Here is a 72,089-nt window from a genome sequence, read left to right as displayed (position 1 = left end):
AGCATCTAGTAAATGTCCAGATCTGTGCTAGGTTCCTTGCCAAAGGGCATGTGGAAATGAAGAAAGCATGGTGCTGTCCCTTTAAGAGCTCACAAATTAGCAGCGTTGAAGCACATATACAACAGAGCACAATGTAAATCAGTTATTGATAAATGCTAATAGGTGTAATTTAAATGCTCTGTAAAATATGTTTTGAATAACTCAAAATTACCATCCTTTAAGCCATTTAGAGATATGTACATAAAGTTTGGCTGCTATTTATGTCTGAAAATATATACATGTTTTGAAAATAAGGTCAATTCACAGTTCCCCCTCAAGATACAAAAAGCCATAATTTATCATTTCCTTTCACTGTAGTTTCACAGGCAAAATAAATTTTAGCAGAATATTTCTTAAAACAGAAACCAAAGGCAGACTCAAATTCTGTTTTCTTGTAATACACTAATGGCATAGTCAACAAAGAATATATAATGTAGAGCCAGAAAGTCAGTGTTCCTTATAAAAGACTTGGAAGGAGAAGGTGGAATCTAAGTGTCATTTGAACCAACCTAAGTAAAAGAGTAGCATCCTTTTATGACAATGGCCATCCCAAACGTTTTTGTTTCCTTTTTGCTAAAGAAAATATCATGCAATGGGTGGGTTTAAACGATGAGAATTTATTGGCTCACAGTTTTGAGGTTAAGAAAAGTTGAAATTGAGGCATCATAAAGGCAGTGTTTTCCTCCCAAACACTGGCGTTCTGGAGCTGGCTGCCAGTCACCCTTGATCCTGAGTTCCTCTGTCACATGGCAGACTCTCTCGACCTCTCCCTTCTCTCCCTGGTTCTGTTGACTTTCAGCTTCTGATTGTTATTTCTGTGGCATTTTTTCTCTCTGCACTAGCTTCCCTGTAAGCTCTTCAATAATAGGATTGAGACTCATCCTGGGTCACATCTTCCCTGAAGGAATCTCATCGAAAGGTCCTATTGATAAGAGTTCATATCCACAGTAATGGATTAGGTTTAAGAGCACGCTTTTCTGCTCCACACTGCTACACCAGCCATGTGTACTGAACTCCTAGGCAGGCCCGCACCTCTCCCTACTACTGAGGAAACTCAGCTAAGCTGGCTCTACTTGCTGAGGAACTTTCAGAAATAATCTTCTGTTAATCTATGTCCAAGGATAAACACCCTAGAAGACAAGAACTTCTGGTGTTTTGGCCTCACGATCTGATGGCCAGTGTTCTGAGCTATCCTCTATGGTGAGGCCAGCCAGCCTCTCCATCCCCCTTTAGCTGAATCCTTTTGCAATGGCTGTAACCCTTTTTTGAGGAGTCTATAGACCAGGCAGCCAACAGGAGAACCCTCAACTTGCTGGGACCCTGCAGTCTCTTTTCTAAAGCTATATCCTCCATCTTGTTTTAAACTAGAATTCCCATGATACAAGAACCACACCTGACATTAATCTGACCACTGACAAAATTTCTGAAACCCTCTACCTTCAGAAAGGACCCTATGATTATGAACACATACCAGGAACTCCCAGCGGGTGCTGTGCACACATCGGGAGTCTTGTCTATTGTGGATTTCTACCCTATTCAGGCTTATCCAATCCATATCTGCTGTCAACATGCCACTTGGCCAGCACCACCCAGTGTATCCTACACTGATCCTTGGAGCCAACTGTAACCTTTGTGCTTAAACAATTTTGTCACCATTGTGTAGATGGTAAACTTCTTGAAGATAGACACCATGGTTTAAGTTCTATTATGTTTCCCCCAGAATTTATCCCAGGGCTGAACACATACTGTAGACCTTCAGAAAGTACCACAGAGGTGCTTTGTGTTACCAAGGAGGTCTTCTCAACCATATGCAGTAGGAGAAGCTTACCAGTAGAGAGGTTGGGTTTGTCTTCCCCAGCAGCCTTGCTCAGCACAGCCCCTATATCCTATAACCTGGCTTGGCCAAGCACCTGAGGATTTCCTGACAAGGACAGAAAACATATTACTGACACATCCCAGCAGCCTTTGAAGTTTGCAGTTGGAATTAATGGGGCTACCATGTAGACATTGTCTAGTGACCTCCTACCCACCAAGTCACTACCTTCCCCCTTGTCTAATCAGGTTGACCCAGCTCCCATGACCGTCCGTCTACCTTACTAGCCCTACAGGGCTCTTTTGTCTAGCTCCCTGACACCCAGGCTAACCTCCCCTGATAAAGACCCCTGGCTGGGTTCGCTCTGTGTAAAGATGAATCCCCTGAATCCCGACATCACTGCCTACCTGATTTGCAGGTCTACTTGCCTGTCTCAGCTCCACTGGCTCTGGATTGATACTGACACCTTCCAGAACCTAACTTGAGCTTGATACTGTTCTTGGTGCACTGCAAGGATCAACCCTATAAGACAAAACTTGAGCCCAAGCTATCCATGTCATTGTATGATCACTACCACTTACTTTCATAATCATGAAAACTGCCAGAACACAGAATCACTTTCCCTGATACCACAGTTCTTTTTTTAAAAAAAAGATTTGTTTATCCCCACCCTCCCCCCATTGTCTGCTTTCTGTGTCCATTTGCTGTGTGTTCTTCTGTGTCTGCTTGTCTTTTCTTTAGGTGGCACTGGGAACCGATCCTGGGACCTTCCAGAGTGTGAGAGAGGTGCTTGATCTCTTGCACCACCTCAGCTACCTGCTGTGTCTCTTATTGTCTCTCCTCTGTCTCTTTATGTTGTGTCATTTTGCTGTGCCAGCTTTCCATGCAGGCCAGCACCTCTGCATGGGCCAGCACTCAGTGCAGGCCAGCACTCTGTGTGGGCCAGCTTGCCTTTCACCAGGAGACCCCGGGAAATGAAACTTGGACCTCCTGTATGGTAAAATGGAGCCCAATTGCTTGAGCCACATCTGCTTCTAGATACCACAGTTCTCAAGTCACTGATTTCAAATTAAAATTGTCTTAGTTGTCTGATGATTAGGGAGTGTGTGTGTATGTGCATGTGTGTGTGTACATAATCTGGAGATAATTTCCAGAAGACATTTATTCCTCTTTTTCTCAACCTCCTCTTATGGTAATAAATGCATTTGTCCTGATTTCTGAGAACTTCCATTTCTGGACTAACTTCAGAAACTTTGTTAAGAGAATTTATCCTTTGCCAAAGAACACCTGCCCCAAAATAGTTTGAAATTGCTCTAGTATTCTTGGCAATGGTAATAGCATACCTGTTACAATCCTCTTTCAAGATAAGAAAGAAGGAGGTAGGTTCTAATGAGGGCGACTAGATTGGCTGACTGTCCCAGGACTGAGGAGTTTCCCAGGTTATGGGACCTAAAGCTAGGGAAAACCGGGACATTTGGTCACCTAAATCAACGCAAGCAGAGAATGTGAGTGGCAGCAGTGTGGAGATGTTTAAGAAACACTTTTAACCAAATGGTGATGGAGTGGGTAGCTTAAACAGCAAAATAACTCGGGTCTGCCCTGGAAGGTTTGACTGAAATATCAGAAGCATCTTGCAACATCAGAGTAGGGTAAGATGTACTTGACTCTGCTGAGGATCAATTTACTATGCATTTTGCCCCTTTTGCTGGATCCCAGAGTTATGAAATGCAGAAGTCTGGAACTTACTTTTTATTCCCTTTTCTTCTTCCCCTTCTCCTCCTCCTATGTCTTCTCTTTCATAGTCAAGATATAACTTGCATACATTAAAGTGCACAAATCATAAATATACAGCTGAACCAATGTTTACTTGTGTATATGTCTATGTAACCTCCACAGATTAGGACATAGAATATTCCCAGCACCCCAGAAGTAGCTCTTGTGCCCTTGCCAGTCAGCAACCTCCAAGGGTAACTACAATTTTGACTTCTAGAATCTAGATTCAGTATTTCATGTTTATGTAAATGGTATCAAGCAGTATATATTCTTAGGCTTTGAATTCTTTCAACATTATGTTAGAGAGAGTTATCAATTTTGTTGCATTGATCAGTTGTTATTTTTTATTGCTTTGTAACATTTCGTTGTGTGAATGTATCACAGTTTTGAACCCATTATACTATTAAATGGAAATTCGGTTGTTTTCAGCTTGGGACCATTAATAAAAATGCCATTATCATTCTTGTACATATCTTTGATAGATACAGCATTTATTTCTTTGGATGTGTACCAGGAGTGTCATTGCTGGGTCATAATTATGCTTTGATTTAGTAAAGTATTGGTAAAGACTTTTTTCCAAAATAGTTGTCCCTGGCTCTAATGAGTATCAAGTATCATCCTGCTCTTATGCTGGATCTCAGAGTTACTGAATGCATAGGTCTGGAGATTAATTCTTTTAGAAATTCTAAATCTTATAAATAGAATACAGGAAGACTAATAGCTTAAAAATTAATGGATGTTAAGTGTAGGATTTTTTTACCTACACCCTTTTCAGAAGTAAACATAGACTATAGTCTTCACTGAATCAAAATGAGAAATCCCAGGATGAACAGAGCTCAGAGAAACCCTTGCCATCCTCCTACTTCTCATATTTAAGCAGAGGAACCTTATGCTGCCATTTCCCCAAAGTGTGTTCTGAGAGCTGATTGAAACTAGGGTTTTGTGAGCCATTAAAGGGCGTTTCATGCAAAAAGGATTTGAGTCTAATTAATTTACATGTTGGCTTATGAAGCCTGAACTCAAGAAACTATTTAACTTTATGTAAGGAAGCATTTTATTGATGGAGCTGGGCCTCTGATGCTGAAAACAAACCGTTGTCTCCCCCAATATCTGTCCCCATTGATGTCAATAGGGCTTTTGTTTTGTAGTTGGATGGAGTGAGGGGTCTGATTGCAGTCACTGGCCAACAAGAGTGAGAAGGGCTGAGAATAATGGAAGCAAGGCAGACATTTGCCTATCTGACCCCATCAGTGAGGACCAGAAATAAGGACTTATTTTCAGTCGCCTTTGTGAGTCTCTAAACAAAAACACAATTCTTCAAGGCCTTGGCAACCTCACATGAGACAGAACCTAAGAGATCTTTCATTTCCCCTTCCCTCAGAACCCAACACTGGCCCAGGGCCTTTGGAATGGGGTCTTAGGGAGCTTTGGTCTTTTTTATTCTCATAGTGAATTCCACCGGCAGTGCTGCTCTTCCAAGCATCTTCCAGGTCATAGACATGCACATCTATGAGCTGGAGCAAGAGGAACTCCATGGTGACTTCTTTGTGGATACAGTAGGGTTGCAGGATTTGAATCTAGCCTCTCCAAAATTAAGCTGATAAGGGAACATTTTTAAACAAAAAGTATAGTAAGACCACAGAACACAATCTGGAAAGAGCTGAATTTGACCTTCTCCAGTAAGTGTCTGTCTGAGCCAAAAGATGAGAGCTTGAATCTCAGGATCCATAAGGAGACAGGGGTTCATAGAGTTTGGCCATAGGCCTTTTAAGAGCCCTGGGCCTCCTGTTCTTTGCAGGAAATGTGAAGGCTTTTGGAAGAAACTTGCAGTTTTGTAATCATGGTTGCTTCATAATCCCACCTCTGGGCTGGGTGCCACAGGGAGCTGAGTTATTTCATGGCACGTTTCTTTTTTTAGAAAACTTTTAAGTTGCTCCCTCCTAGGGAGAGTCAGAGAGCATTGCCAGTGACCTGTGATGTGACTTACTTCTATCAGGACTTGATCTGGAAGCCAAGTCTTATGCCATTGTCAGCAGGACATGACACGTTCTCCAAGTGATTACAAAATGGCACAGAACATAGAATTATAAATGCATTTTCCATAGATTCTTATTCGGCCTGCCATTTGGTTTTTCTCCTTCTCTCATAAATTGTTTTTGTGCTTGTAGAAGTACACCAAGTCTTAAACAAAGACAAATAGTCCTAAATACTCTTCTATTTATCATACTCCTTGAGGAATGCTTTCTCCATACCACTCCCCTTCTTACCATTAAAAAAACAAAACAAAACATTATAAAGTCATCCAGTCTCCACAAATGGAGCCTCTAATCCTATTCCTTATCCTCAAACATACCGTCCTCTTTGACTCGCCCCGCCCCCAATTAGGCCTAATGTCAGCTTAATTCCTGACAGCCATACCCACCTACTTTCTACATTAATAGGACTTCACTACCCTTTGTTTTCATTTGCATGATTCTTCCCCCCACCCCACCCCCAGGAATATCCTGCTAGACAAATCAATTGCTCATTACGAGAACTTCCAAAAAGACTCATCAATTTTCAGTCTAGAAAAAACAACCAGTGGTTTACAACTCAATACCCCTCCACTCAAAATCTTCACCTTGCTGTTTCTACCAATTCTAGATGTTGGATTGTGATCTTTACCTAATTTTAATCAACCGTCTTCTTTGAAAAACCCACCTTGAATCAAACTTCCGATTCTCAGTAAATTCTTCCCCAGCAACCCTCGACGCCCACCTAGATACAGACAATGTTTTGCCCGGGGAGTGTTCTTCCTTATTAAATTAAGCAATAAACTCAACTTTAACTTACCAACAGATTGTGTCGATGGTCTTTGGGGAATCAGCTTCTGACATCCCAAAGAGGTTATCTTAAATCCAGATCAACTTTACTGCACCCATTCTTGAGATTACTCTGATTCCCCTTTGTTCTAGAATTTACTGCCAGCCTAGTAGATTTCCCTATATAAATAACCTTTATTTATGGGAAAAGGAACATGTTTTGTTACTATTATATTGCAGGGGAGTGCAACTACCTAAGGTATTGGCTAATCAGATCAGTTCAAGAAACATTCATACAGCATTTACTAGGTTCTGAGGACTATACACTTAACTATAAAAAATATGCTAAAAAAGGAGAAGATTAGAGTTTTCCCTCTGCCTTCCATACTACAGTATAAATTTTCCAAACCTCTCTGCCTTAGCATTACAGAACTGAGAAACATTCTGTGTCACATGCTTTATTATATGACAAGAAAGAATTAGGGTTGCAGGTGAAATTACAGTTCCTCATCAGCTGACTTTAAAATAAGATTATCAGCCATTGATTATACACTTTAGTTAGATCATATGGTGTGTGAATACATCTCAATAAAACTGCTTAATAAACAAATAAATAATTGTGCTGCAATAGCCAGAAATAACAGATATGTACAGCAGGGGAAACAGAGATCTTCAGAGGTGAGGAATTTTCTTGTCTGTTTGTCTATTTTTTTGCTTATTATTATTATTGAATTAATGAAAATATTTTAGTAATGAATAAAGTGATCAATGCACAACTATGTGATTATACCATATACCATTGATTGTGCACTTGGAAGAACTGTATGCTTTATTAATATGTATCATTAACATTGATTTATTTTTAAAGATGACATTATCTTGGACTATCTGGACCCACCCATTCTTAAATGGCGAAGAAGGAGTCAGAAGCGTTAGAACCAGAGTGACGGCACTCTCAGGGAGATGTGACTAACATTTGCTGGTTTTGGCTATGGAAAGGGGCTATGAGCTATGAAGTAGCGTTGACCTATAAAAAGCTTGAAGGGGGAAAAAAGCTTTCCCTCCTCTTCTATGTTCTAGAAGAGTTTGAGAAGAATTTTTGCTAGTTCTTCTGAAATGTTTAGTGGAATACAATGATTAAGTCATCTGGACCTGGGTAGTGTTTTGTTTTTTGTGAGAAGCTTTTTGATGTCTAAGCCAATCTCTTCCCTTCTTATAGGTCTATTCAGATTGCCCATTTCTTCTCAAATCAGTTTTCGTAGTTTGCGTTTTTCTGGAAATTTGTCCATGTTATCCAAGATACTGAATTTGTTGGCATACAATTGTTTATAGAATTTCTTTATAATTCTTTACATTTCTATTGGGTTAAGTGGTAAAGTCTCCTCTTTCGTTTTTGATTCTAATAATTTGTGTCTTCTCTGTTCTTATGGTCAATCTAGCTAAAGATTTGTCAACTTTTTATCTTTTCAGAGAATCAGTTTTCTGTTCCATTGGTTTTCTCTATGGTTTTTCTATTTCTCTAATTTCTTCTTTAATCTTTATTATTTCCTTTCTTCTGCTTGCTATTAGTCTGATCTTTTTCCAGTGCTCTTCTTTCTTAATCCAAACATTTTTGGTATGAATTTTCCTCTAAGTTGCTTTAGCTGCATCTTGTAGGTTTTGGTATGTTGTCTCTTCATTTTTATTCATTTCAAAGTATTTTCTGATTTCACTTTTTATTTCTTCATTGGCCTACTGTTTATATAAGAGTGTGTCATTTAATAGCCACATATTTGTGTGTTTTGAAACTTTTTTTGCTATTGATTTCTAATGTTATTTCATTGTAGTTGGATAACATATTATTTATTTCCTCTTAAATTTATTAAGGTTTGTTTTATGACCTAGCATGTGAGCTGTCTGGAGAATGTTTCATGTACACTTGAGAAGAATGCATATTCTGTTGCTGGGTGGAGGACTCTGCAAATGTCTGTTTTGTCTAGTTAGTTTACAGTGTTGTTCAACGTTTTCTTTTCCTTGTTGATTTTCTGTATAGCTGTTCTAACCAATATTGAAATTGGAGTATTGAGATCTCCAACTATTAGAATGAACTGTGCATTGCTTCTTTCATTTCTGTCAGGTTTTTTTCATGTATTTTAGTACCCTGTTATTATTTGCATATATATGTTTATAAATGTTCTTTCCTCCTGATGGATTTTCCCTTTTATCATTATAAAATGTCCCTTTTTAACTCTAGTAACATTTTAAAGTCTATTATATGTGATATTATGATAGTCACTCCAGCTTTCTCATGGTTGATGTATGTGTGATATGACTTTTTACTTTCTATCCTTTTACTTTCAATTTATTTGTATCTTTAATTAGCCATTTTCAAATGAAAATTAAAATGTAGTTTTAAGTCCCTCTTTAAGTGGTTTGCTTCTTTTATTAATATTGAGTTGAGCAATCTTTATCTATTTTGAATACAAGTCTTCAATCATACTTGTTTTGCAAATATATTTTCCCAGTCTGTGGATTATGTTTTCATTTTATTAGCAGTGTCTTTGGAACAGCAAAATTTTAAATTTTGATTAAATCTCTTTTATCAGTATTTCCTTTTATGGTTTGTGTGTTTCATCTAAGAAAGCTTTGCTTAACCCAAGGTCACATATAGACCCATTTCTTTTTTCTTTTTTTAAAATTTTTTAAAAAAATATTTCATTCGAAAAATATGAGGTCCCATTCAACCCCACCGCCCCCAACCCCCTAGACCCATTTCTAGTAAATTTTTTGTATATAGTGTAAGCTACAGATAGAGGTATTTTCTTGTTGTTTGTTTTGCAGATGCGTGTCCAATGTTTAAGCATCATTTGTTGAAAACATTATCCTTTCTCCATTGAATCACAGTGGCAACTTTGTTAATCTAATTTGTGGATTCCATGGGAATATCTACATTGATGATCATGCTGTTTTCAAATACAGATAACTTTACATCTTCCTTTCCATTTAGCTGCCTCTTATTTCTTTCCCTTGCGTTATTACACTGACTTGAGTCTCTGGTATAATTTTGAATAGAAGTGGCAAGATGACTATCTCAGAGGGATAAAATTCAATATAATTCAGTATTTCACTATTAAGTATGATTTTTTTTGTATATTCCCTTCATCATGTTGGCTATCTACCCTTCTATTCCTAATTTGCTAAAAGTTTTTTTTATCATAAATATTAAATTTTGCAAGTGCCTTCAATTTTCAATTATTTTACAGTTGCAAAATAATCTTAATTAATGGACATATGTATTGTTCACAGTCTTTTGCTATTACTAACAACAACTGTAATGGATGACTGTTTATCAACATCTTTTTGCAGATTTATATCTTCAGACTAAATTCCCAAGAGCAGGAATATTGGGAAGAGATATGCATTTATAATTTTAATGGGTATTACCAATTACCATTCATACAGATTTTACAAATATACATTCCTACCAACAATGTAAAAGAGCCATTGTTTCCTCTCATGTTTACCACTACAGCACGTTTTTAAACCTTGGGACTTTCCCAGTTTAAATCAGCAAAAAGTGTCATTTCAGTGTATTTTAACATTTCATATCTGATTATAAGTGACAATGACTATCTTTTTATACGTTTAAGGGCTATTTATATTTCTTTTTCTGTTTATATATTTTGTCTTTTTATCTTGCATGTGTGTATGTGCATAATTTTCTTACTAAATTTTAGAATCTTGTTTTTTACATATCAGGGAAATTAGTCCATTGTGATATGAGTAATATTTCATATTTGCTCTTTTGGTTTGTGTGTGGGTGAAAGCCAGATTTTAGCCTATCTTGAATGAGTCACATTTCCATTCGCTTTTCTGCTGGGTTTTAGAAATGTAACTTATAAGGAAATGTGGGAAACAGTCTAGGTTTATCAATTCCTTTGAGATATCACATTTTATTTTATTTTATTTACTTTATTATTTTATGCAATCACCTGGGAAACGGATATGAGTCAAGCAGTCAAGCACCTGCTTCCCACATGGGAGGTCCTGGATTTAGTTCCCGGTGCCTCCTAAAAACAAAAAAACAAGCAAACAAAAACAACAAGTAAAACAAACAAAAAAGCCAACTCAGGGTTGACAATGTGCCTCAGTGGTTGAACTGAGCACTGGCCCTGGTACATAAAAAATAAAAATGGAAAAACAAATCACCTTTCGAACCGAAATTTAAACAAATCACCTTCCAAACTGAAATTTTACTTGGGAATGGTGAGCCTTATAAATATCTGTGGGCTGATCCCTGCTAAATTCTTTCACAGAAAGTACAAAATACATCTTGACTATTTCTTCTTTCACAGGTATAGATGAAAGGTACTATCCTCATTCCCACTCTTCAGAATTAGGTAGGGGTCAAGGGGCAGAGCGATGCTATCTGATGCATAGAGAGATAAAATGCACCCTTGCACTCAGAGTCATCTTGATATAGTTAGTGACCGGGCCTCAGATAGAATGGTCCATACTCATCTTTGGCATCTAGGACAGAATCACACATGGGAGCAGAAGTATCCTAGGGCCTTACCTCACAACCTGGGCTCACCTTGGAGGCTTCTGAGAGCCTAATTTTCTAATCCTTACTGTGATATCAAACTGCTGAGGCCACGGTGATGTCATCTAAACATTTGAGCCATCTCTTTATTTAGCTAATGCCATCACTTCCCTCAATGCATGACACTATCTCACATGATTCTGGCACACAGAGTGGAAAACAATGTTGTTTGTCTCCGAAAATCAATTTCAAGTTTTTAAAAAATCAACGGCATCCTGATATGAATAGCTTCCTTCCTCCTTTTCAGCTTCTGTTTTCTTTTGCTTATATTTTTAAATTTTAACCCTAACTCAACTTACCCCACTCCTACCTCAGCTTTCTTTGGTCGGCATTTCAGTTCCTTTTTATTTTCTTCTTCTTAAGACATATAGGAAAATCTCTTCCTAGAGCTAATTATGTTCACAATTGTTGCATTCTTGAGCAATTCATTTTAATGAATCAAATAATATATTTTTACAACATCCTACGTGTTCTGTTCTCAGGAAGAATGAGTACATTGGTCAAGTGCAGTTACACCCACTGCTTGTAGAAACCTACAGAGGTAGAGTCATAGAAACTGAAATGAAGAGTGGCATTCGTTTATGATATTGTTCAGAATTTTAAAAGTACTTATTCACGATAGTCCCCATTCACTTGTTCATGTACTTATTTAACAAATAGTTGTTAAAATAAACACAGCAACCTTATTTTTATACTCTGAACTTTTAAAAGATGTGGATGAATGATCTAATCATTATCATTAAAGGAACTTGGAGTCCACATGAGAAGCAAAGCAAACATAGTGAAATAAATCATATTCCTGGGAAACCAGAATCGTGGCGGCCAAAAAGGGCAAAAATAATTGTAGAGCAGTATTATCCAGGATCCCAAGGCCTCATCTTCACATCTAGGAACCTCCCACATCTTTACATCCTTCTCAACTAGCTTTGGTGAAAGCGACGGTAGTAAGAAGTAAAGTCAGTGTTAGCATGTTCAGTGTCTTTGTGTGAATTACCAAAAAATGCCAGCTCCGAGCAGAAGAATTGTCAATATAGCTTTCTCTCCTGAACACATGAAGCATATGAAGAACCACGCCATGCTTAGCTTTCCTATCTACTCCCATACCCCTAATCAGTTTTGTCACAGGGACCATGACCCTAGAACCTTCCAAAATGCCTGCATGATGTATACATCACTATTGCAGGGTGATGGGAATATGGAGAAACATGGGAAAACTTCAACTGATGTGACTTATAGACTGTGGTTAACAGCAGTACTATAATACTCTTACATCAATGCCAAGCTGTACTGTGTTGACAATGGAGGTGTATGGAAAAAGTGTGCCAAATGTATACGAAGGACCATGATTGGTCGTAATAGTCTGATGATATTATCTCATAATCTGTAACAAATTTTCCACCAGGGCCTGGAATTGTATGGGAAATCTATACATCTATGTGATTGTTTTGCAAGTTCACAGTATCTTTAACAAAAATACATTTTAAAAAATTGTATGGGTTGGGGGGAAAATACACCAAATGTAAGATAAGGAATATAGTTGGTATTAATAGTTTGACAATGCTCTTGCATAGTTTGTAACAAATGTTTCACACCAATGCAAAGAGTTGGTGGAGGGGTGATGTATGAGACCCCTGTGTGATGTTATGTATGTTTATTTTGTAAGTTCAGTCTTTACTATACACTTATTGTTTACGTGTGTTCATGAAGGAATGATATACTTCAATTAAAAAAAAAATGCCTGCACCTAGTAAACACTGGCTGAGTTGACTCGACCCAGCACTTTCCTTCCTCTGTCCCCCCAGCTTTTAGTAATATCACTCGTCACTCCCACCACCACTGGTAGGCTGCTGAAGTGCCAGAGGTTTCAAAGTTCCCTGGCTGGCTCAGACCTCACTGAAGCTGTGACAGCTCACAAAACCCCCAGAGATCCCAATGCTGGGAAAATGTCAGGGCAAAGCAACCCCTGCGCCCGACAACGTGGCTGACAAATCTAGCAGTGCACAGATTATCATAGCCCCTTCTCCCTAAGCCTTAGGCAGGCCTCCACCGGGGCTAGACGGCAGACTAATAGGAAAAATAGACACTTGGCAGAACAAGATGTTTTCTTTCTTCTCTACCCTAGCACCTTGTCCATGAGTCACTCTTGTGTCCTCTGGTTCTCTTTTTCCTTAAGAGAAGATCTTACTGCTAGTGACTTTCTGGTAGGGCTAACTCCAAGTGCCCCAGATATGTTCAAAAAGGCTTAAAACCTGGAGGGGAAAAAACACACCACCAGCTCTGGCGCCAGGCATGAGTCTGAATGTCAACTTACTACCATGAGTCTTTATTTTCAAGTTACTTAATTTCTCTGTACCTCAATTTATTTATCAGTAAAGGGAAACTAATAATACATACTTTTGAGTACCGTTGTGAGAATAAATAAATGTAAAGAAAGTGCCTAGCACAGTGTCTGGCACATAGTTGATGCAGAAAAAAGGCAGCTACTCTATTTTGTTGTTAATTAATTTTTTGGTAGCATAGATAAACAGTAAAACTTGTTATTTTGGCCACTTTTAAGTGTACAATTCAGTGGCACTAATTATATTTACAAAGCTGTGCCATTATCACCACCATCCATTGCCAAAACATTTTCATCACCCAAAACAGAAACTCTGTACCCATGAAGCAATAGAGCCCACTTCCCAAGCCCCAGCCCCCGGGTGATCTTTACTCTACTTTCTGTCTCCATGGATTTGGTTATTCTAGATATTTCACATATGTGGAGTTATACAATATTTGTCCTTTTGTATCTGGCTTATTTCACTCAGCATGACGTCTTCAAGGTTCATCCATGCTGTGGCATGTAGCAGCACTTCATTCTTTCTTATGGCTGATTAATATTCCACTGAATGTATGTACCACATTTTATTTACCCATTCATTTGTCAATCAAGACAACAGCCTTTTTTGCTATTGTGAATAATGCTACTATGAACATAGGTGTTATTTTATCTCTTTAAGTCTCTGCTTTTAATTCTTTTAGATATATACCTAGGAGAAAACTTGCTAGGTCATGTGATAATTCTTTTCTTGATGTTTTGAGGAAGTGGATAGCTACTATTTTTTATCAAAGCAACCCCTGAGCAAGTACATGGTACCCTTGTGCTGACTAGATCCTAGAGGTAATTCAGCAAATGAGAAAAAGACATTGAGGGAAGGAGTTCAGGGCAATGCATGTGGCTGTTAAAGAGACCGAGAAGACTGGGAAGTATGTTAGGCAGGGAGGGCCACATGAGCAAAAATGTAGAGGCCAGAGTGAGAAACTTTGTTTGGTGAAAGAGAAAGAGGTCAGGTTATTTGGGGTAGAGACTCTATGTTGGGTTCACAATGATTGTGTTGAATTGGAGAGGTATAGAGAGGACAATGAATTATTATTTCTCTGCCTATTGACTTCTCTCGACTTACAACTTGGACAATTTGACCACCAGATCAACAAAATGAACAAACCCCAGTGTTGACCCAGCTTGGCCTGATGCAGCAGATGCAGCTGATGGCTTCCCGTTCAGCGTTGTGAGCCTGACTTTAGCTCATAACCCTTCTAAGCTTTGTTTCCCTCACCTATAATGGGGCAATCATACCAAATTACAGGATTATTGCAAGGATTAGAAAGGAAGGCATTATGTGAGGGCCTGGACTTACAGGCCACTGGATTTCTGGCACATATCATGTGCCAACTCTGAAGGTCTCATCTATAGCTTGATTTCTGCCATGACATAGGCCCAATCTGGGAATAAAAGACTGTAAGGCAAATTTCACCAACCTCTGGCTTTTGCGGCCACATTTTGTATATCATATTTTTTATCTTATTCTCTTTAGAAATTTCCCATTTGTCCTAAGAGTGAGTTGCACTCAGTTGTGAAATCTTCTGTGCTCACCTTTGACTAAGGAGGAATTGCCTAATCTTAGCAATCAAGAGATTTCTAAGCCTGTAACAGACCCAAGAGACATTGGGGCCTGTCCTAGGAATTGGAGAAGCCAGAGGTGTGCATTAGGTCCAGGTAACTGTCTTTGAATCTTACCCCTCAGGTATATTTTCACTCTGTGTTGGAAAGCCCGGATAAAGGATCTGAGTCAAGATAAAGCAAAGGAATCCCCACACTGCCAGTTTAGTGCAGGATTTCTGAGTTATGTCTGTTCAGAGCCCAAATCTGCTGAAAAATTAATGATGACATGATATGTAACTGATCTGTGAGGACTGGAGGCCAGCTGTGAACAACACATGTACATACTTGTGCACACATTCACATATGCAAAACATAATTCACAGCTTTTTGTTGTTAACCAGAATGGCAGATTCAGAGAATTTAAGTTTTGAGTAGAGGGGTGAGATATTATGATGTATTCTAGGAAGTTCACCTGTTATATTATTGATAGCTTAACAGGTAGCATGGGCAATAGCAGCAAAGCCAGGGGAGACTATCGCAATTATCCAGGTATAAGTTGATGGTGATTACATTGCAGAGGGTAAAAATGGTGGGATTCTGGGTATATTTGGAAGCAGAGCCGATAGGATTTCTTGACAGATTGAACATGTATCATGGAAAAAATATAAGATTCAAGGATGGCTTGCAAGGTTTTCTTTCTGAGCAACAGTGAGAATAAAATTGCCATTAACTAGGAGAACACTGGGGGAAGAGTACGTTTTGAGATTGATAGTTATGTTTTGGATATGAGAGGTTCTAACTACCTATTTGAAAGCCAAGTGGAGGTATTTAACAGGCAATTGAACATATGAAAGTCTGGAATTTAGAAGTGAGTTGTGGGCTAAAGACGTAAATTTTGGATTCATCAGCAGATAGATGGTATTTAAAGTGAGGGAACTAAGTGTGATCATCCTTGAATAAATCCATGTGAAGAAAGGAAAGCCGAAGACTGATCCCTGGAGCACTCAAAAATTTAATAGTTGAGAAGATGAGCAGGAACCAGAAAGGAGACTCAGAAAGGAGGAGAGCAAAGACTGGAGTCCTAGAGGCAGGAGGAACCTGTTTCAAGGAACAGGTAACCAGCTGGATCTAATTATCCTGAGAAGTCAAGTAAGATCAGAACTAAGAGTTTACCACTGAATTTATTGTCATGTAGGCATGAGTAAGCTTCCCTTAACAAGGTTAAGAATGGCAGAAGAAAATGAAAGCTCGATTGGACTTTTCAATCTAATAGGGGAAGCAGAAACCATGAATAGAGACAAATCAAGCAATTTGGCAGGTAAAACGGAAGCTGGAGGTGAATGTGGGACCAATGGGACTTTGTTTTGTTTTTACATGGAAAACATTGTGGCATATTTTTATGCTAATAGGAATGACTCAGTAGGTAAAAACTGAGGTGCAAGAAAGAACAAGGACAACTCTAGAAGCAATGTTTTTAAGTCAGAGAAGGGGTGCAAGCCAACCTATATGTGCAGGCATTGGCCTTAGAAACAGTGAAAACTCATCTCTGATATCAGGGAGGAAAGCTGAGTTTGCACATAGTAGCAGGGAGATTGTCAATTTAGTTCTCTTCATGACTGGTTCTATAATCTCAGTATAATAAGAAGTTGAGAGTGAGGAGAAGTGAGAAGTTATTGAAGGTGTGATGAATTAATCATTTGAGAGAGTAAAAGAATGTTTGGACTAGGGAAAGGTAATAATGTTACTGGACAGCTATAAGTGCCCATTTGGCAGAGGTGGTGACAAATTTAAAGTGAGAGTCTGTATAGCTGAATGTTTGTGCATGCTCATTCATGTGTGTGTGTGTTTCCAGTCACATTCTGCTGTTCACATGCCATCATGGAGAAAGTGGCAATTTAGATTTATTAAGATTTTGAGATTTACCTTATGAAGTTCATTTTAGGAAGAGAGGGGCAAGACCCTTGAGAGTTTTGGCAATGGACTAATAATAACCTTGGGTCTTGAACTCTAAGTTAAGTAAGGATCAAAGTGAGGATACGAAAGGAAGGGAGAGATGGAAATATCAATGAATTGGATGTTCCAGGAGAGTTAAAATATTCCTGAAGTGGTAAAGTATGAAGAAGTTGAAGTAGTAAGATAAGAAGAGGTGGTTAAAGAAAGGAGAACTTGGACTTGAGTTTATGAGTTATTAGTAATGACATGACTTAGGTCATGACTCAAGGAGTCTATTATAAAAGTAGTAAGAAGAAATAAAAATTCCACCAGCTTACTTTGTAGAAAAGGAAAAGACAAATACCAAATTTATTGGAAGCCAAACATCTTGAAAATGAACAAAGTTAGAAGACTCGTGTTTCCTGATTTTAAAGAATATTACAAGGTTACAGTAGTCAAAACAGCATGGTACCAGCATAAGGACAGACATAGTGACCAATAGAATCGAATTGAGAGTTCAGAATTAGGTTTTCACATCTATGGTGAAAAGGGGATTTTTTTATAAACCTGCCACATTCACTCAACTGGGAAAAACTAGCCTCTTCAACTAAGGGTGCTGGGGAAACTGAATATTTATATGCAAAAGAATGAAGGAAGAGCCCTATCTCACACCATCTACAAAAATTAACTCAAAAATTATCAAAGACCTAAGTATAAGAACAAGGACTATAAACTTCTAGAAGACAATGTAGGGAAACATCTATCTTGTGACAGGTAATGGTTTCTTAGACTTTATACTCAAAGTATAAGCAAAGAAGGAATAAAGAGATAAATAGGGCATCCTCAAAATTGAAAACGTTTGTGTGTCAAAGGACTTGGTCAAGAAAGTGAAAATACAACCCACTCTGTGGGAGAAAAATATTTGAAAACTACAAATCTGATAATGGTTTAAGATCCATTTCTTTTTTTTTTAAAGATTTATTTATTTATTTGTTTCTCTCCCTTCCCCCGGTTGTCTGTTCTCTGTGTCTATTTGCTGTGTCTTCTTCTTTGTCTGCTTCTGTTGTTGTCAGTGGCATGGGAATCTGTGTCTCTTTTTGTTGCATCATCTTGCTGTGTCAGCTCTCTGTGTGTGCGGCACCATTCTTGGGCAGGCTGCACTTTCTTTCGCGCTGGGCGGCTCTCCTTACAGGGCGCACTCCTTGCACGTGGGGTTCCCCTACCTGGGGGACACCCCTGCGAGACACAGCACTCCTTGCACACATCATCACTATGCATGGGCCAGCTCCACACGGGTCAAGGAGGCCCGGGGTTTGAACCGCAGACCTCCCATGTGGTAGACAGACGCCCTAACCATTGGGCCAAGTGTGCCGCCAAGATCCATTTCTTAAAAAGGAGGAAATGCAACTGGCTAAATAACCACATGAAAAGATGCTCAACCTATCTATTAAAGAAATGCAAATCAAAACCACAATGAGATATCATTTCACACCTGCTGGAATGACTATGATTTAAAAAACAACAACAGAAAACTAGAAGTCCTGGAGAAGATGCGGAATGCTCATTCAGTACTGGCGGGAATGTGAAATGGTACAGGCACTGTGGAAAACAGTTTGGCTGTCCCTCAGGAAGCTCACTGTGGGATTACCATAGGCTCCAGCAATCCTTAACTATATACCTGCAAGAACTGAAAATAGGAGCTCGAATGGATATTTGCACACCAATGTTCACAGTGGCATTACTAACAATTGCCAAAAAATGAAAGCAATCCAATTCTCAACAAATGATGAATAGATAAGCAAAATGTGGCAAATACATACAATGGAATATTATTCAGATGTAAAAAGAAATGAAGTCCTGTTCCATGTGACAACATGGATGAACCTTGAGGACATTATGCTTAGTGAAATAAACCAAATACAAAAGGTCAAATACTGTATGATCTCACTGACATGAAGTAATTATAATAAACTCAAAGAGTTAGAATATAAAATACAGATTATCAAGAGATAGATTGAAGTTAGAGAATGACAAGTTAGTGCTTAACTTGTACAGAATTACTGCTTAGGCTGATGGTAAAGGTTTAGAAATGGATGGTGGTGACAGCAGCACATTACTGTGAGTATAATCAACAGTACTGAACTATATAGATGAATGTGGTTAAAATGGGACACTTTAAGATGTACATATTACTAGAATAAAAATTAAAAGACGAAACATAGGACTGTACAACACAATGAACCGCATTGTAGATAACGGACAGTACAAGAATATTCTTTTATGAATTATAACAAATGTGCAATACTAGTCCAAGGTGTTAATAATAAGATGCTACATGGGATATACACCTAATGTAAATAATGGATGATAAAACTCTTTTATTATCTTTCATCAATTGTAATTAAGGTAACTAGTGTTAAAAATAGTACAATTATTAAAAACTCCTGTTATCAATTACAACGAATGTTCCACACCCATACCAGGTGTTGGCTGTGGAGTGGTGTATGAGAATCCTGTATTTTATGCATGCTTGTTTTGTAGGCTCACAGCTTCTCTAATTAAAAAAATCTATCCATTTATGTGCCAATGGACATTTGGGTTGTTTCCGTGTTTTAGCTATTACAAATAGAGCTTCTATGAACATCTAAGTACAAATCTGTATGGAAATATTATCTTGTTTGCCTTGTGTAAATACCAGAGAAGATAGGCTGTATCATATGATATGTGTATATTAAATTTTTTAAGAAACTCATAAACAGTTTTCCAAAGTGACTGTAGCATTTTTCATTCTTGCCAACATTGTATGAGAGTTCCATTTAATCCATGTTTTTTTAACAAGTGATATGGTCTGTCTGTTAAATTTTAGATGTTCTAATAGATGAATATTGGTATCTCATTGTTTAAATTTGCAATTACCTAATGACTACTGATTTTTAACATCTTTTTGTGTGTATATTGACCACCTTTGTGTATTCTTTGGGCTTGTATCTATTCAAATCATTCATTTATTAATTTATATTATTATTGAGTTATGAAAATATATATTCTTGGATATTGATATTTATGTTTATAATAAGGGTTGTGAAATGTTTGGTCATTATTTCCTCAAATATTCTTTCTGCCCTTTTCCGTTCTCTTCTCCTTCTGGGACACTGGTAACATATATTTTGTGCATTTTGCATTATCATTCAATTCTTTGAGACCCTGTCCATTTTTTCCATTCTCTTCTCTTTCTGTTCTCCTGTCTTTTCAAGTTTGGGTTTTCTGTCCTCAATATCACTAATTCTGTTTTCATTCATTCAGCTCTAATATGTTGTAATATGCCTCTAAATATATATTTTTAAATCATCCATTGTGTCTTTCATACCATAAACTCTGTTACTTTTCTTTGCAGGCTTTCAAGTTGTTCTTAATGCTCACCCAGTGTCTTCTTAATGTTCGTTATCTCTTTAGTCATTCTTTCTTTCAACTCTTTGAATTGATTTAGGAAATTTGTGTGATTATCATGGATTAGTTGTCTTAAATCCTCTATCTCTTTGGTATAGTTGGCTTCTTCCTTTGGCTGGGCTATGTCTTTTTGTTTCTTAGTATACCTTGTAGTTTTTTGCTGATGTCTGAGCATCTGAGTTAGTGAATTTACGCTGACAGTCTATTTCTCTCTCTTGCCTTCTGGTTTTGTTTCATGGCTCTTCATTTATTTTTTATTCAACTTATTCAGTTTTTAAAATGGCCTAGCTCCCCAGCTGTGGTAGCTGAGGCTGTCTGGGGATGAGCAGGCCAGCACACTGGTCTCTTTCTGCCCCACCTCTCACCTTCCTCACCCATGGCCCCTGCTCCCCTTGCCTTGTAAACAGAACCACACCTCTCCCTTAAGTTCTGAGAGTCTTGCTGGCTGTACCTCTGTCCTCCAGGCACACCCTCCTTCAGATCCTCTGGGGTCTGGGGAGCCCCCTCTGGGAGTGGCTGCCTTGTCCTGAAATTTAAAAAATAAATGGAACCACAGACTCACTAATGGGGTACAAATATTCTCTCAGGGATTCAGGAAGAGAGAGACCTAAAAGCAGTTTTTCTCCTTGCAGTTTCGAGGTCAGCCAGCAAACGGCATTTGTCAGTGAACCTTTCCACAGAGGTGTGTCTTTCAACCTCCACTTGGCCATGCTTCTGGTCTGGCCAGAACCAAGATTCAAATTAGGCTAAACTTGAGCTCTACTGGCCAAATTCACTGAAGATAAACCACTCTTCACCATCTGCCATACCTCCCTCTTCTCAGGGAGGAAGACATCTGTGCCTCTCTCAGTTGGCCACAGTGAGCCACAGGTTTTATTCAGGCTTAACATCTTGAGGGAGGGAAATGGATCCTTTCTTGGCCACTGCAGGTGTTTATACCTCACAGTTGTCTCTCTGTCCCTCACCCTCTTGGGGGTTGTGCAGCTTTGTCCTCGTCTGCTGCACTCCAAAGCAGTTTCCTCAGACAGGTTTTCACCCTTTCTCCACTGTTTTGGTGAGAGAGTTGAGCTCTGCCTGCCTACTCCAATGCCATCTTCCCAGAAGTCCTAATATACTTTCATGATGTTTCTTAAAGTAAAGTAGTTTTATCCCTTCAACTTTGTTCTCCTTTTTCAAATGTCTTTAGGGTATTTAAGGCCTTCCATATTTCCATATAAATTTTCAAATCTACTCTTCAAATTCTACAAAACCACTGCTGAGATTTTGTTTGCAATTGTGTTAAATCTACAGATGATTTGAGAAATGACACCTGACAATAGTAAGTCTTTCAATAGATTAACATGTTATATCTCCTCCATTATTTTGAACATCAATGTTGTGCAGTTTTCAGTGTACAGATCTAGGAACATTTTAGTTGGACTAATCCCTAAGTATTTCATCTTATTAAAAATCTTATTTTGGTAAAATATATTGCACAAAATTCATCATTTTAACCATTTTTAGATTTACAATTGAGTGGCATTAATTACACTTACTATATTGTATGACCATCACCACCATCCATTACCAAAACTCATTCATCACCACAAACAGAAATTCTGTACCCTTATATTTTTTGATAATTTTAAATGGTATTACTGTTCTTGAAAATTCAATTTCTGATTGCTTGTTGCTAATATATAGAATACAATTGATTTTTGTATGTTAGTGTTTATTCTAAAATCTTACTAAGCTCACTTATTATTTCCAGTAGTATTTTTCCTGAGGTTTTCAGATTTTCTACATAGAAATGTACAATTCATGTTACCTACAAATAAAAATATTTGGATTTCTTTCTCTTGAATATTCAAGGCTTTCTTTCTTTTTCTTGCCTATTTCACCAGATAGAAACTTCAATAAAATGTCAAGTAAAAATGGTGAGAACTTTTTACTTCTGATCCTTGGGATAAAACATTAAGTCTTTCACTATTAATAGGATGTTAACTGTAGGTTTATTATAGATTACATTTATCAGGAGTGAGTTTTAGGTTCTATCAAATGGTTTATCTGCATCTATTGAGTTTCTTCATATTTTTTTTTCTTTTTTGTTAATATCGTGAATTGCATTTACTGACTTTTGAATGTTAAATAAACCTTCCTTGCTGCAATAAGCTTAGTCATGAAGTATTATCCTTTTACTATATTGTTGAATTTGGTTTACTAAAAAAATTTTTTTAAGAAATTTTCCATCTCTTTTAATGAAGGATTTAATTAGTTTTCTTTTCTTGTAATGTCTTTATCTGGTTTGGGTGTTAGGGTAATTCTGATCTCAAAGAATGAGTTGTGAAGTATCCCCTTGTCTTGATTTTCTAGAAAGGTTTATGTAGAACTTGTATTATTACTTCCTTAAATGTTAGGTACAATTCATCAATGAAGTCCGCTGGGCCTGGAGTTTGTGTGCGGGAGAAGGATTTTAATTACAAATTCAATTTATTTGATAGATGCAGGGCTATTCTGGTTATTTATTTTGTGAGTTTGGTAGCTTTTATCATTAATGGAATTGGCCCATTTTATCTACATTAATCAGATTTACTGCCATCAAGTTGTTCATAATGTTTCCTAATCAGCATTTTAATATCTGTATAATCTTAGTCATGCCCCCTCTCTCATCATTATTTTGGTAATTAAAGTCTTTCCCTGAAATATTCTTTTTAATTGTAATTTTTCCCCACTACTGAGGCAAAACTTTTCTGTGAGTTCTAACTGATGCCCCATTAATGATGAGGCTTTTTCATCTGCAAGCTGAGGACAGACACTAATTCAGGTCTGTGTGAGCTATGGGTTTGTGCCCTCTATTCCTTTTATGTGGTTTTTTCCCCAACATTGGGTAGCTTTCAAAGGCCCAGGCACAAACATGTGCACACACAATGCTGATCAGTACTTACCTGAAGACTTCAGGAGGACCCTCTGCAGAACTCCAGAGTGTGCCTTCTGCATGTCTCTTTCCTCTCTGGTACCCTGCCTGGCAAACTCTGGCCTCCGAGCCTCCCCTGATCCTTAGTCGTGTCTCCTCAATTAAAGGAGATTTCTGGGTTCTACCTGGGTTCCTAATACTACACAGAAGCCTGGAAACCATCCAGACAGCTGGAGATAATTGTGGGGATTGCATCATGTGTTTTCCTTCTCTTATGAACCATTGTCATTTTTTGCCTAATGTCTTGAAAACTATTGTTTAATGTGTTTTGTCTAGTTTTTTAGTTTTTTCAGTTGAGTGGGTAAGTCATGTCTCTGTTACTCCATCTTGGTTGAAAGCAGAAGTTCCAAGAGCTTCTTTTTACAGCAAAGTCCATGCTACAAAATTTGTTAATGGCTCTCAGGGAATCAAATTTCAGATCGCAAAAATCTTTCAGGCTTACCTTCTCTGAATCCTTATTTTACAGAGAAGAAATTGAAAAAGAGAGATTGCCTAAGATTATAAAAGTAGTAAGCGGCAAGACTTAATTCAAATCCAGTTTTGTCTTTTGTCAAAGGTCACTTTTTTTTTTTCATTACTCCATATTTCTTATATATGAAAGTGTATTATTCAGGCCAAAGTTGGTATCTAAGGCAAATAAATGATTTTACTCCTTGTATATTTAACTTCAATATTGTGAATTTCAAAGGCCTAAGGGCAAGGAGATTACCTCAATTGGGCATAGAATTGAAGCAACATTTTCCTTCCTTTTTCCTTTCGTCCTCTGATTCTTCCTTTCTTTTTTTTCTTCCATGTGTTTTGATTGGATTCACTAGATTTATCATCGGACAGTTGACTGAGATCAAAACCCTATTATTAGTCAGAAAAGTGGTGAAGTGGTACTTCTAGCCAAGGCCAGGTAAAAAAGAAATGGAACTGAGCTTTGACACACCAGCTCAAAAATCACTCTTGGTAAAAGGAACTCAGGATATTTTCTTGATAAATTAAGTTTGCCTATTATACGGCATTTTTAAGCAACTTAATGAAGCTTAAGAATTGACCAACTGTGCTTGTCACCTTCAATCATTAGAGTTATACCTCATTCAACTTGAAAAAAGGCCTAAAGAATGCTAAGAAGGAATAAACAAACTTCATGTTATTAAGGGTTTGAGCATGTAGTTAATCAGATATATGGAACTCTAAATGATTGTCTCTGACTGAAATGAAAAAGGAGAAAGAAAGGGAAATAAACAAAATTTCATCTATTTTATTTCTTCCATATGTATTCATGAAGAAGAGGCACCATAGTGTAGGAAAAAGTGCTTGGAATATATCTGTCTTGTTTTGGTCTTTTTATCCTTCTATTTTATCTTCACACCTTAACTTCTGCTTTTTCTTAACTTTTTAGATTTTCCTAACTTCTGGAAAGGTGACTTCTATGTACTTAGTGTGCCACTTCCAGTGACCCTACCTGGCTCCACACACAACATCCCAATGCCCGATCTCCACCCTTTGAGTGCATGCACACACTTGCACACATCACCTGAAGTCACCACCAGCTTTTATACTTCTCCAAGCACAATGAGGGAGTTCAGATTTGGAAACTAAAGAACCAGATTTGAAATACAAGACTAGCCTTTTACTGACATGCATAGAAACTCATTAACTTACCTCAGGAAACAGAACTGGGAAGTCGTTATGTCTTCTTGTATCTACAGTCTTTCCAAAGATGTTTTTTTTCCAAAGATAGCTTTTATCCCTAAGAATATCTGTGAAGAGTGCTTTCCATTCAAAGAAGAAAATAAGATAGAAGACCATTTTTCTATTAAAAAAACCTGGTTTGGGAATGTATTGCAAGACTTGACCGAATTTCAACATCCCAGTTTAGAATTTATTGGGGTTCCAAAGCAGCTATAAATGGTGTAAGGAGTGGCAATGAGAACAGTCAGGCACAGATATTTTATTTCTTAAACTAAGAAGGCAGAGTTTGAATGCTGATAAGGCAGGTTAGAGGCTTGGGGTATCCCAGAAATGGTGACAAGAGTAACTTATTAGATAGTTTCATTCAGTTATCATCATTCTGTTTTCCAATAGTCTTTCCATAATGAACAAAAGGGTGGTTGTATCTGTAACATTAGTAATTCGCTGTCTCTAAATATTTTGAGAAGTCATTACGGATTTTATAAAACTGTATTTATTTTAGTTTAAAGTATCTAGGAAAAAATATATGATCCATTCCACTCTAAGAGAAGAACATGGGCTGGGAAATCGAGTCCAAGAAGGGGAATCACTGGTCTAGAAATTGGTGTCAGTACCTTCTCCCATCCTTGACCAAGGGGCACGCGGGATGATTTACTTAGTGGCACTGAGGCCAGAACTATAGAAAAAGCCATGTACAAGCATGTACATGGGCATGGGGAAAGCCCACCCCATCAAAGCACCAAGTTTTAAGTTCATTTCTTCTCATTCCTTCTCTTCACATCCCTTATCCTTCAGATCTCTTGACAGTTGAGGGATTGAAGCCTAGCTCAGCACTTGCCTAGGTTGTCCTTATCTTCGGGATAACTGAACTCTAAATGAGACAGAAGATGTACCAACTGAGCATCCTGCCTGGAACACAGGAAGATATTCAATAAGCCATGGTCAGGACTTGGGAAGAAAATGCAAATTCCTTTTCTATCCCTTTACCTCGATCTCCTGAGAAGGACCTAGCATGCCTCTTCAGAAGCTTCAACTCCAGAATTGGAGAAGGTCACAACACAATGGACTCCAGGCTTGGAACAAAAGAATGGGGGAACATCTAGTGACTTGCAATCACGCTACTAAAAGCTGGTAAGGCCGAAGGAAGAAAGCCAACCTAAACACAAAGAATCGCTAAGCCACAGGAATTTCATGAGATTTTGTATGCTAAATGAGTTTTTTGGATGGCAGTACTGTGGGAAGGAAGGAAGGAATTTAGTTTGTAAGTTAGTTGGTTTATTCTTTGCTCCAATCTCATTGGCTATGACTCTTTGTAAATAAGCCTACTCAGTCAGAAAAAAAAATGCATTATTTGCAAAAACAAAAACACAGCCAAAAAAAGGTCTAGGAGCTGATTATTATCTTTCCCCATACCAAGGGCAGGCTGGGGAAATGAGGGGATTCCTTCAAATTATAGTCTTTCCTAGTTCTTTTTTTCTCTCTATTTTTTAAAAATGTTACATTCAAAAAATATAAGAGGTCCCCATATACCCTCACCCCTCTCACCCCACTCCTCCCACATCAACCACCTAGTTCTTTTAAAATAAGATTTTCTAAATGTTTGATTTTAAAGAAACTAGTGATGATTCATTTATCAGATGAAGCAAACTATGGGGATCAGTTATCTATGCTAATGCATAACAAATTATCTCAAAATTTAGCCACTGAAAACAACAAACACAGTTCCCCTTGGCAAGCATCTGAGAGTGGTTTAGCTGGACCAAGATCTCTCACACTGAGGCCACTGCACGCCCTGCTTCTGTCTCTGAAGCATGACTGGGTCTGGACGACCTACTTCCAAGCTCACTCATGTGGCTTTGGCAGGAGGTCTCAGTTTACCACTTGGCTGTCTCCATAGGCAATGGGGCTCATAATGGGGCTCCCCCCAGGGCAAGTAACCAAAGAAAGAGAGAAAGAGAGACAGACAGCAGGAAAGAGCAAACAAATGGAAGGTGCAATTCCTCGTCACCTAATTTAGGAAGTGATAACATCACCCTTGCCCGGCACTTCTGGTCTCACAGATGAGTGTTGAAGAGGACCTCACAAGTGTGTGAATACCAGGAGGCAGGAATCAGGGCAGCCCCTTGAAGGCTGGTCATTCCACTATCCCAGCTATTCTACAGACAGGTTTGGTCTGCCCAGAACACTGTGCCAGTGCAATAGCAAGCTGAGGTTTGGTAGCCATGGTATGAGTTATTCTTACTGGGAAGGTTCACCACCACATTCATTCAGTGTCATTTGTCACAAGAGGGTGTGATGGGATTAATGCAAATCCATTTCATCCTAGTAGAAGGCCAAGGTGTTCTAATGGTAAATTTATTGTGCTGTATTTGTAGATGAAGCAAACTCTTAATTAAGCACATAGTTTATAATGTGTTTGGAAGGCAGAATGATGTAGAGGAGCATGCATTGGGTTATGAATCTGTAGGCGTGAGTTTTAATGTTATTGTCATGTCTGTTACTAACTGGTTGTGAGGCATCAAGAAATTACTTAATTTTTCTGAGTTTACTATTTCAACTGAAAAGTGAATGTGTTGTATTAGGTGATCTCTAATAATATTGTTACTTCTAAAGATGGTTAGTCAATGATAAGACATTCTAATTATAATAGAGGATTCCCTATCAGATTCATTTCAGAGGACAATTTGATCTTTTTCTATGTCCCTAAATCCAGCATATCCTTGATTTTATCTTCAAACCTTGGCTTTTGCTTTTCACTTAAGCCCTTGGAATTGCTCTAATTTCTGGCAAGTTTACTTTGTGGCACTTGCTATGTCATTTCTAGTAACTGTAGGTGACTCAACACAGCAACCCAATGAATAGAATCCCACCCTTTCTACAATAAGAGAAATGCATCACAAATAGGCCTTTAATTTAAACTGAAACAAGGGTAAGATAAGGTATTTTATATAGAACTAGGTTATGACAATGTTCACTTATGAGAAGCTGCCATATGCTGGACCCCAGGATTTACAAGCCTTCTGCTGAAGGACAGTGAATCAACATGGCAGAGATTCCTCCTTTAGATATAAGGATTGCCACCAAAGTACAGTTTTCATAGATCTTAGAGATTAATTTTCATAGATTATGCCTGATGCTTGTAGTCTATCCCCACAGGTCTGTGTATAAACATTTTAAAGAGCTTTACTGAGGTACAATTTACACATCATGAAATTCACCTATTTTCACTCTACAATTCCATGATCTTAGTACATTTACAGAATTGAGCAATCATCACCACCATCTAAGAGCTTTATCAACCCAGAAATATCCCTCGTGTTCATTTGTAGTCAATGCCCCTTCAGACTCCCAGACAACCATTACTTGACTTTCTGTCTCTATAAATTTGCATTTTTCTTGAAATTTCACATAAATGGAATCATAAAATACGGAGTCTTTTGCATGTGAATTCTTTCATGTAGCATAAGGCTTTTGAGGATCATCCATGTTGAAACATGCATCAGTACTTGGCACTTTTTATTTCTGAATAATATTGTATTGTATGAATATACCACATTTTGTTTATCTGTTTGCCAGTGGATGGACATTTGGGTTGTTTCCACTTTAGGGCTATTATAAATAATGCTGCTACAAATATTTACATACAAATCTTTGTGGGAATATGTTTTCATTTCTCTTGGGTATATACCTAGGAGTAGAATTTCTGTGGCATATGATAAGTCTATGTTTCGCTTTTCAAGAAACTGCCAAATTGAGCAGACTCACAGAGCTAGAGTCTGGAAGATAGGTTTACAGAAAACAGAAAGGGAGAGCAAGGTTTTGAGCCAATGTCCATATGGGTAAAATCTATGATAAGGTGAAAGGATGTAGTTGTGCAGTGGATGGGCATGACAGTGGTGAAGTGGTGCTATTGGGTTGGGCGGTGCTGGTCTGTGAGGAGGGTAGGGTGGGGAGGGTGGGTTGGACTCCCCATGGAACTGGGGGGGACTCTTGGGGGAGGAAGCAGGTGAACTCTGGGATTTGTGGGTATGTAGTTGAAAGTTGAAAGTTGAAAGTTGAAAGTAGAATGTTGGAAATGTTCTTTTGGCCAATATGGCAGGAGAGTGTCTGGTCTAAGGTGTTTGATGGGGGGGTGAGGGGCAAGGCATGCGGGACAAGGTGTGCCCGGGACAGGCATCTAGGGAGTGTGTGTTTATCTTGTCAAATATGTTGTATCAGTGGGTGGAGACCTACATAATGAGTGGGAAGGTATTGGACTCTCTTCCTGGGAAGTCCTGCTGTGTTCTCAAATAGAGGGGAGTCTCTCAAGAGCATAGGCAGTGCCTAATAAGGGAGGACAGGCCAGTATGCCAAGACTTCAATGTTATTGCAAGTAACTGTGAATCTTGTTCTTCAAGGAATAAAGCTTGGTGGTCGCCATGCGTTCCAAGGGGAGGGGGAGTGAGGAATAGAGTAGCTGGAACATGGGGCATTTGGGGAATGATGGAAGTGTTCTACATGATCTTGCAATGATGGATAGAGGCCATGTTAAATTTTATTAAAATTTATAGAAGTGTATGGTCCAAAATGTAAACCATAATGTAAATCATTGACCATGATTGATAGCAATGTTTCAATATTTTTACATCAGTTTTAACAAATGTACCATCCACAGGTAAATGTTATTCATAAGGGAAAGGGGAAAAGGGGGAGGATGTTGGGTATATGGAAATCTGCTATATTCTGTACATGACTTTTCTGTAATGTAAAAGTTCTTTGAAGATACCATGAAAAAAATAAGACACTGAAGGAAATAAACAGAAGAAAATATCACTGTCATACAAGACAACCGATCTTTCAGTGATGAAAGACATAATGTCAAAAAATTTTTAATTTTATGTTTTTTATTATTTCAAATGTATTTTAAAATTTTTTGTATTTTATTTATTTTTAAAACCGTCATTATTATTTCATTTTCTTATTAATTATATTTGGCTATTTTGTTGCCTTCACTTTTAAAGCGGTTTTGGATCAGAAAAAGGTTTACAACTGTGGTAGGGGAGGATCACTGGTGTGGGGAGTCAGTGATGGGGATGCATGGGAGGAGGTTCATCTGGAGCCCCCCTATAAGGCACATAAATGTGTTCACGTGTTCATGGGGCACTGTCATGGTGAGTGGCAATTCATACAATAACCCTAAGAATATTGAATTCCCATCCTGGGGAGCTCTGCTACATTCTCTAATGGGACAGCAAGAATCCCCTGAATACAGGGGCAGTGACTAGTAAAGGATGATGGACTATTGATGGGCTCTTGATACTGATGAGTGTACTTATGAACTTTTACTTTTGAAAATCAAGTAAGAGTTACCTCCTGAAAACTTCCTTCTTGTTCAAATGTGGCCTCTCTCTAAGAGAAACTCAGCATATAAATGCATTACTTACTCCCTCCCCACCCGGCTTAAGATATGACTCCTGGGGATGAGCCTCCCTGGCACAGAGGGATTACACCAAGCATCAACTAGTAATGCAACTGGAAAAAGACCTTGACCACAAGGGGAAAGAGTAAAGACAAATGAGTTTATATGGCTAAGAGACTTCAAAGTGAGTCAGGAGGTCATTCCAGAGGTTATGCTTATGCATGTTTCAAGATCTCATTGACTGCCAAAGTAAATATTGCCTCAAACAGAAGGGCTCCTGAGGGTTCTGGAGACATCCAGACAATATAGGTGGGGCAGACAGCTCAGGAGTTTGGTGCCCTACCAGTGGGCCCTATTTGGAATTTATGCTCCTCAGTGTGAAAGAGTTGGACTCCATTGTGGTTTCCCTACACATGGCTTTTTTGCCCCTTCTTTTGGAACCTATAGTTAGTACTAGAGTTGATAGGTATATGTCCAAGAGACCTAAATTTTTGGTCTGTCCATGTGCCAGTCAGGCCCTGCATCTCAACAGAGTTGCAACACCTACTTTCCAGTTCATCAGACACACCAGGACAACTAACAAGGTGATGATGATGGACTACAACCATCCCAAGGAACAGAGAGTCTGCAACTGCAAGCAAGATAGTTCCGCCCATTTGCCCCATGGGATCTAAGACCCTTCTTAATTAGAGGCAGAGTGGGCATCACCATCCCAGAATTCTCAGGATTGGAGAATGAACAATGGGCTAAAGTAGAATTACTGTTATTCTACCATAGACTTATTGTGATTCTAGCAATGGAGGAACTTTTGTCATTGATGTGGAGGTAATGGCCCCTGGAGGTTCTGAGGGGAGGGAGAGGGAAAAATAGGTGTAACATGGAGGCATTTTTAGGACATTGGAATTGTCCTAAATGACATTACAATGACAGGTACAGGCCATTATATATCTTATCATAACTTACAAAACGCTGTGGGAGAGAGTTAAACTATAATGTAAGCTATAATCCACACTTAGTGACAATGCACCAAAATGTGTTCACCAATTGTAACAAACGGACCACACTAATGAAGGATTTTGTTAATGTGGGAAAATGTGGGAGGGATAGGGAGCAGGGCATATAGGAATTCCCTATATTTTTTTGTAACATTTACATAATCTAAATATCTTTAAGAAAAATAGAAAAATTCTAATATTAAAAAAAAAAAAAGAAACTGCCAGCCTGTGTTCTAGAGAACTGCACCATTTCACATTCCCGTCACTAATGTATGCGGGTTCACGTTTCTCCACTTCCTGCCAACACTTGTTATTGTCCATCTTTTTGATTATACAACTGGTACTGATGGGCAGTAGTAGACAAAGTGCAAATTGAGGAGTCCCCATCTATCAGGTGGGATTCCAGCTCCAGGAGGCCCTATGCCTAACTGACAATGAAGGTTTAGGCCACTGGCTACTAAAACAATAGTTTTCTAGATACAATTCCTCCTGGCAGTACTAAGAAGCAATTCCTATTTAATTGCATAGATGGGTTATACATGTTTTAATTATCAAAACAACTCAAGCAAAGTTCTAAAAAAAATGCACCCCCCCAAAAAAAAATTCACTGTTACACAGATGCCGCTCACTCTACAGCTAACTATCAGACCTCAAAATAGAGACAACATATTCTAGAAAATGGTCAAAAATATTTTATACCAATTTAATATTTTACTTGTGCAAAAGTCCTATGTATTTTATTTAGGAAAATTCCATATAATTTTCCTTTACAGTTAGTTTAAAGAATCCAAGATTTATCTTAAGCTGTATACAAATATTAAATTTCATCTAAGGCTTTGTAATATAACAGGCACTGTAATTTTTAGAAGCTATAGTATTTGCTGAGTAGAGTGGTTACTCAGTCCATAAATATTTGCTGAATGAATCTGCCCTAAGAGTAAATTTATTTTTTTTAAAGTGGACTAAAATGATACAAAATAATGACTTAGTGTTATAATAAAATTCTGTCCATTTTATTAAAAGCTGGTTTCAGTTCTTCACATAGTTATGAAAGTTTCTTTTCTTTAAAAAAAAAAAGCCCATTTCATTGCATTATTTCATAAGAGTAAGTTGGCTCAGTGAGACTGTCACTGATAAAAACATGTACAAAGTTAGCACCACACTTCTTTAAATGCAGACAGCTACAATGACCTTTTCAATATGTACAAACTCCCTTTACACATAACACATATATTTACAGCTAATAAATAACATTTAAAGCCAAAGCATCTTTTATATTATAGCAAAATCTTTAGAAGCCAGAGTTCCCAGTGCCATATGCTAATTTGATGAATCTTGTCTTAAGTTTTATGCAACCTTGGTCAAAACCCAAATCCAGAAAATCAATAAATTAGCAATCAAGGGGGATACCAACAACAAATCGCACATCATTTTATTTTTAGAGAGAATGCATTCCAAGCCTGCTGGTATCAATCACAACACTTGCCCTACATTATATAGGCACAATCACATTTCTCAGATACACGGCTGAACTTCTGACACTTCTGGAACTACTTCTCCAATGTGCTACGATGCATCCTTTGATTGTTTACCTTCCAAATCATGCCAAATAATACATCTACATGCAGGGTTTTTTATGTGAGTATGTGTTCAGATACCCACACATGTTCACAGTTTGGGTTCCCAGCAAAAGCCTCTGTGAGATTTGACTTCTTCTTTTCATTCTATATTAATACGCAGAAGAGCATTCTGAAAATGTGAGATCTAGTTTATAAATACTCGTTCACTCACTCTTGATTAGTTGTTAAAAATGGTAACAACAACCAGTTTGGTGTGGCTGTGGCAATCAAAGATTCTTTCAGCTGCACACGATGGTTTCTAAGCGCTGCTCATGAACACAGCCAGTTACTTTCCCACCTCTATGTGCAGTAAAAAGGGTCCTTGTCTGAAATTTATAGGCATTCAGATGATGCAGAATTTGAACCTGAACACAAATCTTTTTGTAAATACCAGGAAAGAAGGAGACACACTCAAAGTGTGGTTGAACCCTGACTGAAGTAAGCCTAGACCTGAATGGTAACTATTGGATAATAAATGACTTCGAACAGATGAATATAATTTTTAAACTCTGATTTTAAAAAATTACAGTAGCATTCTCTTTTGCCACAGTTCAAATTATGTGTCAGATGAAGACTGCAGGCTCATTTTTTTTTGTTTTGTTTTGTTTTTATACAGGGTATTTATTTGGGGTAGGAGCTTACAGATACCAGGCCATAAAGCATAAGTTACTTCCTTCACCAAAGTCTATTTGGAGCAAGATGGCTGCCGACATATGTGAGGGTTCAGGCTTCCTGGGTTCCTGTGTTCCTGGGGCTTGCTTTACTCTGGCTTCAAGTTTCCTTCCTTCCTGGGGCTGGCTTCCCAGGCTCTAGTTTAAGTCTTCAGCATCAAACTCCAAAATCAAAACTCTAACATCAGAAACCCTCAACTCTGTCCTTTGCCATGCCTTTTATCTGTGATGCCCTAATGACATGGCCCAATCAAAGCCCTAGTCATAACTCAATCATTGCAGGCTCATTTTAAATACCTATCCAGGGAACAATGTTAAAATATAATCTTTTGAGACAAAGAAAAAAAGGTGAGTTGGGGGGAGCAGTTTAGGTAATAAACTAAAGTCTATTAAAATTCATTGATCTAAATTTTATATCTCCTTTAATTTGTTATTTAGTTACAATGCAAGCCAATGGCAGAAAATATTTAAAGATTCAGTGCTTTATCAATTATATTCTCTGTCCTTTCCATCCTGCTTAACTCTTGGGCTACATCTCAATGGCAAGAGGAGAGCCATTCCAAAAAAAAAAAAATGGTCCAACATTTTGACTGTTAAGAAAATAATTTTCTATATTTAGACTTTAGACTTGGAGAAAACTTTGAGAAGGAATTGGTTCAGAACATCCAGAATTCCAATTAAAATATGAAGTTCTAATCGGTTTTAGGCTGTGGCTAAATGTGCCACATGAAGTACCTTTATTATTTTACCAGGGGACAAACAATTATTTCTTCTTTCTCAAAGGCCAAAATGCAGTGCTTTCTATAGCTGCTGTCTTTTAATGCTGGAAGATGTGATCTTTGGCCATCATACTCCTCAAACTGAATTAGCTACTCTTTAGTATCTGCAGCTGTCTCTTAAAATAACTAACAAGTATATGGCTGGGATTAATACTCAGGAAATTCCATTTTTAAACACTGGGCATCTTTTGTAAAAGTTACTTCATTCACTTCATTCTTCACAGATTTCACGGGCTGTTCTTCTTTCCACAGATTTGCCCAGTTTCTGAGAAAAAGCAGAGGAAGAAGGACAATTTACTAACTGCTCAGTGTTTTACAAACCTGTCCCCTCCCCCACCATTCCTATGAAGAAAATAATTCAAGTGGAAGTTCAGAACAACCTCTGTTGTTGAAAAAGCCATTGAAAAAGCTTTTTCCATTTCCAGGTAATGGTGTGACCAGCCTTTCCCATTGTTTCTTGCGTCACTGGTTTGTATTACATAGTCTAAGCTTTCGCTCCTTATACCTGTAACCCATTAGCACTTGGCACCTGTCAGGCGAATGAGGGGAGGAATGAAAATGGCATGTCCAGGGAACTCAGCTGAGTTGAGGGGAAGGTCATATGCTTAGTTTCCACTTAGGACTGACGTGCTGGAAAGATTCAGCTGCCAGCTGCCAGCAGATTAGCCTTAAAGGTCAGGTAGGAGAGAGCCAGGGAGCTGTGTCATAATGGAAAAAGAAGAGTCTCCAATCTTCTAACTCCATTCAGTCTCTGTCATAAGGGGTTTGAGATGGGTGCTTGGTGGCTGCCCCTTTGATTTCCTTTCCTGGGTTCTACTGGCACTCGGAGGCTCACATTGTTGTTGCAATGATGGTATGAGACAGTTTACTCCCCTGGATACAGTCTGAGAAGAGCTGCACCCATGGCTACAAAGACAACTACTGAACTTGGGTTATATGCTCTGCAGTTAGCATCTGTAAGGGTAGCCAGGATGCAGTGGAGGAAAAAAAGTACAAAGAAGATTTCGTGGTAGTTACACAGTCAAACCTCAAAACTGCACCCGAAAGGGAGAGGGCTCAGAGTAAGAGCAGAAGGAGACATATATGGGGAAGCCCTGCGAAAAGCAAAAGGGTCGGCCCAATCTCTGCGGGAGGGCTAAGAAAGACCCTTAGAAGATTCAGATCACAGGAGTCAGTGCAGATATTGAGTTATGGGGTGAGGGGCAATGGAGGCAGTTGGATCCCTGCAGAGAACCAGCTCAGGGCGCCCAGAGAGACTTAGCATATGATGCTTACCAGCCAGACTTTTTATGCAGAGACTTGTCATGGCATTTCACAAATACCACAGGTGACTTTCCTTTCTGGAGAAAAGACACCTTCTCCCTGGAGCAGAAGATCACCCTGTGGGAGAGAATGTATGTGAGCATGCCATGTGGAACAACCAAAACAACTACGCAAGAATGTAGGGTTCTATGCAAGAATGTAGGGTTCTCTAAGTGAGATAATGCAAACATTTACCAGGGGGAGAAAAGAAGAGAAAGAAGATACATTAAAAATAAAGGACCTGAAACAATTAAAAATAAAAAAAAGATTGTAGGGTTCTATGCAAGAATGTAGGGTTTGGTCAGGTCCATTCAACTCCAACATGACTGTTCCAGTTGTTTTTTATAATTTCAATAATTGACTGCTAATACTCAGGCTGTTCTGGTCATTGACATGGGAACTAGAAAGGCTATTTGAGAGAAACCTAGTTAATCAGTATAGCCAGGTATAAAAACATTCTTGAACAGCCTTAGAATCACAAGCCTTTCTCCAAAAGCTGTCACAAGATTAAATTTACTACCTCTTAGTATCTGCATTAGAAAAGTGGCCTCCCACTGGCCCACGAGAGGAACAAATGTTCTGCAGAGCTTTTCCATCCAAAACATCTTTTTTTTTTTTTTTGGTTATAAAAGCGAATGACTAAAGAGAAATTGTTTGTCAATCCTAATGTAAAAAGTTTTTCTTATTAAAGTAATACCATGTTATAGTTTGCAAAGCCCCCATACACCAGTATAAAAAAATTTAAACCGTACAGGGCTCTCTGTGCAATACATTTTATAGATATATGTGGGACAGGGGAGGGCAAGAAAGGACAAGATGAGTGTGGAAGAATTTTATTCTTCTTGAAGAGGCTGGTTTTAAGATTTGAATGTCAAATATAACATCTCTGAGGTTTGTTGCATAACTTTGGTGCTGGTGAGAAACAGCGCCAACTGAGAAACCAGGGATTCCTGACTGCTAAGTCCTGCTCTCCCTCTGAATAAATATCAGTTCAGGGACTTTCCGTACATGAAATGCAGAAATACTATTACTTCCCCAGTATGACAATAAAAGAGTACTCCTGCAGAAATCCTACAGAGAATTATCTCAATCATATAGTATTGAAGACAAGGCTTACTGAAGTTTCACTTGAATGGTGAAAGCTCCTGAGAGGCTATCCTTAAGGAATGATAATAAAGCGCGTCTGAAGTGAATGGGGAAATAAAGTGAGTTAATTACTTTTTTTGAGTCTCTCCTGCTTTTACTCTGATCTTCTCAATAGCATATCCGGGGCTGCTCCACCAGTCTGACCAGCTGAAGTATGAATCACTGTTCCACTTGAGTTTTAACATCAGCAGCTCCCCGATGTCCAACTCGGTGTAAATCAGGAAGGAGTATGTCTTATTCGTGGAGACTTCAGGCCTGAATAAAAAGTCAACATATTTGGTTAGTTCTGGATATCAGATTTTTTTTCTTTCCATTGTTCTCCTCTCAATATGTAAATAGTTTTATTGTTTGGGGAATATTTTAAAAATGCAAAAAATGTCCAATGAAATATTCAAGATGAATGTCTATGGCATTTGGTATACTGTAAAAGACAGCCACGTCCATTTAATCTATTACAGCTTGTAGTCTAACCATACGCATTAGTAAGTACAATTCTTAAAAGACAAAAATTCACAACCCAGAGACATGATTTCCATGTTCATGTCTTCCTTTTCAATTTGTATAGATACATAGTTGCCATCATAATATTATAAACAATTCTCTTTTCTTCCCTTGTTCACTTAATATTGTATTTTCCACATTTTGTTATTTTATCTCATTTTCTATAAATACAGTTTTTTTTAAGCTGGTTGATTTTATGGACTTAATAAAGCACAAGTTACCTAACCATTGCCTTAATATTGGACACTTCGTTTTAAATTTATGCTGTTACATGTACCATTGCAAGGAACATCTTTTGTCACATAACTTTTTTAAAAATTTCTGTTGAATAGTTATTTAGGATAAATTAATTTGAAAAGAAATTATACCCTTAAATATCATAACCTTTTATAACCTTGAACGTTATTGCTACACTGCATTCCTCACTGGGGGGCTTCTATTGATTAATGACACTCCAGTGATGTAGGGATGTGCCCACTTCACAACCTCATCAGACCTGGGTATTTTTAAAGGTTTGTTCATTTAATAATTTATATAATGATATCTTAAAGTTACCCAAATCTTGTATTTCTTTGGTCAATCTTTTTCATGGGCTTTTTACTGTTTATATCTTCTCTATACATTATATTGATATCTACAGAGTAACTTCTTATCACTATTGTTCATTTTCTTTAACATCAAACCTTTTAAGAGAATTTACTTCTTGTTTTATTTAAAATCAACTGTACAAAAGAATTTACTTGTTGTTTTGTTTAAAATCAACATGTGCAAAATAAAACGACACCAAGAAAAAAAAAAGATAGTAACTGAAAATAAAATGGCCAATTTGAAAAATTTTTGTTCTCAATATGAAATATGGCCAAGACCTCAATTCTGAAATTCTAGTTTCTTAAGGTAGATACAGACTGGTTTTCTAAGTGTCCTACCCCACTTTTGTTCCTAGCCCAAACGTTACGGCAGGTTATGCAGGCAATTCCACGCCAGACCCACATGTGGAGAGGACCTTGGTGGCTACTCACAGGGTGAAAGGGATGTTTTCGCTCTCGGCCACAGTGCCATACAGAGAGATCTCGAAGGCTTGGTTGGTCTGCGTGTTGCTTTCAGTCCCAGAAAAGTGGATCTTTACTTGGTAATGGAAAACTGCAGAGGAGGAAATTGGAAGATGTGCTGATCAGCACAACTGATAGGTGTTAGGAAGATCAAATCAAGAGGCCCTGGCGCACTCCCTTCCTTGGCTGTCTTGTCTCTCCGCAGCTGTACTGAGCATATTTGGCATTTGTCACTGGATCACTGCCTGCGACCATATGTCTTCTTGTTTCAAGGGTGTGTCCTACCCTGGTTGCAAGCTCCTGGAGGTCAGAAGGCCCTTTTTATTCTCGTTCACCCCCTGCCCTCCGATCTAGCACAGAGCAGATAGCGATAGGCTCAAAATAAAAACTTGCATCACTGACCCTTTAGAGAGGCCCAGGGGATGCCTCACAAAGCCAGGTCCTAAAGTTCCCGTACCTGGGAGAGCCTCTGCAGAAAAGCACGTGCCTGAGCTCCTACACTTCCCTCTCCCTCCAAAACCCCTGCATCCACGGGGCTGAGGGAAGGTTATGGGGCTGGGTAAGGCACAGGCTTCAGGCACAGCGTCGAGAGAAATGGGGAGCCCTTGGGGCACCATGACAAGCCAGAGCGGGGGAAGCTGGGACTGCTGAAGTGCCCAGGCTCAGCTCGGTGCCCGTCAACACCGACCAGCTCAGAGGGGCACTGGGCAGGATGAGGAGGCTGATGGAGAGATGCCCTCAGAAGATACGCGTCTTCGGGAAATTACCGTCTGCTTATACCTTGCACATGCTTCCTGGTTCCAAAGAGAGAAACTGCGGGTTCCTGAGTTGCCTAAAAGGTTTTCTTGAATTAGGTGTTCCAACCCCCCATGCCACCAAGCACATCTCTGCAGATAACAACGGCACCCCCTTACACCTGGACGCCTTCGTCAGGTACATTCCACCTGGGGAAACCGTCCTTCAATATCGTCCCTTCCCTCTGGCTTGCTGAGGGCCCCAGGCCAGGCAGCCTTTTCTGAGGTTCGGCCCTCTCGCCACATTTATCTGCTCACCTCCTCTCCTGCTGCCCCTCCATGCCTTCAGGTCTTGCTCTACGCAAGATGCCAAGTTTGAAATTCAAGGACGAAACAAAACTCATGACAAAATGGAACTATCTTAGAAGGTCTGGTGTACTCTCTCCTCCCAGGGATACCGTGCATTTTAAAATGCAGGTGGTTCTTGCCTTCAGGGAAAGCAAACGCTCGGGGCAGGCAAACTTTTTCTATGAAGAGCCAGATAGTAAATGTTTTAATTTTGTGGGCCACACGGTCTGTGTCACAACTCCTCCATTCTGCCGAGGCAGTGTGAAAGCATAGGCAATAAGTAAAGAAACCTGTGGGCTCTGTTTTAATGACAACAAAAACAAGCCCAGGGGCCATGGTTTGCCAACCCCTGATTGGAAGGATTAGGTTCCAAATCAGCTCTGAGCCTGGGGCTGATGGGCTGTCCCTTCATGGTCACAAGTACAGAGGAAGGTGGCAAACAGGGTGTGCGCTGGGGCCTTGCACGCAAGGAGAATTAGGAACTATAGTAAAATGTCTCAGTGCAACTCCCTCTCTATCAACAGAAGTATGAAGGGGGCTCAGGGATAAGTAACATCATTCCTTTATCGCTGCCCAAAGGACATGATGCAATGAGCATGATAAATAAAAAATCAAGGCACGCAATGCGGTGTGCATCCTTTTATCACTCTCACTTTCCTTACTTGCAGATCTCCCACCCACCTTTGTAGGGCATCTGAGAACGAGTCTTCAGGTACATTTTGCTGCTTCTTTTGGCTCTGACTTTGTTGATCTCATAGCCCAAGTTGTTGCACCGGTTCTTTCTGCAACTCAGGCAGAGCCCTTTATCGAAGGCTTCCTTTGAATTGCACCGATAGGCCTTACTTGGATTTTCTTCATTCAACAGGGAGTCGATGAAAAGGTGAATGGAACGCTCATGCGAACACTTCACTAGCTGGTCCACATCTAGGGAAGAATGGGCATAAAGAACGTTTCAGCTCTGCTAACGTACCAGTGGGTGCTTCCCCTTGCATGGCTAAAACAGTTTAGATGTGGAGTGAGAACAGAATGACCTCAGGGTCTATTCCTGTGAATCTATGATTGAAGGTCCTATTTAAGGAAGTATTCTTGGTGTCAGCTGCTCACCTACATTCAAGAGTGTCAAAGTGGCAAGCTTATAGGGACCTTTTGATTTTTCTGTTATTTTATGGTTATGAAACTGTAGCAACAGATATTCAAGATGGAAGTTGATTTCCCCCAGTTTATCTCATTATCTTCTTAAAGAAAACAAGCATCTAATGCTTCACAAAACTTCTGGAAACCACATTGTAAAAGATATCATTATTAAACGAATAGTATTTCATCATAGATTCTATATACATGAGGGTTGTGTCCTTGACTAATGATTTTACATTAAATAAATTATAGAAATAATTAGCAATGTCATAAAGAGTGGATCTATTACCATATTCTCTTATAACAATTCAAAACAACAACTTTATGCTGTATGTTTCATAACATGCACAGAAGCCATGAGACTACTGACACTAGGTAAGTCCCAATCGCCTATAAAGTATGCAAATCATCCTTAAATGAAATGCACATTTAACACAAGTTAACATGCTTATTAAAATAAATATCAAGTGAATATAAAATTATTTTTTTCTTCTTAATATTTTGGAAGATCTACTGCTGGGGAGTGGTGATTTGTATCTGATTTGTGCATCTCCTAAAAAGGCCAGGAAAAGAAATTTGGACTTATTAACACCTTTACTCTCAGTAAATTTCAAAATCTCTTCACTGGCTTTGCAACTACAGTGAGAGGTCAGATAACATTTTGTTGTTGTTGTTGTTGTTGTTGTTGTTATTAATGAGAGCAGTGGAGTTTTCCTTTCTGAATCTCACTTTTACTTTTTCTTGCTACTCTAAGTGCAAAAATCAATGTAGTCTACAACAAAAAAGAAAAATGGTTGTCAAACCACACAAAGTACAGAGACTCTAGGGTAATCATGCTGAATATGACAGAATTCTTCAGAAACCTATCTTGGTCCAAGTGTGGATTACTTTGCGGGTAATGGGAGAGACACTGGATGATTGAGAGTCAAGGACGAAACTCATGCTCAATTCGTTTCTAAATCACGTTTACCTCCAAGGCCTCTCTCTGCAATCACGCGGATAGCTTCCCCAATGTTACATCCAGGTTGAAAAGTGCCTCCATTAGGATAAATGTCAACATGTCCCACGGGTTTCTGGATTCCAATACTTCGGCCGGGGGACCCTCTGGTGAATGTGTGTAACACATCTACAAAATATGCATCATCTGGAGAAAGGCGGCTTGGCGCTTCAGCATACTCGAAGTTAGGTCCAGCTGGATCTAGGCCTTCGGTGGGAAAAAAAAAAAGCCCACAGACTTTAAATCCTTTTTCATCCCCATTAGTATCAAGTTAGCATTCCAATGCGCTTCATTAGAATGTAACGGGCAGCCACTTAGATTCTTATTAGCTCCTATTCTACTGTAATTTGATCTTTAAATTACTGAGTCATAAAAGTCAACTTCGATCCTTTTATATGAAATTTGAATCTCCTAAGCTGGCCATTATATAGCAATTTTCATTCAGGATATCTTGATTTCCTTTTGTAAATTATTTCTGAATCTGCTGAGAAGACTTTTAAATAGTGGTGGCTTCTTTCGCTCTCTCTACCATGCCAAACCATCTATCACCACCGGCCTAGACAGCTGTCTTCCTTCTCCCGACAGGCCTCCGGTTTTGGTCCTTTTCAACATTTCCCATTATTGATGCCAATGGTGATATGCCTGCAATATTGCCACCAAGGAACAGAGCAGGAGGAGAGAAACAGGATTCTCAGAGAAATCTTAACTATGCTTAACTTTGTGCTAGGTTTCTGTGCTAATGCTGGGAGATGGTGAGCCCATGAGAACAAGAGCCTGCATTTTATCTTATTCCTGAAAAACAGCCCTACCATGAGATAATCAAGTGGCTGGGCCTTCCCACCCCCACCCCCATCCCCACTCCCACCTCCACTCCCCCAAAAAGCACTAGGCTCTTCTGGGCATTTAACAAGCTTTGTTCTGACTCTCTTTCAGAAGGGCAGCCATCTTGACTTTTTGGTAACAGGTGACACTACTGTTTTCTTACCAGTAATTCTGTTGACCTTCTTATTGGTCAGACTTCCTGCAATGCCAGCAGCATGGGCTCCAAGGCTGTAGCCCAAGAGATGAACATTGTCCAGAGGATAGTTAAATTCCTCCTTTGAGAGAAAAAGGGGAAAAATTGTTTGCAAAAGATAAAACCAAAGGAAATAAAATCAATATCGTTTTCAAAATTAGGCAAGACTAAAAATGTATTCAACCTATTTTAATTCTGTGTTACGGATAAAAGGGAGAAATACATATTCTGGTTGAGATGTTCTCGTTGACAACATATTTAAATTAGAAAGTTTTCCCATGCCTCTGAAATGATATAAATTATATGATTATATAGTCCACGATTCCCGCACACTAAATAGCCTGCAGCACTTTATTCTTTAAGGTTAGCCAAACAATGATTTATAATCAGGAAATATAACAATGGGAAGGAACCACACACTTATGGGGTCCAGCTTCCTCACATTAAAGATAAGATGTCTGAGGCCCAGGGTGGTGATCCAACTTGCCCAATTTCACTCAACCAGGCAACAAAGAGCCAAGACAAGAACCTTTGTCCTCTGATGGTTAGTCCAATACACACAATTTATTTTTGAACTCCCATTATCTGGTTTCAATAACTTGACCTGAAGTCCAAGGTACTATTCAATGGTCATTTCTAGAGGATGGTCTCAGAGTCAATGTGGGTAAAACTGTCACCAAAGTCATAATTCTGGGCCCTCAGCTCCCTCCTGTCCTACAAGCCTTCCCCACCATTTCCTTCCTGGCTCAAGTCCATCACTCCCCCAACCCTCAACAAAAATTTGGATCTTTAATTCACACTCAGAATAAATGCTGTTAATATTTTTGTCACAGAGATTGGTATTCTATAACAGGGCCCAAAACCATGTCCCAGCCAACTGGTAGGGAAGGATTTGGCTGAACATTCCATCTTCCCTCTGTCCTGGAATAACAAGCTTTTTGTCTGTTCCACCCACTTAGTTCCTGGTCTCAGCAGATCTATTCACTACGAAACTATCAAAGGACAAGTCAGGGCAGCACTGGGCCTTGGTGCTCCAGTCTTAACATAATACTGTTTATTGCTTTGAAATAATGCCCACGCAGAGCTTCTGGGGATTTCAACTGCCCCAGGAAAGGTCTACGCCTAAGTGAAAAGGCAAAAAGACCAGTCATTTGCCCAACTCTAGCCAAGAGATGTTTTTGGACACCTAAGGCTCCTTCTCGCTGCCTTACCTCCATCCAGTTGATAAATCTGGCGACATCCTTTCCCACCAGCTGGGTGTAACCTGCAGACACTGGGTAATGCTGCTGGGCCCGCAACAGCCAGTCCACCACGATGACGTTGGAGTCTGGCTCCCGCTTGTACAGGGCTGCCACGAGCTTTGGCACCCAACTCTCATACATCCCCGTGACCTGGGAAGAGAGGGCACATGCTTTCTTAAAATGTCCACCTACAACTAGTCATGGATGGAGCAATCCACTACACCTGGGTTAAATGGAAACCCTAACCCACAAGGCAGCCCCTGGGCTCGGACAAAAACTCAACCCCCAAAAGAGTGTTTCAAGACTTGTGCCTGCCCCTTCTGCAGTACATCTGAGTAAGCCAAAGAAGGTGTGGTGGGTTCAGGGATGGCAGGTGGGGGTTCAGCACAGGATCAATGTTAAAAGCACGCTTGACAAACTGAACGGAACTCCAATAATTTGCACGGTTAGGAGGAAAGATCAGTCTGAATGAATGAAAAAATTGTTGCAGAATCAGAGATGATCTTAAAAGAAAGTTAGTTTAGTTACTTTCAATTAGGCTAATAAACGTTTCTCAGTAGAATTATTTGGGGGTATGGGAACTTATTTTTTCTAATAAGGAGCCATTTACATATGCCATTTGATGTGCTAATGAAAAAAAGTTTTAAACATACTAAACTACACTAACAGAAAATTCTGGGTTTGTTTTGCAACCGCTTTCTTAATAGATAAGAAAATGGTAAGCTTCAGTTCAAACTTTTCCACAGCTCCCTCCAATTCTTATTTATCAGAGTGCCAATTAGTGAGATTTAATAGCCATATTTCCCAAATGACTAGTTGGTCCTGATAAGACATAGGCAAACTGCCAACTGTAATTCTTTCCCTCTTATTAATGAGGGCTCCAAAAGGCAAAGTCAAAAGACCTACAGTTTCCTCAAATTAACTCCATTCATAAAGAATTTTAATTTATGCTTTCAGAGAAGGGGTATTGGCTATCTTAGCAAAGATGTACACTTTTTAAAATTTAATTTAAATTTTCTATGGCTGCAGGAGGAGCCTGGAGCCTGGAGTGAGTGGTGCTGGGGGTGGGGGGAGAGGCAGGCAGAAAAGCTCAACTGATTCTTTTCTTTTTTTTTTAACAAATCAATTTTATGGAAACATATTAATGTAGCATACAATTCACCCAAAGTGTACAATCAATGGCATTTGGTATAATCACATAGTTGTGCCTTCATCACTTCAATCATGATCAGAGCATTTGCATTATTTCAATAATGATAATAAACAAAAACCAGATGAACAAGAAACTTCTGCACCTCTCAGTCTATTTCCCCTGCTGTACATAGCTACTGTTCCTGACTATTTTTGCAATGATTTATTTATTTATTAAGCAGTTTTACTGAGATATGTGCACATTCTATATGATCTATCTAAAGCGTACAATCAATAGCTTTCAGGAAAGTCACAATGCTGAAGATGCACACTTTAATCAACAGACGTTTTAAAAAATGCAGGTTCAAAATTCCAGACAGTCCTGCTTAAGCTTGTATATGGGTAGAATTGGAGATAAAACCCAAATCCACACACACTAATAAGACCTGAGATTAGGTCATGTTGAAGCCACAATAAACGTTACTCAGCTATGTACTGACTAGACCAAAAAATGTCTAAAATCCTTGTTTAAGGTAACTTTTAAGGGGAGCCCTGTAAAAACTAGAGACTCAGTGTTATTCCAATAGGAAAAGAGGAGTCTTGGATTGCCAAACCGAGGGACTTCATTTGGAACTTCATACCAGGGTTCTTTCTTATTCTTTCTCCTCGGCTAAGGCTATCAGAGCACAAGCTCTAGTTTCACTCCTGACATAAACCGCACAACTTCTCACCACATAGCTGTGCCCTTGGCAAGCCTGAGACTCAGAGGAATTTGGTCCCAGTCCTAGCTCTTCCATTAACTATTTTATTGGGCCACCCATTAAAAAGAGGATTCGATTCATAAATTTCTAAGTGTGACCGTTCTGGTTCGCAGTCTACTCGTAGTGATAAAATGCCCACTCTAGAGCCCTTTCAAGCAAGAGGAGAAAACAAAGGAGAAAAGGTGCGAAGGTGATGCGAGCCCACTAGGAACTTATTCAGATCTCCTCTGAACACATCTCAGCGACGCTGCTTCAGGTCCAGGTGCAATTTGGGTCGGGGATGCAAATACAGGGCAGGCTCACCTAGAGCAAAACCATGAAGAGCGGGTGCTGCCCTCCTCTCTCCCTCTTCTTGGTGTGCCCACCACCCTTTGCAGCTGCCCTCTGAGAGGGACTGATGTCACTTCTTCAGAATGCAATGCTAATGGCCACTCCAGTCAGCCAGAGGTGAGGGCGTCCTCCTTCACAATGAGAACCCTGTTCTTAAAGCACCCATGTGTGAAATCCAAGCAAGTGGCGGAACTCCAGCCCAGCTGTGTCTAAACGGCCTTCTGGGATGTGCCATATGCATGTTACAGGCCCAGCATTCTTTGGCATCTCTCATAACAGAGTTGGGGGATCTCCTTCGTTCCTCAGTTTGTCCCCTTGATTCACTAAGCACCTTATCTCAGAAAAGGCAGGAAGATTTTGTTTGCTCTAGGCCCCGGTTGTAACATTTTCTGTACTATCACTGTTTCCAGATTAGGCAATATTTACAATGGCAAGTTGCCCAATTTATGCTTCCAGTGACTCATACTTTCATCAACCGAATAACAGCTAATCTAATCCTCACTTTAAAAATTCAGTAGAAAATACTTGTGTACACAAGTCTAAACAAAAGGGTAGGAAATCCAAGTACCCACTTTCCTCCATTCAGAGAAGGTCCTGTTTCCTAAGTTTTTCTTCTACACATCCCTTCAACAGCACCAATTTTAAAAATCTTAGATTCTCAGACACACAACTGAACAAAGCCTCTGCTGCCACTTGCACTGGGTGGCCCAACTTGAAGAAGCTGGGATCAGCAGGTTTGGCTTAGTTATTGGTAAGACTAACCATGTCTGTACAATGAAAACCTGAACCCACAGCCAGTGATCTAGCCATGTAGGTAAAATGTAAGGGCCCGTGGAATGAAGGATATAAGTGGGTTGTGGAGGGCAGGAGATTGAAACTGGTGCCATCCACTGATATTGGGCTGTTTGTGTATTCTAATCTGAGGGATGGAAACCTCTGGAAAAAATTCTAAGTATTTAATTCTCTCAGGGATAATATGATTGAGATGCCTGGGATATTCAATTTATTCCCTGGAGTATAAATGTGTTTAAGTTTAAGCTTTTTTGAAAAGTGTTAAATGCCAAGTTCTCTCTCTATATATATAATTGCCTCTAAAAACACCTAAGATTTCTTTTTCCTATTTAAAAGGTCTTAAAATATAAAAAAGATGCATATTTAGGAATTAGGCCTTTCATCACAAAATGAATAATTCACTATGTTAACTCTAGTAAACTGATGCATTTTTATTAAAATAGCATGTGTGAGAATTCTGTTAGTAGTTGCCTTTGTCTCCAAAAATTATAACAAATTGTCCAATACCATAAATAACAAAGGTACTTAAGCTCTGGAGAAAAAGAAATGAGGGCTAGATATATATCATTCTGTAGCTAATTTATCTCATTAGAATTTAATATCTATTCCATATTCCATTACATCAGAACTTATTCTATAAATTCTGATATGATGGGAAAATAATATATCCTTGACAATCAATTTTATGTAAGGCCTATTTAATAAACAATGAAATTCACCCAGTAGGGATTAAAAATGTTAAAAACAAACAAAATGATTAAGTAAGCACTGTATTTGACATATTTAGAGGGAACTACTTTATTCATAGATTTTAAGGTAAATGTAGCCAGTTTTCACCTTTAACAATCGATCACCTATTACAGAACAGTCGATTACCTATTACAGTTTCCTGCTAGCCCTCTTTCATCTCTAGAAAATTCCTGAGGTTTACAGTCTGAAAATGTTGGAAGTGGAGGGGCCTTAAAGATGTCTAGTTCAACCTCTTCTATAAACTGAGGCCCAGAGATGGAAGGTGTGACTTGACCCATGTCACAGGGCTGGCAAGTGGCAAAGTCAGAGCTGGAACCCAGGCTGCCGTACCTCCCCCGCCCTCTCCCCACCGGTCCAGGTTGTCTTCCCCAGGAAAGGATCCTGGCAATTTGCTGGAGGAGGCAGGATGGTGCCGGGTTCCCAGAAGCTCCATGTTTGGCTCTGGGTTGAGCTGAGCCTCCTTCCCCACCTCACAAGAACGGCTGTTGTAAAGGACCCGGGCAGGTACCATGTTACAGAGCAGGTCGGCACCTTCTAGGGGAAGGGCTCCTGAACCTGTGCCTGTGGATTGCACGGTTCCCCACCCCAAAGCAGAAACTGCCTTGATTCAAGTTGAAAGCAAAGCCCGTGGAGAGCAAGCAGAATTCTGCAGCATTCCCAGCAGCCAGGGCGCGCCCGAGTTCCCCCTTCCTGAACAGTCTCTCTCACCGTCCAGCCATGGATCACCACGAAGGTTTTGCTGCTGTGGTTAAAGTGGCAGTTAGCCACCGACTCTTTCACTCCAGGAATGAGGTGGCAGGTGTCCTCAACTGTATCTTCAGGGGTCCTGAGGGCAAATTTACTTTCAATGTCTCTAAAATCCCCTCCTCCTCTAGTTCCTGGAAAGAAAAAAAAAACATGGAGAGGAGGTTAACTGCAGAATGATTTGCTTTTATTAGCTCAAATGTTCTATTTTAGGTTCACAAGCAATCACCACTGGTTTTTGTTTTTGTTTTTGAAGTGTTAAAAAAATGAATGTGAATTGCAAGAGAATAACAGATCTTGCAGTCATGATCACAGTTGGCAGAGACAAATTTAAGATAAATGTGCGTTAAGAACACTTATCTCACCTGTGTCTTCCAGCCTGTTCTTCAGCTCTGACTGTGTGTGTGTACAATTTCAAGTAACTCAGCCGCTATTTGGGGATCCCTAAGTTAATTCAAGGATCTCTCAAGGCATGTCTCTAAGTGATTTGACTGAGTTATGTTGCTAATAGTAGAAAAGAGAGTGGGAACCAGAGTCAGGTCTCTTGGTTCCAGTTCAAAGCTTGTTCTCCGGGTGCCTATTGATATAGTCCTATTCAATTGATTATTTAACACATTTTAAGTCTCTGCTTACAGCAAAGGAAAATTCTCCTATAAAATTATGCAATTAGGTTTGCTTGGGAAAAAGATTATTTCCTATTCACTCACAAAATTAAAATATATATATATATATATATACACTAGTATTATGAAAAGTTGGAATGAAGAAGCTTTTGTATAAATTATTCCCACAGCAATAGCAGAATATACCATTTCAAAATCATGTTTTAAGAAATCATTTAGTGGGATGCTCAGAAATGATTGTGCTATCCATGCGGTGGTTAATTCTTCCCCCAAATTTTCTTTTCCCCCTTATGTAATTAAAGCCTTCCACACAAAGTCAAAGCTTAAAACACTACAACAAAGCTGTGTTTACAAAGCGGCTATTTTGGTTCTTCATAGTTAGTCCCAAATTGGGTAAAGGGAGAAGGCCTATTTATAACCTTTCTTTTGAATGTATGGACGATAAATCTAAGTGTCAATAAATCTTCACTGGGTACTTGGAGACAGGACATGTAATATCATAGTGAACACTTGAAATAAATTATTTTGCTAATAAAATGAGATTCATCACAAAGCAGAGCATAGTCTAAGGGAAGTTATATTAGGGAAAATCATTTAATTCCTTGCCAAGGGAAAAAAAAAGCTAAAAAAATGATCGACTATAAGAAGGCAATAACTTGCAGATTTTAGCTTTTCTATCTTTCAGAAATTTCAGGAGATAAATAACTATATTGCTTAGGAATACATAAATTTCTTAATCAAAATTTTCTCTCTTTACACAATTCAAAATCTGAAAAATCTGTAAATTTTAAAATAACATTGCAAAAGTCAGGCCAAAAATGATAGGATAACATGAAAGTCAGGCATTCCAATCAGGCTTATGGTCTTTATCTAAGGACCAACCAACATTTTCCCTTTTAGTAATTATTTTCCCCAGTCCCTTGAGCAATATGGTGTTTCCTTCTCAACTGATTTCCTCACATGCAACAGGCTGACAACCAAACCAAACCAAAACAAACCCGCCAACACCTGAAACGGAGGAGACAATTTCTCTGTGATTTGGTTTAGTGGAAAGAAATGAGTTTCGTTACAGTAGCTAAACACTCTAAGATCATTTCTTCAAATGATCTTTAAAGCTCTTTGCATTTCCAGTAGTAAAATCGCCCTTGAAATACATCCCTCAGAGTATGCTCAGTCTCTAATCTTACTTGATTGGAGGTTTGCCTTACCCCGTCACCAGAAAGTACTCTGGTGACCTTATTATATTTCTGATAAGGGAAAAGAATATTGCAGACTTAAAATGATTCTACTTTCAGCGTTCAAGAAGTTCTTTTCTTGCTAGTGCTTTCGAAAGTTTAAAACTAAATTAGTTTCACTGTCTCCCACCTCTCCACCTCAAGTAACTCATCCTTTCCCTCTAACAATCTTATTTTGACATGTTCAATGATCAATCTTTTAAAACCAGAACCGATGTGCACCGCCTGGCAAACAGTTTTCACACCCCACCTGTGTGCCAAGCCAGTAGTTAGGACTATTGCAGGACGCAACTCCAGGGAACATCGTTCACTTTGGTTCAATTCTTCCCGAGAATTACACAACATAGTGGCCCTGGCATTGCTGCTGGTTTTGAACTGACTAAGAATATTCTTTGAAATTACTAAGGCTGGCTTTGTATGGTTCCATGAAAAAAAAAAAAGTCTATTCAGTTCATGGATCCCGTATCAGATTACGAGTATGTCCCATTGAGAGCTCTGATTTCCCATGGCCAACATTTTAGGTTGAGTCCACAGCATATAAAGAGAAATTCATACAGTCTCAAGTGCATTTGTGTTTGGAGTTTTTAATTTTGCTTGTAAAGGAAATCATTTCTCATTTTACTTTCTCAAGTTACAGAGAACATAATGAAGCCCTTCAACAGGAAAAGGGTTCCACGCTCTGAGCTGCGCCATGGAGCCAGGGCTCTGTCATCCTACCCATGACGTTGTAAATTTTACTGGTGCTTAGACAAACCCGCCTTCCCTTCGGCGTTCTGACAGGGGTTTTTACACTACCGGGTTGCAACACCTCAAGGATGCGTCCTGAGGACAAAACTCTAACAGAACTCGCGCATCTGGCTTAGGCCATGTAAAATTAGGGGAAAATATGGACCCTGAAAATAGGGACCAGTGCACTTAGCTGTCCCCGTACACAACAGGATTGCTCCAGGCTGGCAGGGGAATGGTTCAACTCAACCATAGCCAAGGAAGCTGTCATCATCTACACATGGGAAAACAGCAGAGACTCTCCACTTACTCAGCTAGATTATCTTTCATGGGTGCCCTGAGAAATGAGAGCCACCTAGATCAGAGAGCGGAAAGAAGGGGACCAGATTGCTTCCTCAGGACCTTCATCCTGAACTGGGCTTGGCACGTCAGCACCCCCATGCCAGCTGGGTCCCAGCAGACCTGCTCTCCATACGAGGGGAGATTTTTGCTCCCGGGAAAGTTATAATTGAATGCATTTCCTGGGTATGCAATTGCTAAATAGCTCCTAAACAGACAGCGAAAAATCTGTGTTTGAAAATAAGGAATTTATCTTAATGTGGATAATAACTTACAGAGATGACGTTAGGCTGAAAGCCTAAGCATGTAGAGACAGGTAAATGTGTTGCTGGAAAAGGAGGAACATGAGCATCCCAGGAAAGAAACAATATTCTAAAAGCAGTTCTGAATTACCCATGAATAAGAGTATCCTTCATATGAGCACTGTAGGTACAAGAGCTCAATTCCAACGTAGTTCTTTCTGAAGTTTCCACCCTCTGCCTCCCTCACACGCACAGACACACCAGAGGTCAAGGACTTCATCAGCAATTCATTTGCTTTCTGAGACTGATGGTTACAGTTTTTGACTCAGGTATTGTCTGCAGGATGCCAGAAAACCAAACAATCTGAATTGTTGAATTGATCAGTTTGGGAAAGGAAAAACTCATTACCATTTTCTGACTGAATTGACTGGTCTATTCAGATATTCCAATATATGCAGCAAGTCACTGCTTTTGAAGTATCTAACAAGCGGAGTGACTTTACATTTTTACGGAGAAAAGTATTTGTTCTGTTAAGTGAGTAGTAAAAATATATCCTGTACCTCACACTTGAACTCATTTTATGTTGAATTTTCTCTAGTATCAGGAATAAACTTCCACCTTCCTGAGATAAAAGGTAGAAAACAGCCTTGGAGATGTGTGTTAAAAGTGTCCCATTTATTTAGACCTTTACGTGTAAACAAGCAAGTGCAAGCACAGTATCCTACTCAAATGGATACTGTGGAAGGAAGCAGATGTGGCTCAAGCGGTTCAGCTTCTGCCTCCTACATGGGAGGTCCCTGGTTCAGTTCCTAGTGCCTCCTAAAAGAAACAAAAATGAACAACAAGCAAAATATACAAGGTCCCAGGGCCCCCAGTACCTAAAAAAAAAAAGATACTGTGGATTGGTTAATGAAATATTTTGATTAAGTGGTATCTTGCAGGCATATTTAAATCAAGAATTTTAAAAATTAAAATACAAAATTCTTGAATTGTTATTCTGAAATGAATTTCTCCTAATTGATAAAGAAGACAAAGGGAAGCATCCAGTTGTCTTACACAAACACAATGAAAGCCAATTATTATGTTGCCAATGATTATTTTAGCCTGAGAGAACCCTGAGTAAAGATTGTGACTCTGATCTGTTCATTAAAATGGAGATGCTAGCTCTCATGCTATTTTTCGGTATAATTAACTCTAAAAACCAACATTTTTTCAAAAGTACATTATTGATTTCAAGATAGCTATACCTTTGAATGGAGGGCTGTTGAGAAGTTCTCAATTCAAATCCATTTATTTACCTGCATTCCAGAAAGCCTCTTTTCATACTATTTTAAAGTTTCTGCAAATTTATATATTAAACTCTAATTAATCTGAGCCAGAAGACTATTGCCCCTACTTGTCTGCATAGAAGCAGTCATCCTAGAAAAATACACAGATGAGGTCATGTACCACATGGGAGCGTGGGGTGTGTGCCGTGAACGTTGTAGCTAAATTAGACGGAGTGTGACCACACCGATTCGATCATCTTTGTTCTTTTTATTCCACTGTCAAATAGTAATGGGGCCATTTTCTTTTATTCATTCAGAAAGTCGATTTAGACTTTTGAATGAACAATATGAGAGAACATATTGGGAAGAGCAAATGAATAAGTGTCACACATTTAAATATGCTTATTTCCAGTAACCCCACCCTGTCTCTCTCTCTCCCCCCATATATATAATGGATACGTATGTATAATCAACTTAAGGTGAACCATTCCTTCTTCCCTAGTAGATATTTATTTCCCCACTAATCCCATCTGACACTTACTGAATACCTAAATGGGGTCAATGCATACAGACATGTTTTAAATCGCCCACAAGCCAGCATTGTACAGATTTACAGTCAAGTAAACAAAGACTCTTCAGAGCAAATCTCAAACTCTTTAGTCTCTGAGTGAGCTGGAATCCCATCATATTTTCTCCTTCAGAAACTTAACAGAACCTCCAAACTTTGCAAGGAGACAATGTGACTGAAGCTACTGTTGACAGATTCACTCCCAGGTTAAAAAAATCTCTGTTGATAAAAAGTATTTTGTTCACTCAGGTGACAACTTATAGGAAGTGGGTACCACTCTCCTGAAACTCTACACTAAGTTTTCCAAAGTTTTGCACCTGGAATATTTGTTGCCATTAAAGCTGGGAAATGCAGAGTAAACTCTATAATGGTAACTTCATCAAGACCTGAAAAATGATGATAGTCATGACTTGTATTCTGTTTTTACAAACTGTACGATCCAAAGTCATCCTCAGCCATCATTCTGATTGCTAGAACATCTTCACACTTACTGCAGGAGAATGCAGCGGAGGGTGTAACGAGGTGGAAACAGGTGGCAGTCAGAGAAGAAACTACCTACTACCTGTAAAATGTATGTTTCGAGGCATTGTCTTGAACAATCTCTCGTAATGGAGGTAATAAACTGTATAGCCCAATTTTTCCTTAAGCATGAAGCAAGAATGGCGGGCTGAGCTAAAAATGCACTGCTTGAAAGAAAGTGAAAATTTTCCATTGCAACTCTTCCCCCATAACTGACTCCCACTTTTCAGTACAGTTAGTAATCAATCACTCCCTTGCTGAGCTCTGCTCCCTGAGCAATGACACCTGCTATTTTGTTCTCATCGCCCATGATGTTGAACTCAAAACGTTGGCCTAGAAATTCACTGTAGCCAGTCAAACAGAACTGCAGCTATTGAGCACTGAGGCAGAGGCTCCCTCTCCCAGCAATCCATGTTTCCCATCTGTGGGCACACAGAGACGGTGGTAGCTCCCGCAACACAGAGCTTGAGGGAAGGGCCTCATACCCTCATATTCTTCTTGGAAAAAAATAGAATGAATAAATCAAGTAAGAGCCCACGGGAGGTGCTGCCTACCATCACTCCACACTTGTGCCTTTCTCATCCTCGAATTCTTACATTCCTAGATGAATCCATTTGTGGGAGAAAGGAGAAGAAAGAAGCTGTGATGGGAGAGGCATAAATGGAGGTAGGGAGAGAGGAAGAAAATTCAAGGTGGCCCTGAGTCCTCCCCAAATACCTTTTCAGCCCTAGAAAGCACATGTTGGTTAAAATCAATTTAATTTTAACTGCTTTAAGTGTCCATTTGAATGAAAAAAATAAGAATTGGAGGGGCCTGAGAGAATTTTCGGTCTAGATCTAACTCCTCATTTTTGAGTTAAGGAAGTTAAACCCAGAGAGATGACGCTCACTTGCCCAAGAATTTCGGATTGGGAACCTCTAAGAGAGGATGGCAAATTCTAAAAACGTGGATGACACATGATCACCCGAGTTTATGGTAAGAGTAACGTCAAACAACGGTATACTTTCCGAAATAAGCCTTTGGAGTCCATTCCTGCCCTTTCCTTGGCCAGCATTGAACACTATTGAGGAGAACTTAGCACCAAAATAAGACGTTCAAGACTTTCTAACGGAACCTCCAGTGTTCTCAATCTGATCTGACAGAAAAGAAAGATTGTAAATCTTTCCAACCCATTCAACCATTTATGGGACCTCCACCTTTTTTTAAAATCGAAGAAAATTTTTCTTCCGCAGCTCAGAACCGAAATTAAACAAGCTTTCAGCTGCAAAGTCATGGAGAAACTCTACTCTAGCTTGAGGCTCTTGGAACATGCCTCCTGGAAGCACTTCCACCCCACACCGCCCTACTGGAATGGCACCACGGAAGGAAAAAGAAAATGTTGCCTCCTTTTATTGCTTGCTTCAACTGCCTCTTTAGTTGCTGCCGTATTTTAGCTGAACCAAGGTTCAAGTTACGCAGGCTGTCACGACTGCGGGCAAGGTGCAGCCTGGGCGCTTTCCCGTGCAATAAGGAAATTCGCATCTGCTCCTAAGGCAGGAACTCAGTCACCCCACCCGCCGGGAGCGCCCAGCTCCGCCCCAGCCGTGACCCGGGTTCCTGCCGCGGCCTCCCCGCGGCGCCCAGAGCTCCCCCACGTGCGCGGTGGCACTGCCGGGCTGGACGCGCCCAGCTGGCCTCTGCTCTGAAGACTCGCACCGAAACCAAGTGCAGACCTCTCCGCCCCCAGACGGGTCGTCGCTGCCACGTTTTCAGAAGAGTCCGCCCTTCGCTTGGTTTTCTGGGCGCTTAGAAAAGCAAAGCGTCCAAGCGTGCAAGCGTGCAAGCGTGCAAGCTGGAGAGCTTCCCGCGCGCCCTAACGCGCGCCGGACGCGGCATCTCTTGGACACCGAGCCACGCGTCCCCTCTACCCGCACGCCGGAGCGCAAGGGCTACGTAGAGAGCCGGGGGACCCTGTGATTTCAAACTGCGGACAACTCCTGCTTCTTTCCCCGGGCCACGACTAGGTGCCACTTTCCGTCCGCCCCGCCGCCACGGCCAAGCCGGGGTCACCTTGGCCCGCGTGCTTTTCATTCCAGCCACCCTCTCCCTCGTGCTCCCTGCCGCCACCCACTCTCAGCTGGGAGTTACTGCGGGTCACCGCCGCCCCGGGCCTTCCCTCCCGGGTCCCGCCCCGCACACCCAGTGGACCCTCCCCGGCCCTGCCCGCGGCCGCAGCGGGAGTGCAGGGAACTGCGCGGGAATCCGGGAGGAAGAGACGCCCCAGAGTGCTCGGAAGGAGAATGCCTTCCCTATTTCTCCCGAGCCCACGCCCGTGGCCCTTCTCGGGTTCCAGAGCTCGGGCAGAGAGAGATGCGCCCCCGCTCAACTTCCTCTTTCCCGTCTCTCGGGGGCTCTGGAAGTGGCCGCGCAGCCGCGTCTGCAGGTGGCCGGGAGTGCGCGCGGCACTTACTGTCGGCGGCGGTCAGACTCTGCAGCCACGCGCCCAGGGCCACCAGGAGCAGGACTTTGCTCTCCATCTCCGCGCGTCCCGGGTCGGAGCAGCTGGGCTGGCGCGCGGACCCCCGACTGGCCGCGGAGCCGGAGGCGGGAAAGGCTGGAGCTGCGGGTTCCGCGCGGGGCACCTCTCCCTTCAAAGGGAAAGGCTGGGCAGCTGCGAGCGGCAGGTTTCCTCGGAGAAGGAGGAAGAGGGGGAGGAGGAGAGTCTGACACTGTTTCCACGGCCGGGCTGTTTATGTGACTGGAAATATGCAAATAAACCTCATCACCTATTGGCTATAAAATCATAAGTTGGGGAGGGGTGGGGTGGGCCCTAAACTCACTTCCAAATCTTTGAGCGAATTGTAATGTGGATCAACCCTGCGGGCGAGAAGAGGGGGGGAAAGGGCAGCAGGGGAAATTGGCTTTTCCTTAGGTTTTTATTACTTTTTTTCTCTTAGGAGCCTGCCTCGCCAGGGAAGCACCGTTTCTATCGATTTGTGTTAAATATGCAACTGCTCTGTGACCACCAATTTTCCAAGAAGAGGAAGTTATGCTGTTAAACTACCTTTGGCCAATACTTTAAACCACTCCTCTTTTTTTTTTCCCCAAATCGATTTTATTGATACATATTAATAAATCATAAAATTCAACTCCCCTTTTGATGGATCCTGTGTATAAACTTGCAGGTTTTTCTTTTTGTTGTGTTTTATTTTTTGTTGGTGGTGGTTTTATTTTTTATGTTTTATTTTTCCAGAATCCTCTAGGTCACAATGTCAACCTAGGGACCTATGGACACACATTGCTTTGCAGCTTGTGCTTGTACAATCCAGCATTTTTAATACTGGCAAGACGGATTCATTTTTGTGATGGAGAAAAGCCCATTTACTCTAACTAGTTTCTCATTTTTTGCTTCATGTAAATTATACCCAATCCTCAAACTCATCATAGAATACAAGGATAACTTCTGACCTTCAGATACAGTAAGTGCAGGTCCAATGATTTAAAAGTGTATTGAGTTAAGCTAAGTGAAAGAAGGCATTCACAAAAGACACATTCTGAAGGATTACGTGGATGTAAAATGCCTGGAAGAGGCAAATAGAGAGACAGGAGGTAGACCAGGTGTCAGGGAAAAGAGATTGGAGAGGAGGGAGAGAAGATGGGGTGACTGCTAGTCAGAATAAGACTTTTGGGGGATGTGATGAAAGTGTTTTGAAATTTGTTTATGGTGACAATTGCACAACTCTGCAAGTACACTAGAAGCCATTGCATTGTGCACTTAAAAGGGTCAATAAAGCTTTTTAAAGAAGTATACCAAGGTATGCAAATAAAGTAATAAGAAAAAAGCACATTGGATATTGTCATTTTCTGCTGAAATGCTCAGAATACTTTCAAATTTATTTTTTATCTTAAGTAAAGCAAAACTGTATTTTTAATCCCTTTCCCCCGCCCATGTTAACTTTGCAAGAAACTGCATTTGTACAGTAATTTAAATGACAATAGAAATATGTGAATAACTTTATACTGCACATAATCTTGGAACCCAAAACTTTAATATTCGGCGATGTGTTCCACGCACACAAACCAAAATTTCACAAGTTGAGGATGGTTATTGTCAAAACACAGCAAGTTGTGAAATGTGTAACAATATGATGCTAGAAATAAAAAGTTCAAGTCCCTAAATGGTATGCCTACACTGATAAATGATATTTCATTATGTAGATATGAGATGTGAAGAGAACAAATCCTGTCTCTAGACACTCTGGGGTAAGGAAGGAAACAGCCATGACAAGGAGTCTTCTGACGTGAGGGCTGGAAACTTCTGGAGCTTTGATAGCTCATCTGTGGAATTCCCCACTGTTCCCAGTGGGGAAAATGCTGCTCCATCACCTGTTTTGGACCAGGAGACACAGAGTGTGTGGCATTCAGGAGTCACCAGCAAATGTATTTTTATGGTCTTCTTGCTTTTTAGGCAGCTCTAAAGCTATGAGGAAACTAGTTGGGGACTCTAATCCTAGTAGAAAAATTTTTGAGAGAGCAAGTCCTGATGATATTAACCTAAAAATTCAAGGATATGGAACCCAATTATTCAAAATTTAGCCGTACTGGTGATAGATTAGATTATGGAGATAAAAGAAAAAGTGGTTCTGGGAATGAAAAGAGCAATTACATCATTTTCTTCATGTGTGACCCTCAACAAGTTATGTAGACTTTATTGTATTAATATCGTCTCTTTAATGGAAGCCAAATTAGTTCTCATTTCATAAAGCTGTTTTTATGAGTACCTTTGATAACATATATTGCTTATATAATAATACTTATTTTCAGTATTATTATTTTTTCACTCTAATCCATATTTTATTCCTCCATTCTGTGGACCCTGGGATGGTGATGTCCTCTCCATCTCTAGATCAAGAGGGGAGAATTAACTCTATACTCCCCAGTTTACAACAGAAAAACTGGTTCATAAAATCAGAACCCCACAATCCATTATACTCTAAATATTGTTAATGCCTCTTTCTACCCATCCCTACACACACACACAATCTGCATTTGTAGGTTAGAAGGAGGAAAGACCATATAATTTTAATTACTACCACATTTTAAATTTTTCTCAAAAAGTAAAATAGAACCTGATAATACAAAAATCAATCAAAATATACTATCCTGTAGAATAGAGTTCTGTCTTTAAACTGATGTATTTAATTCCATAACATAGTGTATAGTCTTGTATTGCAATTTTTAAATAATACATTGTACACACTAATTTTATCATGTAAGGTGTTTAGAGAATCCTGAAACCTGCTAAGAATGAACCCCTTAGAAGAACTTTAAAGTGGCAGAACAAACCAGGCAGGGATGAATAACTGATAGAACATTCTTCCAAAAATTTTATATAATAAATTCTAATTTTAAGCACGACACAAGTATAGTTGTACTGAATGTGCTCAAGATATAAATGACATATAAACACAAGTGCAGAATGCATACTATCTTACTGGCAATATGAGATGCAACCTATTCTCATGCATAAATAACATTTGCTAAAACAACCAAACCAATCTGCACTTCCATGCCTGTCGGAGAACTTCAAGGGGATTCTATGTAATTACTGAAGGCCAGTCTGATCATGTATTTTTAAAATGATTTCCCAGGTTAACCTAACAAAATCAAAATAAACCAGAGTTGGAGTAACTTTTTTTGAATTATGGAAAAGTTTTGCATTGGCCCCGTGCTCCTAGCCTGCATGTCTGTTACAGTTGCAGAGATTTCCAGGAAGAATTAAGGCAAAGCTGCTCAGCTGCTCAGCTGCTCAGCTGCTCAGCTGCTCAGCCTGGTGAGAGCAGACAGGCTGGCTGCGTTCCTGGATGGACGCGGTGGGCAGGTGGGTGTGACGGCAAAGCCCTCTCTTGATTGGCTGCTCTCAGGGGCCATCAGGGGCCTGCGTTCTCCCCTAGAAACTCACATGATCTCACATCAGGAGGACTGCCAGTCCGTTAGAGAAGCCTCTTCCAGGCTTCAGCAAGGTTATTTGGTCACAGATAGCTTGAGGCTTGACTTTTCCGTAATTGACATTTCCTTTGTAACAGGCTTAGAAAACTTGAGGTTTAGAAACACTTTTAAGAAGCTAAGCTTTTTATGAACGTTGAACTAAACAGTATCCTTAAGGCAAGACCCTTGCTCCCATATACGCTAGAGATGATGGAAATAGAAAATCAAATGTTCATGCATAGTGAAACTACTGGAAACCCCCGCTGTGGGGGATGCTATCTCTCTATCGTCTAATTCTTTCTCTCTGTCGGTCTGTCTATCATCTTTTAATTTTGATTGAGGGTCTTCTATTTTCACACACGATGCCGGGCACTTTTCATCTCTTTCTGCACTTAATCTTTACAAACACCACCCAAAATGGATAATTTCCCTGTTGTATGGAGAGAAAAGATGAAACTCAGGTCTAAGATAAAGTAACAGTAACCACAAATTACAAAAGGCCACCACCTCCTCAACCTTTGGCAATCATAGGAGAGAAGGAAAATACATTGGATGTGTTATATTCTAATCTTGCTGTGATTGCAAACCGGAAAAGGCTGGCAGGCAGATTGTTTTCGTCCATGCATATTTTAGTACTGATTTTAATTCTGTGGCTTTTTTTTTTTTTTGGCCCTACTATATGACAAAAATGTCTAAACGGGCCCCAAAGCATCAGTGCTGAAGTGGATTTGGTCTCTAGCACAAAGAATTATATTTAAGGTCGAAAAAAACATGACTAAGACATAAAATTTACAGATATGAAACCATAATTTTAGGTTACATATATACATATTTATTTCAATTTTCAGATGCTTGAACTGTTCCAGGCCATCATGATTTCACTAAGTGGAAAAAAAATTGAGAAAGGACAAGAAAACTATTTTTTAGAGGATGGAATATAAATTAACATAAATTTTTTAATTATGAAAAATCTATTGACTTTCTAAACAAGGAAGGAAGAAAAAAAAACAATAGGGTGATTGAAGAATTTCTTCTTCTGAAAAGCAAACAAAACCAAAACACACAATGTTTACTAAAACGGTTATAAGGGGCTTTTCCAGACAGGGAGAACAGAAGCTGGACCTGAAAAGAGACTACTGTGACAGCGAGGGGCAAGGGGCTGACTTGAGAAGGATCCAGGGTCTCGGCTGGAGCTGCCAGGAGGTGCGGATGTGCTGGTGCTGCTGAACCCTTCCTTTATCCTTTACCTAATAAAAGCTTTTTAGAAGGAATTCCAAGTAGATTAGTTCAGGGAAGATCAAATTCTGAAAGAATACAGTTCTCCTGTGATAATGTTGGGTGTTCTAGAAAAGTCAGAGAAGAAATAAATATTGCATTTAGCCTATTTCCTCCTAGCCCCTCTCCCCATTAGGATGGAGTGGACAGGTCAGGGGTACTTTGTTTGCTTTCTGGGGTATGAGAAGTGCTTCAGATTTTCACGGTATGGAGTAAAATAATTCGGACACATCTTAAGGATTTTAGTTTTCTTGAGTTGGGGATATTCAGGCTCTTCCCTGGTTCTTTAGAAGAAAGAAAGAAAAAAAGAAAGAAAGAGAGAGGGAGGAAGGGAGGGAGAGGGGAAGGAAGGAAGGAAGGAAGGAAGGAAGGAAGGAAGGAAGGAAGGAAGGAAGGAAGGAAGGAAGGAAGGAAGGAAGGAAGGAAGGAAGGAAGGAAGGAAGGAAGGAAGGAAGGAAGAAAGGAAGGAAGGAAGGAAGGAAGGAAGGAACGAAGGAAGGAACGAAGGAAGGAAAAAAGGAACGAAGGAACGAAGGAAGGAAAAAAGGAACAAAGGAACGAAGGAAGGAAGGAATGAAGGAAGGAATGAAGGAAGGAAAAAAGAGGAGAGAGGGAGAGAGGGAAGGAAGGAGAGAAGGAGAAGGAAACAATCAAAAACAACAATAAGAAATCATGTTTTGTATCAGCATGAAAAGATTTGTCTGAATAAAGAAGAGAAATAAAAGATAATTTTTAGGGAAGCGGACTTGGCTCAGTGGATAGGGCATCCATCTACCACATGGAAGGTCCACAGTTCAAACTCCGGGCCTCCTTGACCGTGTGGAGCTGGCCCATGCGCAGTGCTGATGCGCGCAAGGAGTGCCGTGCCACGCAGGGGTGTCCACCGCGTAGGGGAGACCCACGCGCACCCCGTGAGGAGAGCCGCCCAGCACGAAAGAAAGTGCAGCCTGCCCAGGAATGGCACCACACACACGGAGAGCTGACATAACAAGATGACACAACAAAAAGAAACACAGATTCCCAGGCCACTGATAAGGATAGCAGTTACAGAAGAATAGGCAGCAAATAGACACAGAGAACAGACAACTGGTTGTGGGGCGGGGAAAGGGGAGAGAAATAAATCTTTAAAAATAAAAAAGATAATTTTTAAATAGAGGGAAAAAAAGTAAGTCAATGCATTTCCATGGTACACACTAGAACAGGGCTCTGTGGTGAACGGAGAAGACAGGACACTCCGGAGAGACAGACACTCTCGCGGCGCATGTGCAGCAAGGCCAAGAGGAAGAAGGAAGCAGTCCTTTACTAGAGGAGTAAAAGCTAAAGGAATGTCCCATCGCCCAATGGATTTAAAACCCATGTTCATTTACAAGCAGTTTGTCCCCTTCTCCAAAACACACACACACACAAAACAAAACTAAAACCTTAAGTCGATGTAGGAGATAAAAAGCAGCTTTCTATGAGACCTAGCTAATGAATCGAATAGTCAAGATTGTGATAATTTTGGCTGATGGTCTCGCATTCAGAAAGAACTTGAGCCTCCAGATCAGGCGCCTGTTCTGAGGATGAGTAGAGCCTTACTCAGCAGAGGATGAGGTGGAGCTGCCCCCTGCTGACTCCCTGGTGAGACTGCAGCATCTCAAAAACGCATTTGTAAGAGGCTTCCAACAGAATGGACTTGATTATCAGTAAGCTCTTGTATTGTTATCTGATCTTTTCTCATTTCTTTCATTAGGTTATAAATAACTTGAAGGGAGATACTGTGTTTTTTCCACCTCTGCGATACTCCCCACACATCTAACAGTACTGGGCACCTGGGGATTCTATGTCAATATTCTTCAGTAAATTAATAGCACTGGATAAAAGACCACCCAGTGAGAAATAGAGACAAAGCAGGAATCTGTGAAGTTTTTATTTTAAATTTCCACTAGATTTCTTAATTATAAAACTTCAACCAAAGAAGCACAAAAATATACCCACATTTACTCTCACTATCTTCCTTGCCATAGCCTAGTTGAGTTGGGCCAAATCTGAGTTTAGGGACATGGAGGGCAACATTATTTGGTGGAAACTTTTTGCTGGCCTCATATCTTTCTTGTCTTCCTTCTATTTAACTTTTAGTTAAAAATTAGTATACTCTTGGCCTCTCCCACCAAAAAGAAAAATCCAAGCAGTTTAAATATGTGAATAATCAGTCTTTCTCTGACTTCAGACAAAATTCCCTTTCCAAAAGCAACTACTGTTCCTTTTTTTGTGTATTCTTCCCAAAAAGTCAATGCATATACAACACAAGCATGAGTATGTCAATAAATAGTACAAATTTATGCCACATATATAGCCTATATTTTACAGTAATGTCAGCATACCATAAGCACTGCTCTGCAGTTTTTTCCCCTAATAATGTGTTTCAGAGATAAGCTTATGCAGAAGGCCTCTTTTATTTTTAATTGCCATGGAATATTCCTTTGTATGGTACACCATCAATTAGTTAAACGGACTCCTAGTAATAGTCATTTAGGTCTTTTGGTAATTAAAGCCATGCTATAATGAATAAAGATCAATGCTTTGGCATTATTGAGTCAAAAAGTTTGAACATTTATCATTTTAATAAGTAAACCCAACTTGCCCTACAAAAAACTGCACAAATTTGCATTCCTACCTAGAGTACATGAGAGTGAACTATTCTAGTCATCTTGGTCATTACCATGTATTACTGCCCTCTTTAAAATCTTTACCAATCTAGCAAGTAAAAACAGTCTCTTACTTATTTTTCATTTTATCTAATAATAGCAATAATGATAGTAATAATAGTTTAACCTCATATAGCACTTGTAATGTATCTGGCATTATTCTAAGAGCTTCACATATATTAGTTCATTTAATATTGTATTTTTATCAAATCTCAGTGTAGAGGTATAATGTTACTGAGATATAATTCACATACCACACAATTCACTTATTTAAAGTGCGATGGAGTTGGACTCAGATGTGACTTCTCTACATATGCCTCTTCTGTCACTTTTACTGAACCTGTGGTTGGTGCTGGGGTTGGTGTAGCTCAGGAGACTTGACTCTCTGGACAGTCTATGGGCCAGCTGGGCCCTAAGCCTCAGCAGAGTTGCAGCTCCTACTCTCGGGTTCATTGGACTTACCCAGGCCAGCTAACAGGGAGGTGAGGATGGTCAACCACCACACCAGGGAACCGAGAGAGTCTACAACTGCAAGCAGGAGAATTGCATCAGGATGGAGGAATAAACTATGGATTAGAGTGGACTTACTGGTATTCTACTATAGAGCTATTGTGACTCTAGCAGTGGAAGAAATTGTACCACTGATATGAAGACAATGGCCACGGGAGCTGCTGAGGGCGGGGGGGGGAAGAAGAGGAATGATATGGGGGCATTTTCAGGACTTGAGGTTGTCCTGAATGATATTGCAGGAACAGATATGGGACATTATATATCCTGCCATAACCCACTGAATGGACTGGGGGAGACTGTAAACTACAACGTAAACTATAATCAGTGAGGTGTAGCAGTGCTCCAAAATGTATTCACCAAATGCAATGAATGTGCCACACTGATGAAAGAGTTTGTTGATGTGGGAGGAGTGGGGTGGGGTGTGGAGTGGGGTATATGGGAACCTCTTATATTTTTTAATGTAACATTTTGTGTGTCTATGTATCTTTTTTTTAAAAAGACGATAAAAATTTGCTTAAAAAAAGACATTCCCATATTAAAAATAAATAAATAGAACTAAAATAAATAAATAAATGGATGAATGTATAAATAAAGAAAGTTTACAATTCAAAGGCTGTAGAATATTTACAGAATTGTACAACCAGTACCGATTGTAGAACATTTTCATCAACCCCAAAGGAACTCTGAATCCATTAACTGTCACTCCCCATGCCTTTCTCTTCCCAGCCCCAGGCTGCTTTCTGTCTCTGTAGATTTGCCTATTCTCATCATTTGCTATGAATGGGATAATATAATACAAGCTTTTTGAGATGAACTTCTTTCAATCAACACATTTTCAAGGTTCACCTTTGTTGAAGGAGGTTTTCGTACTTCTTTTCCTTCTCATTGAGAAATAATATTCCATTATATAAACGTGTACCACATTTTATTGATCCATTTACCAGTGATGGATATTTTGGTTGGTTCCACTTTTTGCATTATTATTAATAATGCTGCTGCAAACATTAATATATGCAAGTTTTTGTGTGGACATATTTTAAATTCTCTTTTGTATATACCATGGAGTGGAATTGCTGGGCCATATATAAATCTTGGTTTAACTCTTTGAGGAACTGGAAGACTGCCTCTTTCTCTGTGAAGTTTCCCATACTTCTCTCTGAGCATTTGTCCCTACCTCCTTGTGTTGCAAAGAATGTTCATTCCTTGATTACCGTACACAAAATATTGTATCATTTACTGTCTCTCTATTGCATGAGATTGTGACTTTCCTAAAGCTGAAGCTAAAATGTCATTCATAGCTCCTTAACAACAAACACAGAGCTAGGTATACGGTAAATACTCAGATGTTTATGTGAACAAATGCTTGAATGAAAGACAGACAGAGAGAGGGGAGGAAGAGAGGAAGAGTGGAAGAGTTTGAAAGGTGAAACTTAGTATGTACTGTGACGTGGTTACATTTATTTTAAAGCTGCTCATTTTCTAGTTTCCTCGGCAAAATAGTTAAATGTAAGGACCAGAATTAAAAGGATAAAGTGAAACTTTGAAGTCTTAAAGAAATTTGTGTATAAGTGAGCATGGCACTATAATGCTATTCATAAGTGAAATAATGGTAAATGCAAGTCAGAACCAAATCAAGAGGATCCAAATCTAGGCTTCATTTATCATAAGTATTTGCAATTATGTGGTAATTTGTGCTTGTTACTTTTATTATATGACAGATGTGTTATAGCAACTGATATAATTATATGGATGTTTTTTCTCCTATTTTAATTGATATCTTAATGCAAAACTAGTTGCCATCTTTATGAATTTTGGCGAATATTTTGTCACCACTGGTAATGTTATTGCACAGTTTGATTAAAAAAATTATTTTCAATCTTGTCAAGTATCAATTCTAATACCTTTCATTCTCCATATCTAGACAGCTCATTGAAAATAGTCTAATAATAACTCAATGTGTCACATATGAACAGGCATACTCAGACCTAAAAATTTGCCTGGGCCCAGCCTTGATACTCAGTGATTCTTAGAATTGTCTAAAACCTTGACTCTCTGCCTCCTTAATTTCCATATTTCCTTTCAGGCCACTTCAGTCAGGACTTACTGACACTTGTCCCAGAACTAATGCACATTCTCTACTCTCGATGTACTCTCTAGACCATCTCACACTAGAGCAGGTCAACCCCGTTGATTTGTGACCTAACAGCAATGCAAGCGAGGCAGAAATCTGCCAGGCCCTTGAGCCTGAATTTTTCAGGGCTTTCTCTAAAGGCCTTGATCCCAGGCCTTCTGTTGGTCTGGCCAGGAGTAAGCGGGCAGTCTCCTTAGCTCAGTCCTGCGGGACGGAGGAGGCTTTGCCGTCTCAGCTTCAGCGGTGGCCGCTTCAGTGAAAAGTTCCAGGGAGAGCAAACCTTCTTAGAAGAACTTGGTAGCAAAGAAGTGGAGGATAGGTGGCGAGAGCCACAGTGCAGGACACCACAAATGTTGGCCCTCTGGACCTATTGCTGTGTGCTAGGATCCTGGCCCCAGGGATCACTTCGACAACAACACACTCAGATTCCCCAAGAAGGAATGGCCCTGTTCACCCAAGCACAGTAAATCCTTACTTGTGATCTACTGGAGCTGGTTCACATTGAATCTTTAAAGCTGATTGTTAAATCTTCAAAAATTGTGCAAGCAGGTTGATGGCATTTGACTTTTGAAATAAGACATTGCAGGAATATTTGTACCACAGAAATCAGCAAATACTACAAACTAGGACTTTCTCAACCCCTCCCCCCCCCCACCACCACCACCAAAGAGAGCTCTGGCTGTTGAATGCTTGCCAGCACATCACTGAGCCTTACCTAAAGAAACCTAGATAAAAACCAGTGGTTTCCAGCCAGGAGTGATTCTGGCCCTCAGTGACATTTGGCACTGTCTAGAGACACTTTTGGTTGTCAGGATTGGGCGTGTGGGGAGGGGTTGAATTGACAGGGTTGGGGAAGAAGGAAGTTTCTACTGGCCTCTAGTGGGTAGAGGTCTGGTATGCTGTGAACATCCTACACAACTTCACACAACAAAGAATTTTCTAGCCCCAAATGCCAATCATGCCAAGGTTGGCAAACCTTAGCATAAACCTTGAGAACGTAAATCTTCTGGATAGACCACACTCATTAGCAGTAAAAGAGATTGTCCAGGTGTATCACCACTTAGGTTATCCTGATAATTACCCTCCCCTCCCCCATGAAAGGCTCATGTGATGACATTATGCCATTGCTAAAGTTCTTAATATTAGAAATTAACCTTGCAGGTACTTCACACTTGAGCAGTTTCTGCCTCTTCTGCATCATTTATTTCAACCCTGATTTGCAGCCCTGCCCACTTCCCAAGGCACTTTACCCCAGATATCCCTCTTTTTTACCAGCCCCAGTGATATTCTGCTACTGCAACCAATCCCTACTCACTATTCACTTGTCTTTATCTAAAACAACCTTATTGTTTTAAGTGTTTATAATTCATATACCATATAATTCACCCACTAAAACCATGCAATTGAATGGTTTTTAGTATATTCAGAGTTGTACAACTAACACTGCAATCAGTTTTGGAATATTTTTATTACCCCTAAACAAATCCCAACTCCATTATCAGTCAATCTACATTTTCTCCCCAAATCCCCTATCCCTAGGCAACCACTAATGTACTTTCTCCCACTATAGATTTGCCTATTCTGAACATTTCTCATAATGGAAGCACACAACAAGTGGTCTCTTGTTTTTGGCCTCTTTAATTAGCCTAATGTTTTCAAGTTTCCTCCATGTTGAAGGATGTGTCAGTACCTTTTTATTGCCAAATAATTCCATTGTATGGAGATGTCACATTTTATTTATCCATGTATCAGGTGGTAGACATATGGGTTGTTCCAGATGTTGTCCGTTATTACTGAATGTATCCTATGTATCAGGCAATGATAAGGTTTCTTAGGCAGCAAGACCAAATATTAGAGTATCTTACTTGAGTTGCACGATAACCCTATGCAGTAGGCATATTTATTCCTATTTTACAGGTGGAGAAAATGAAATTTAAAGAATGAGCCCAATGATATAATTGGTAAGTAGCATAGCTAGGGTGCCAATCTTCTGTCTGACACTAGAGCCTGGGTCCCATAGCTACTTCTAGCTGCAGTGTTCTAACTGATGGAGCTCTCTAGGAAAGCAGTCCGCTCCTTTCACATGGTAATGCAGAACTTTCTCTAACATTTGTGAACTAGGGGGCAAATATATAATGAAGGCCCACATACCAGATGTCAATGTAATTAAAAGTTAAAAGCAAAGTTACAGAGGATTGCCTAAAATTTGTTGCATACTCCTGCTTTAATAAGAATTCTTTTAAAATGATACAATTGGAAAATAGGGACAAAGCTTCAGTTTTTATATGACTGAGACTCAGTGAAACATCAAATTCTACTAAAGATATTATTAATGCTCAGTTGATGAGTCTGTGATGTTTGGATAAGCAAATAAAATAAAAGTACACATAATTTTTGAGTTATTTATATCTTTATTCTATAAAACTTATTTTACTTGCATTCATTTCAGCAAAATCATTAATTAGTTTTATAATCAATGTTACTTAAATAAAATTTATTTTCTATTGAAAATACAGCCAAGTTAACTACATTTCTTAAATAATTATAGCTTTTTGATAGCTTTTAAAAATTTAAATTAGGTGAAATTTCATTCTGCTGAGGCAGTAGCATTTGGAATTGTCAGTAGAATTCTTAAAGCAATATCTAAATTAAGAAATGAACTATGAGTTATGTAGGTATTATAAGTAAACATTTTAATAAAGTTGCATATGTTCAACTGATATGGCAGAATATATTTCAGAATTTTTTTTTTTAAAGATTTATTTATTTATTTAAATTCCCCCCTCCCTCAGTTGTCTGTTCTCTGTGTCTATTTGCTGCTTCTTGTTTCTTTGTCCCTTTCTGTTGTCGTCAGCGGCACGAGAAGTGTGTGCGGCGCCATGCCTGGGCAGGCTGCACTTTCTTTCGCGCTGGGCGGCTCTCCTTACGGGGTGCACTCCTTGTGTGTGGGGCTCCCCTATGCAGGGGACACCCCTGCATGGCACGGCACTCCTTGCGCGCATCAGCACTGCGCATGGGCCAGCTCCACACGGGTCAAGGAGGCCCGGGGTTTGAACCGCACACTTCTCATGTGGTAGACGGACGCCCTAACCACTGGGCCAAGTCCGCTTCCCTCAGAATATTTTAATTTCATCTCATAAATGTATCACTTGCACAATTTTTACTGTCTGTTGACACACTATCTCTATTAGCATCATGTAGCACATATGTTAGATCTGGACTCACATATGTACAAACTTTAGAGTAATGTGACTGTTTATTATTGCAGGACACATGACATGTACAAAACACAAAATGTTTCTCAGCATCCATGTGTATAACTGATTAATACTATGCTAAATTGTGAATAGTTCTGGAACTTTGAATTATGAAATGGAGAGAAGGAAGATAATGGGCATTCAGATTTACTGAGAAACAGTATTTCATTATGAAAGAATTTATTTATTGCATTTATGCTGTATGAGAGGAAGAATTTGAAAGTTAGTTAATTTGTATTTTATCTTTCTAAGTGTTTCTCCCACTTAAGTCTCCCTTGACGCCAAAGCAGTGGTTGCCTCCAATGTCAGCAGCATCACATCCCACCAAACTTCGGAGGCTTCAAATGCAGTAACATTTTATTGAAAGGAAAAGAGACATGGAGAAATCTTTTCCTGAGGCCAACGGTATTATTTACAAACTTGGATATTCAGAAGTATAGGTTGTGCTGTTCCAGCACAGAGTGAGAGCTCCTAGGTGTCAGACATGGTCATGGATATTTTAATACATTTATTATTTTGTGTTCACAAAATGCAGAACCCTTTAAAACATGATGCAAAAGGCAGGCTTCCCTCTTACCTTGGTTAAAGGATGGTATTTTTCTTTCAAAGTTGGTAAATTTTATTTCAACTTAAAAAAATAATATAATAGTCGAAAGGCAGCTTACAAATAATGGAAGCATTATTTTTTAAAAATTCTATCCAGGCACATTTATCTTATTTAGTCCTAAAAACAAACTCAATTGCTTCTCTACTGTTCAGAAAAATGAATAAATAAGCACAGATTAGTTAAATGACATGACCAAGGACCCCTTGCTAATGAAGAAAATGAAAAAATATGGATTTACTCAATTTAAAAGTTTATTCTGGGAAACGGACTTGGCCCAGTGGTTGGGGCGTCCGTCTACCACATGGGAGGTCCGCGGTTCAAACCCCGGGCCTCCTTGACCCGTGTGGAGCAGGCCCATGCGCAGTGCTGATGCGCGCAAGGAGTGCCCTGCCATGCAGGGGTGTCCCCCCGGGCCGGGGACCCCCACGCGCAAGGAGTGCTCCCCATAGGGAGAGCCGCCCAGCGCGAAAGAGGGTGCGGCCTGCCCAGGAATGGCGCCGCCCACACTTCCCGTGGCGCTGATGCCAACAGAAGCAGACAAAGAAACAAGACACAGCAAACAGACACAGAGAACAGACAACCGGGGGAGGGAGGGAATTAAATAAATAAATAAATCTTAAAAAAAAAAGTTTATTCTGTATTCTATTCTGTCTTTTCAAGGTTTTATGTGTGTAAATTTTCTTTCATGAAATAATGGTCTTAGTAAATGATATTGCTGGTTTTAATAGTCACTTTGACAAAAACAAAATGTTGGTAAGACTATGTTGGCTGCCCACATTCTTTTTTGGTAAAGTTTACCAATCTATTAACATGAAACTGTAAGTCTTGGTTTTAGATTTATTCTTTGAAATAAAGGTGAGTGAAGCTTAAGGAACCTGCAGAGGTGAGCGTCCTTGTCTGGATGCATTAACCTAGGCCCTGTAAGTGTCAGTTTCTTAGAACCTTGAGTTTCTTGTCTCTCTTAGACCAGCCATGAACAGAAGTCCCTTAAAGGTCTGAGAGATTTCAACTAGGAAAGACTTTGGCATATGTCCCTGAGCAGAGGAAGATGCTGTGGTAGTCCAGGCCCAGAGGGCATTCAGAAGCTAACTGCTGAAGAGACAGGGAGGCCAATTAAGGAAGAAATCCAGTCCAAGTCCCTGCAAAGTACTGTCCACACATCTGTAACCAGAGGAATTTTATTCTGGAAGGAGTGAATTTTACAAGCAAAACAATAATAAAAAACAAACAAACAGAGTGTTTTAGCGTGCTAAAAACAATATACCAGAAATGGGTTGTCTTTTAAAATGGGCATTTATTAATTTATAAGCTTACCGTTTCAAGGCTTAGAAAAATGTCCTAATCAAGGCATCCTCAAGTGATGCTCTCTCCCCAAAGACCAGCTGCCAGCAATCCTGGACTCCTCTACCACATGGCAAGGCCCATGGCAGCATCTGTTTGTCTCTCCCTTCTCTTCTGGCTCTCGTTTCCAGCTTCTTGCTTCCATGGCTTTCGCTTTTCCTTTGTCTGAATTTCATTCTCTTATAAAGGATCTCAGAAAGAAGATTAAGACCAATGCTGGGCCATGCCTTAACTAAAGCAACCTAATCAAAAGGCCCTACGTACGATAGGGTTACACCCACAGAAAGGGACTAGCTTTAAAACATACTTCTTTGGGGTCCAAATCATCACACTCTGCTTCAAATGTAATTTTTCTGATCAGACATCTACTTAAATGTTTTATTATTTATTTATTTTTTTGACATTTAGTCTTAGT

At 39.6% G+C, this 72,089-nt stretch overlaps 1 protein-coding gene and 1 long non-coding RNA gene across 2 annotated transcripts; one reads left to right on the top strand and one right to left on the bottom strand.

Annotated features, from left to right (window-relative positions):
* Positions 1-32,326: 32,326 nt before the first annotated feature.
* Positions 32,327-56,654, bottom strand: LPL (lipoprotein lipase). Its single transcript, XM_004468888.5, has 10 exons — positions 56,349-56,654; positions 48,344-48,513; positions 43,842-44,021; positions 42,601-42,712; positions 41,589-41,822; positions 40,166-40,408; positions 38,373-38,493; positions 36,925-37,107; positions 35,680-35,784; positions 32,327-34,669 (listed from the first exon to the last, which is right to left on the bottom strand). Coding segments are annotated over exons 1-10 (1,416 nt in total). The 5' UTR covers positions 56,416-56,654; the 3' UTR covers positions 32,327-34,668.
* Positions 55,825-57,032, top strand: LOC131276603 (uncharacterized). Its single transcript, XR_011647759.1, has 2 exons — positions 55,825-55,902; positions 56,836-57,032. It is a non-coding gene; the product is annotated as an uncharacterized lncRNA (long non-coding RNA).
* Positions 57,033-72,089: the final 15,057 nt, after the last annotated feature.

Source organism: Dasypus novemcinctus, chromosome 29 (genome assembly GCF_030445035.2).
Source record: "Dasypus novemcinctus isolate mDasNov1 chromosome 29, mDasNov1.1.hap2, whole genome shotgun sequence".
Lineage (NCBI taxonomy): Eukaryota > Metazoa > Chordata > Mammalia > Cingulata > Dasypodidae > Dasypus > Dasypus novemcinctus.
Note: the sequence above shows the minus strand (reverse complement) of the source record. Positions and strands in the feature narration are given on the sequence as shown.

Coding starts and splice junctions, on each gene's coding strand:
- LPL (XM_004468888.5), bottom strand. CDS start 56,415: ATGGAGAGCAAAGTCCTGCTCCTGGTGGCCCTGGGCGCGTGGCTGCAG. Junction 44,022..48,343: donor TGGTGATCCATGGCTGGACG/GTGAGAGAGACT, acceptor CTCTCTTCCCAG/GTCACGGGGATGTATGAGAG. Junction 35,785..36,924: donor GCAGGAGAGACTCAAAAAAA/GTAATTAACTCA, acceptor TCTCTCCCACAG/GGTGATCTTCTGCTCCAGGG.